The sequence below is a fragment of the Microchirus variegatus genome (assembly GCF_963457635.1).
Source record: "Microchirus variegatus genome assembly, chromosome: 3".
Taxonomy (NCBI): Eukaryota; Metazoa; Chordata; class Actinopteri; order Pleuronectiformes; family Soleidae; genus Microchirus; species Microchirus variegatus.
In genome coordinates, this window is record NC_139804.1 from 11,290,540 (window position 1) to 11,362,628 (window position 72,089).

At 40.7% G+C, this 72,089-nt stretch overlaps 2 protein-coding genes across 2 annotated transcripts; one reads left to right on the forward strand and one right to left on the reverse strand.

Moving 5' to 3' along the window:
* Nucleotides 1–2,822: 2,822 nt before the first annotated feature.
* rchy1 (ring finger and CHY zinc finger domain containing 1) lies at nucleotides 2,823–9,819 on the reverse strand (the record flags this gene model as incomplete). Its single annotated transcript, XM_083886432.1, has 9 exons — nucleotides 2,823–3,781; nucleotides 3,902–4,022; nucleotides 5,023–5,052; nucleotides 5,202–5,260; nucleotides 5,353–5,397; nucleotides 5,469–5,547; nucleotides 8,376–8,491; nucleotides 8,668–8,787; nucleotides 9,769–9,819. 9 exons carry the CDS (start codon nucleotides 9,817–9,819, stop codon nucleotides 3,584–3,586), a joined length of 819 nt encoding a protein of 272 aa, XP_083742558.1. The 3' UTR covers nucleotides 2,823–3,583.
* Nucleotides 9,820–12,530: 2,711 nt separating this feature from the next.
* Nucleotides 12,531–22,805, forward strand: LOC310925262 (cytotoxic granule associated RNA binding protein TIA1-like). Its single transcript, XM_083887160.1, has 12 exons — nucleotides 12,531–12,732; nucleotides 13,455–13,551; nucleotides 14,025–14,123; nucleotides 14,949–15,003; nucleotides 15,377–15,464; nucleotides 16,049–16,124; nucleotides 16,281–16,389; nucleotides 16,484–16,579; nucleotides 18,287–18,371; nucleotides 18,972–19,110; nucleotides 20,988–21,148; nucleotides 22,572–22,805. Exons 1-12 carry the CDS (start codon nucleotides 12,704–12,706, stop codon nucleotides 22,708–22,710), a joined length of 1,173 nt encoding a protein of 390 aa, XP_083743286.1. The 5' UTR covers nucleotides 12,531–12,703; the 3' UTR covers nucleotides 22,711–22,805.
* The last annotated feature ends 49,284 nt before the right edge of the window (nucleotides 22,806–72,089 follow it).

Genomic DNA, 72,089 nt, shown 5'->3' on the forward strand with positions numbered 1-72,089 from the left:
GGCAAACACACAGTTTGTGTTACAACTCTCAAATTCACACCTATGGTCAATTTAGAATGACCAAAACCAGAGTACCAGAGTGCCTGGAGAGAACCCACACACGTGACCTTCTTGCTGTGGGGCAACAGTGCTCGCCACTGCACTACCGTGTCCCCTCAAATTGGTCATTTTGTCAAAACGTTTAGTCAATACTTAAGAAATTTGACATCTATTGATTTGACTTTTCTTAATTCTAGCATATATTCTTATTGCAAACTTTCCTTATATATATATATATATTTTTAAAATCATTTTAAAATGTTTTCATTGTATTTGTATCGCCTGATTGTATTAAGTATAAATATTTTATGTTTTAACACCTTGTAACTTTATTTTGAAGTCAACAACTAAGGTTGATTATTATATATTATTATTATTTACATCTCAGTGACTGGTTCTGAAGATATCACCACAGTGGTGTAAAGTTATGCCTCTCACTGAGAGTTTGAATTACTGTCTTTAATGAAGGTAATTGCAATTGAGTATGTGTATTCATCAGGTGCATATATCACAATTCATCACCAGCTTGGTTGGCTGCATAGCTGCAAATTGGTTGTTTGTTAGATCATCTCAATTAAAAGTTGATTTTAATACATATCTGAATCATTATCATTGTGTTTCAGCGGAACATAGTTCACAGCACAAGCTTACTTTATTTTTGTTTTTACAAACAAGTGATGTAAAAATGCACAACAAAAAACCTCAGTGTGGTAACATGAAGGCTTTGAGGCTTAGGCCACACGTAGGAAGGTATTTTGGAAAAATGAGGTTTTCCTCCTCTGGTTTTTAGAAATAGTTTAGTCCAAACCCCTCAAAAACATCTTTTGTCCCCAGGACATACACAAAAATCCACTGTAAAGCGCTGTCAAAAACATCTTCAGTCACTAGGTGGCGATATAACCATCATTGGAAAGCCCTGTTGGACAATGAGAGGAAAGATAAGAAACTGTGTATATGTAAGTGTAAACATGTTACTGACACTATCACACAACTCTCCACTTGCAAGCAAATGATGTAAGTGATGATGTCAGTGTAACAGTTTGTGTGTGTATGAAATAAAACACAGAAAAAAATCCCCACCTATGTGACCACTGGTCCTCAAACCTGCTGACTCTGCTTTAATGCTTTGACTTTTCATGTGTGTGCGTCAGTTAAATTTTGCAGCTTCACATTTGTAGTAGTCACAGTGAATGAGACCCGAGTATAAAACAAATGTTTATTCTGACATGGAGAAAACAACAAAAACAAGCAAAACACCTGAGGCCCGTTGCACAAAACTAGGGATTAAGTTCCAGGATTTATTAAATCTCATTCCTCATCTCAGCCGGCAGTCACCACAAATGGAAACCAATAGTTATTCCACTGCACACTACACTATGTTTTCACATTCAACTATACCCACTGCCATGATCTAAAAATTTGTGATTACAATAATCAATTAATTATTTATTAATTATTTATTATAAACACAATAGAAAAATAAAAACACATAAAAGAGTAACATGATGCTGCTTTGTTGAATAAGGATAAATCTACAAGACAGAACGCACAAATTCAAAGCATATGATAGAACATAAGACTACAGTGGTATGCGAAAGTGTGGGCACCTCTGCAAATGTTGATGATTTTCCTTTATAAATCATTGGTCGTTTGGATAAGAAATTTCAGTTAAATATATCATATAGGAGACAAACAGTGATATTTGAAAAGAGAGATATAGTTTATATGATTTACAGAAAGAGTGCAAGAATTATTTAAACAAAATTACTGTGTAAAATTTCAAGTCATTCCGAGATACTTTTTGTTTTTGAGACTAAAGTCAGCTCACTGTAAAAGTGCATCAGGGCAATTATTCCCTAAGAGGTTTGCTAATATTTTCAACAGATCCTTGTTCAGGGCGATGCGGAATATTACTGTGGAAAATTTCAAGTCATTCTAAGATACTTTTTGTTTTGTTTTTGAATGAAGTCAGCTCACTGTCAAAGTGCATCAGGTCAAATGGATCACTTCCTGAATTTCAAAAATTCCTTAAAATTATTCCTTACGAGATTTGAGGAAGCCATGTACTGATCCAGGATTGGTTTGACCTGGCTTGATGAATCCGTGTCTGATCATCCTGGCTTGTTCTTTGTGCAACCAACTGAGCCTGGACGCCCTTGTTTTGGATTGGTTGAACCAGGCTCACTCATTCATCCTGGATATCTGAATCCTACTTTTGTGCAACGGGCCTCAGGAGATGAATGGCCTGCGACATGTTCCCTTTCATTCAGTTCATTTTTTTAATGGTGAGTGAGTGGGTCATAAATCTGCATCACAACACAGCAACCAACTGCTTGGTGGTAAGACTCACTTACACATTGTTGCAATATCTCTGTGAGTTTCCTCTGGAATCTTGGAATTTTTCCAGACATCACGTAATTTTCTCCCTTTGTTTTACTCACTCATTGTTCTGCACAGAATCTCACGTCAACAGCGGAGAGACAGTGGACAGTGTCCACAACACCGCTAGTAATTATGACTTAGCGTTTGTTCTTCATAAGCCTAGTTTATGCACATCAAGCAATGCAGGGCATGAAACAGTAGGTGTTGTAACAAACAAGGGAGACACTTAAATATCAACTTCACTTTTTTCTTGCCCAAATTCAAGCACTTTCAATGACCCATGTATATTTAGGGTGATTATCAAAAACTTCCAAGGGCCTTTTTTCACAAGACAATGTCCTATTTCAGCCAATGTCCTAAGAATGGACTCTTTACACTTGTTAGTGTTGTGCATTGATTTATTCATGGCCACCACCACAACATTAAGGCCAAACACCATGTCATGATTTCATATTTTACATACAGGCAGAATATTCCCCCAATGTTGATTCACTCAGCACTTCCTGCTGTCTCTTGGACACATGCGTTTAGTCCAACATTAAAAACATCACTTTGCCTTTGCAAACAAAAAATACATATTTGTATTTCACAGGAAAATGATATCTGGCCACATACGACACTTTCACACAGGTGTGAAAACAACAAGACACATTCAGACCTGGTATTAACATCCTTAGTGATCTGATCACATGAATCTGCTGTGACCACCAGATCAGATATTCAATGATGTCGCATTTTGCAAGAACTTATCTTCATCAAGTCTGGTGGTACTAAAGTGTTTCATGTCAGTGTGCATGGGTGTACATCTGTGTGTGTGTGTGTGTGTGTGTGTGTGTGTGTGTGTGTGTGTAAAAAGAGACACTGAAAAAAGATAGGGCGGAGTCGAGAGAATCAAAGTGCTACCTGCAGTGTTGTAACATGAAATACGATTTTAGATATTTCAAAAAGAAGTCATGTATGGATCGTGATGTCACTCGGGATAGATGTTAAATACTAAGTCTGAATGGGGTCAAAGTCATTAGAGCTGGCAAGTGCATGCTGGGATATGTTTCTCTGGCTGCAGAGGATAAGAAAACCCAGACAAAAGTTGTTTGTCATATATAAAATCAAAGGAAGATGGCTCTGTGGGGACTCATTTGGGCTATAAAAATATTGTGACGTGTTACTCGGGTTGATCTTGCTGCTCGAACTCTGTGTCTGTTTCTGCCTCGTCCACAGTGTCCTCCTCTGCTGGCTGTTGATGAGGCTGCTGGAGGAGCCCTCCTTCCTGTGCTGTGTTGTAAGAGCCACAGCCGCTGCACTTCATGCCTAGCACATGGAAAGGCACAGTGCAGTGGACTTGGCAATCGTTACATACAATCTGTGGTGAGGAGAGAGAAGGGAGCAGATTACAAAATGTTAAACACTTGGTTTGTCCATGCTTATTAATAAAACATTCGATTCAAATTCAGTGCTTTGACCATATTTATTGAGCTCTTACTTTGACAGTAGCACCCTGGTATTCAGTGGGCATCGGTGACTGAGTAATCTCCACATCTATCTGTTCCCAGTGGTCCTCCATGTTCCAGGCAGAGTGCATACACAGAGGGCAGCGGTACGCTCTGAAACAAACAAAGAAAAAAGACGAGGATGTAGTGGAAGCTCTCAGTATTTTGTAACCAGCAGAGATAAATATATGTGGAATGCTGCCATTAGTGATGTCATCTTTTGGCTGTTGCTACCGTTCATTTAATGAGCATTTTAGCATGTTGATTAGGTGTTTATGGGATTGTAGCAAAGATTGTTTTTGATGAGACTGAAGCTGTGCTCAGACATGTTTGTTTGAATACAAATGTCTGAGAATGACTTGAGAGACCCACATCCCTGACCAAACACCCGAGTCCAGGGAAAGCTGTCAGAATATAGAGCTATTTAAAGGGGAAATAAGTAGTTTATAGTGCCATCTAGAGGAGAGGCTGAAATTTACAACAAAGACCTGCTGCTTTGCTCACCCCCTCCCTTCCCTGAGCGCTACGGTATCCGCAGCTGGTCAAATGTCGTCCTCGTCGTCTTTCTCCGTGTCAGCAGATGAGGTAAGGGAGAGGGCGAGCTACCACAGCCGTAGCAGACGAAGCGGAGAGAGAGGAGGCGGGACTTCCGCTACAAATAAAGAGACGCTTGTTTTGTTCTCTCGCATTTGTCCTTACAGGCTCCGGTAGAAACATGGCGTCTCGCTGCTAACGGTGGCTATGCAACCGCGGTCCGCGGTCATGCTATTTAACATGACTTTTTGAAACACTACGAAAATGAAACAAAAACTATTATACAGTGACTAGACAATGCAGGAGCACATAATATGTATAAAAAAGTGGATTTTGGGTTTTATAAACCCATAAATACTACATATTGTACCTTTAAGACTTATTTACTCACTAATACTGACTTTAAAAGAGAGACAAAAACAGACCAACAGAGTGAAGCTTTTCCTTGACCCAGCTGCAAAAATCAGATGTCTGGTATATTTGATGCTTAAAAAGTGTCAACTTACTGGATAAATGTAAACATATGCATGAAATATATAAAATAAATAGTTACCAGGACAAAATGGCTTATGAGACATACCCTGTTCTGACCATGTCATCAAAGCAGGTCCTGAGAGAATGAACAAACACATAAATCATTATATTACTGTCATAATATTAATATTGAAATATTATTACTGAGTTTAAAGAATATGGAGATGCATAAATTTGTGCAACTGTTTTTCAAATACAGTGTTAAAATCTGAGACTGAGTCGTACTTGTGCAGAAGATGGCCGCACGGAAGAACGTGAGCACCAATTCTGGAAGTGTGAATATCCTGCACGTACACAAGAGGATCTTATCAACGTAAATAAATCAAAATTCAGCATGCCTCTCTAAACCATCTTCATGTATTTGCAGTTTTATTACCTCCATACACACCGAGCAGTTCTGCCTTGAAACATTTTCAACACACTGAAACATGAAACAGAATTAGAAATACAAAACATCATACAAAAGAAATACAGAAACTGTTCAATAATCACCTTGTGGTTTCCCTGTAGATCCTTGGCTAAACACAGATTGCACTTGTCACAGTGGAAATACTTGTTCCTGGGCCCAATCCTGTAAGAGCAAAAACACAGTGCCCCTGATGCAGAGGTGAATAAAACACCATGGTGCAAATCAACCACTGGCAAAAGGTGTTTTTGCAGGTTCACCAGGTTTAAAAATAGTATACCAGTATACCCCCTGATTTTAGTGGTGTAGTGTACTTGTACTTAGGCTGTAAATAAAATGATTTGTAACAAAGGGGTTCTAGCCAAGATCTTATTTTAGAGTAATAGTAAACTGGTGCGAAATGAGGCAAAATAAAAACTTTAAGTTACAAGGTAGGAGATGCAGTAAACTTCTACGCAAGTGCAGATGGGCATTTCATGGATTGTACAGACATATTTAAAGTTATTCAAGTAAAAATGAATATGTGAGGTATAATCTGTCAAATATTATGTCATGATTGAAATCAAGTGATTTTGAGGCAAAATAAAAACCTACCTCACAAGGTAAGTGGTGCAGCCTTGTGAGGGCTATTTCTGAGGATGAAGCATGGGTCTAAAGTTTTTACGCTGGTGAAATTGATACACTTCAGCAAGAGGTAGTCCAGACGGCCCTGCCTTCCAAATATGGTTAATGTTTGCTAACATCATGAATAGTTCTTGGAATCGAATGGAAAGTGTGATGCTGCTGGGGATGGTTTCTATGGGATCAGAGCACCTTTGTTCTGCTTGTGGGCGAAACTTGGGGTGGGAGATGTTTTGTGATGCTCCTGTGAGTTTTGTGGCTGAATCTCTATGGTATTCCTGCCGATGTGATGCGTGATCTATAGTAAGAATTTTGAGTGTATCAGTGCTCGGCGTAGCGGGCCGATGCGCTACCATGCCCAAGCTAGAATTCTCAACAAGCTCATTTTCATGCATAATCTATAGTGGTATGTGAAAGTTTGAGCACCCCTGTAAATGTTCATTATTTTCCTTTCTAAATCATTGGTTGTTTTGCAGAAATTGCAATTAAATATATGATATAGGAGACAAACACAGTGATATTTGAGAAGTGAAATAAAGTTTATATGATTTACAGAAAGTGTGCAAGAATTATTTAAACAAAATTAGGCATAAATTTAGGCACCCTTGTCATTTTATTGGTTTCAATACCTTTAGCACTATTTTGGTTGGGTAATTGGTTTGGTAACCTCAGTGACCCTTGACCTCCATACACAGGTGAATCCAATCATGAGAAAGGGTATTTAAGGAGGTCAATTGTAAGTGTGTCTCCTCTTTGCATTTTCTCAAAGCCTCAAAACAACTCTCAAATGACCTGAAAACGATGATTGTGATGATCATGGTTTAGGGCAGGGGTGTCAAACTCATTTTCACTGAGGGCCACCATCAGCATAAAAGGCCAGATGCAACTGTCATACAGAATAAATGTAACTAAATGTAACCAAATATAATGTAAAATAAAGGTAACCACTCCGTAATATATTGCTAAATAACTTTCTGTATTTATTACTTATTCAATTACAAATATGATGCATTATAGATGTAACCCGGTCCACGATGGTGTTTCTTGACAAACTAACAGTTTTAAAAGTCTGTATCTGGTCGGGGCAAACCTGCTCACGCACCTTCAGCATGCACTGCTTCAAAAACACACCCTCAGAAAAACACCTTAAAGCAGCATAGACCTATTTTAACACCGATTTTTAAAACCAATTAATCACTCACGGGCCACATAAAATGACGTGGCGGGCCACATCTGGCCCTCAGGCCTTGAGTTTGACACATGGTTTAGGGGAAGGATACAGAAAACTATCTCAGAAATTTAAGCTCTCAGTTTCAACTGTGAGGAACATTGTGAGGAATGTGAAGACCACAGACACAGTTCTAGTTAAGGCCCAAAGTGGCAGACCAAGAAAAATCTCAATTAAGCAGAGGCGAAGGATGGTGAGAACAGTCACAGTCAACCCACAGACCAGCTCCAAAGACCTACAACATCATCTTGCTGCAGATGGTGTCACTGTGCATCGTTCAACTATTCAGCACACTTTACACAAGGAGATGCTGTATGGAGGAGTAATGCAGAAAAAGCATTTTCTCTGCACCTGCCACAAACAGAGTCGCTTGAGGTATGCTAACGCACGTTTGGACAAGCCAGCTTCATTTTGGAATAAGGTGCTGTGGACTGATGAAACTAAAATAGAGTTATTTGGGCAAAACAAGGGGCATTATGCATTGCAGAAAAAGAACACAGCATTCCAAGAAAAACACTTGCTACCTACAATGCAGGGACTGGGAATCTTGTTAAAGTTGGGGTCGCATGGATTCCGCTCAATATCAGCAGATTCTGGAGAACAATGTCCAGGAATCAGTAACAAAGGTGAAGTTGTACCGGGGCTGGATCTTTCATCAAGACAATGACCCTAAACACTGCTCAAAATCTACTAAGGCATTCAAGCAGAGAAACAAATAAACCACATATTTGTGGTGTGATTTAAAGTGTGCTGTCCATGCTTGGAAACCATCAAACCTGACTGAACTGGAGATGTTTTGTAAAGAAGAATAGTCCAAAATACCTTCCGCCAGAATCCAGACTCTAATTGGAAGCTATAGGAAGCGTTAAGCGGCTGTTATTTCTGCAAAAGGAGGATGCACAAAATATTTCTTTTGTGGTGCCTAAACTTATGCACATGCTTAATTTTGTTTAAATAATTCTTGCACACTTTCTGTAAATCATATAAACTTTATCTCACTTTTCAAATATCATTGTGTTTGTCTCATATATGATATATTTAACTGAAATGTCTTATTCAAACAACCAATGATTTATAAAGCAAAATCATGAAAATTTACAGGGGTGCCCAAACTTTCGCATACCACTGTACTAATATTGCTCACCTGCATATTCCACAGGGTTGACAGTGGTACTGCTTCTTATCTTTGTCAAACAAGTGGCAAATGTTACAGTAATATTCCCCAAACTTCACTTGACATTGCTGACAGGTCTGTTGTGCCTATAAGAGAGTGACACATTAAATTTGTGACATGTCATTTATCTTGATGGGAGCTTCTCACTATATACACACATCTTAAATATAAACAAAAAGGGTGAGAGGACATTTAGAATCATTAACAAAGGAGTGTAAAAATGTTGGTATGTTAGGTGGTGCAGTTGTTTTTCCTCCGTTACCTGCTGAACTGTCAGACACTCCGAGCACTGCACCTCTGTGACTTTGAATCGATCCATCTGGTGGTTTTCCTCTCCATCATGGCACAACCGACACACATAGAGTTTGCCACAGCAAGGTGCCTGCAGATTTAAGATTCATCACCATTACAATATTTTTTTTTCATTTTATTTATTTCAACAATCCAGGTAGTAAGGGATGTTGTTGGGAGTGTATGTGCTATTATCACTAGTCATATTGTCATCACAATACTCAACAATGTTTTTGCATATTACACATTTTCCTTATGTTGTGCAGGCATTCCTATCATTTTAGATATTTGTTTTGGTCCTGACTTAAGAGCTGTCAGTCCATAGGCATATTTCTTTTGTCTTCCCCTTCTCTCTGGTCTGCACTACTTAACACACATGTCCATGCCTCCTCTTCTTCTTCTTTTGTCGACATCATGCCACCAAAAAAAGAGGCAAATCAGCAGGCAACATTCGAGTGTTTTATAACTACCCGGATCTAATGATCAAATAAAGATAGCGATGTTGATTTATTTAGAGTGAAATCTTGCTCACTACCTGAAGTCCCTTTTTACTGGAAACTACTGAAACTCGCAAACACTAAACCTGGTTTCTGTCACATGTTGGTTTCCCATAGCTCGCAGTAGTAAACAATTTTGATTTTAATTTTAGTCTAAAAGGTGCGATTATTAATTCACTGTATTTTAATCAAACAGTGACAATTATTAAAAAATATAGTTAATAAAATAATAAAAACTGTTTTGTTAGGTCATAAGTATGACCATGCCATTACGCACTGCAGGTTTATTGAAAGTGCTTCACAACAGCAGCTTTCTCAGTCTGGCAGTGAGACAAAATAGCAAGCACATGACTAAACTAGTGTGATATACAGTCAACAAATATATTAAAATATTGAACGCTACACAGCTAATGTATCAACTTATGTGTTACAACACATAAAAGGGTTCAACATTAGCCCCGGCTGCTACCACAATTATCCCAGCTGAGATACGGTTGGACACATTCTTCACTCGTCTGTCTCCACTGTCTCCACATTGTCTACATGAAAGACAAACGTAAAAGTTGAGAACTTACTTTCAATAAACAGCTGCGGATATAGTGCTCACAACCGGTAGCGGACGCCATGTTTCCTCCGACTGGGTTTCTTTCTTCTTCGTTCGCCTGGGATGATTCTTTTTCTTCTTCTACTTTTTTTTTTTTTTTTAATCTTTCACCGTATATATTTAACAACACTGCCCCCGCACGTTTAAAACACGTTCCTACAACAACCATATACCCCGTTAACATGAGATTAGGACGAATATGAAACATTATTATCACCGGTCTAAAGTCATTAAAGAAGTTATCCGTTGTTCCTTGGATCACTCAGGTAATTCTATGTAATTCTCTAACTGTCATAACATCTGACTTTTCTCTCACAGACGGCAGATCAAAGACAAGGCAGTCTGTTTTTATGGACAGGTCCAAGGACGTTGATAGAAACCACGGTTATAATAGTTTTGTATTTTTCATTAGTTCTAGACTGTATTTAGTTTTCACTTTTAGTTTTAATTTTTTCTTAGAAAATGTTTTAATTTTTTTTGTTGTTGTAATTTTTTGGAATTACTTAATTTTAGTGTTAGTTATATAATATGGAGTATTGTGTAGTATTGAAAAAACACAACACATCGAATATTTAAATGACAAATGTGTGAAATGCGAATGAATGTTTTATGTGATGATAAATGAGTGACACAACTGGTCTCTTATTCTATCAATCTCTTGGACAGATGCATTTCTATTTCTAAGCTCCACTGCAAAGAGTTATCATCACCTGCATAATAATGACATAAAACCTCAAACATAATAATGTCAACGCTTATATTTGAATCTGAGAACATCACAGACATAGAAACACAGAGGTCACACATTCTGATCACTGCAGAGCCATCAGAATCAGACTTCTGTCAAAAGTCAACGTCAGCTTTATTGTCAATTTCTTCACATGTACTTGACATACAAAGGAATCGAAATTACGTTTCTCACTGTCCCATGCGTAGACAAGTATTCAGACAAGACAAGACAATACGGGACAGGACAGTACAAACAGTGAAGTGCACCACAAGACTACAAAGAAAAAAACAACAACAATAAAATGAAGTGCCAGTAGCTTCAGGCTTATACGCTGTATACTGGTACTAAAAGTAACGAGATATAAATGTAACAATGTTTCAGTAGTGTACTGTGAAGTAGCAGCCCATGTTGTTATGTGTAAGTGTTGGTAAGGGTTTCCTTAGTGCAAAAATACAATCAATAGTGCAAAGTACAGTCAATGATAGTAATAATAGTAATAGAAGCAATAATAATAGTTGCAGATGTGTGCAGTTTGCATAGTGCAGAGATAGTCCAGCTGAGGTAATCGTTTTCTATGGGTCAGAGTTTTCAGTGGGGGAGGCAGATTCTGACTTCTGCCAATTCTTTGGCTCTGGTGACTGGGGCTGAGGGTGGGGACAGTAGAGAGTTCTGGTGGTGCGGGAGCGGAGACTCCTGTACCTCCTTTCAGGCTGAACAGGTTGTGTGTGGGGTGGTTGCATCGGTCACAATTGTGATTGCTTTTCAGGTGAGGCGGGTGTCATGCAGAGAGGGTTTGTTTTGCTGACATTGAGCAGGAGGTTGTTGTCCCTGCACTACATAGTCAGATGGTCGACCTCTTTCCTGTAGTGAGTCTCGTCGCCTTTGGTGATAAGACCCACTAGAGTTGTGTCGTCCGCAAGTTGGTTTGGTTTGCAGGACTGAGGAAGTCTAGCAGCCAGTTGCAGAGGGAGGTGCTGATGCCCAGTTTGTCAAGTTTGCAGATGAGTTGTTGTGGTACTGAACTGAAGTCTATGAACAGCATTCTCACATATGAGTCTTTCTTGTCCAGGTGAGTGAGGGCTGGGTGGGAGAGCAGAGCAGATTGCAAATGTTTTTATTCAACCTTTATTTACACAGGTTAGATCCTTGAGAGTAAGCTCTCATTTGCAAGGATACCCTGTTACAGTTTTGGCAGAATAAAAAATGATGAAAAAAAAAAATAATTAAACAATTAGTACTGGTAGAAGGCAGGGAAAGTGCTAAGAGAAGCATGAACAGTCTGTGCATAGTGTATCTTAGAGTAGTGTCTTCAGTTTATTAATGGAGACCATTTGAGTCTATCCAGTTTGAGTATGTTCTGGAGATTGTTCCATTTGTGAGGAGCGTATAATGAGATGCCATTCTGTGCTGTGTTATTGTAATGCCAATTACTGAACTGATTATGATTATTATTTTAAATTATTGTTATTATTATTTCTGAATATTGTAGTATGTATATGGTCATATAGTAAGATGGCAGATCCACCATTTGTCGCGCCGCTGGTGTAGTGGTATCATGCAAGATTCCCATTCTTGCGACCCGGGTTCGATTCCCGGGCGGCGCACACATTTTGTTATAATTCACGTTAATGCTGGAATTTCACGAACATCGGCGATTGAGTAATGCAATATAAGGCATTATAGTGATAAATGTTGATAACAATATTTTACAGCGCTGTATCCAGCAAGCTGCTGTTTCTTACGACAGTGTTTTATATTTTTCTCAGTCAAGCAATGACGACAAAAAGGCTCATGCAACTGTTGTAGTTTACTAATGATGTCAGTACGTCGCTATATATTGCGCTTTCGGTGCACAGGAGCGCAGACACATCTTTTGTGCGTGGGAGCATGAGCGCCTGGTTTTTGGCTTCATTTCAGCGCGCAAGTTGACGCTGCTGCTGACGCCGCCGCTCCGCCATCTTCAACTTCCTATTGTTTGCATCAGACTGAGCCTGACTGCGCTGTGTGAGTGTGTATGTATGTGTGTGTGAGAGAGAGAGGGAGAGAGAGATCAGAAAGGGCCATCGATCTGTCATCAAACATTTGATTCGGTTTGTACATTCGCGGCCACACAAATTAAGGACAATTTATATGTCACTGGATTAAAGACATCTCAGGACGCGACCACTAAACCTTGATGATGGAGGACGATCTACCCAGAACCTTGTGAGTAACTGCGGCCCTGTCTATGTCCTGGAATGGAAAGGCTATGTCTCACCACTCCGCCTCTGAGATGTCTGCACGTTGTTGTTTCACTTAAAACATTTAAAACCCACGTGGCCACTTAGCACCAAAATAGTTTTTCGACTGTGGCTGCGTTTACATTTGTAATAAAACTAATGTGGTTTTCGACACGAACGCAAGTTCGTCGTATTAACAGCTGTAGCCGCGACTCCCCTGAAAATGAAACTGAAGAGCTAGTTAATGTTAGCCACTATTAGCTCATTAGATCACAGCTAGGCAGCTGCCTCTTCTTCCCCTATTTTCGCGAGAAATGGTTGCTTAATTCTCAATAATAGACCTATTGTTCGCCGTGAACACGTATTATTAAGTAAACTCTCCCAAGACGTTGCATGTTTGTTAAACACCGTTAGTTGCCAACCCGCTTTTCCATGAGGCCCACTCGAGCCGGCTAGCGTTATCTTTAGCTAGCTGATAGACGAGCCACGTCAACGCTCGTGGAGACGGTACGAGCCAACACCATTAAGGGGGTGGCCACTCTCATAATATCTGTGAAACATTGAGAATGTTCCCAATATCATGTAGTCCGTTACTATTGCTAATATAAATGTTTAAACACTGAGTTATTGTGTGTCGTAGCTAGCCCTGTTGACTAGCCTTTGTTTGCAAGCTACTTCCTGTTTCTCCTCATCACTCCTTGTTTGCAGGTATGTGGGGAATCTGTCCAGGGAGGTGACTGAGCCCCTCATCCTACAGGTCTTCACACAGATTGGACCATGCAAGAGCTGTAAAATGATAGTAGATGTAAGTACTATCTCCCTCATTTGGTATTTTCATTTACCGGCCACTTCATTTAGGTACTCAAGGGACCGAAGTGGTTGGAATGGTACCTGGTGTGGTCCTCTGCTAATATAGCCCATCTGCTTCAAAATTAGGAGATGGTCTTCTTCATACTTTGTTTTAAACGAGTGCTTGAGTTACTTTTGCCTTTCAGTCATGGATCATTTAGGCTGACCATTCTCCTGGGTCTGGCATTAACAAGTAATTTCCACCCGTTTTCTATATTGCATGTAGGTACGTCTAGTATTGTATGCTGCCATGTAATTTTTCAGGTGTAATTTGTGTGAACAAGCATTACAACAGCTGTACCTAATAAAGAGTGCATACTGTTATATCAGGCCTGACACACCAAAATACAGTAGGTGACCCCTGTTGCAAGTGATTAAATCATCATCTCTGCTGTGCACTTAATATTAGTGTTGTTTTCCTGTCAACAGGCAGCTGGAAATGATCCATACTGCTTTGTGGAGTTCTATGACCACAGGCATGCTGCTGCCTCATTGGCAGCTATAAATGGAAGGAAAATAATGGGTAAGGTAAGCTATCGTATCTACAGGGTGAGTGGGGACGGGTGGGCTCTGGGTATGGGAAGTTAATGTGCCTTTTCTATTTAAAAGAAAAAAAGTGAAATGCTGGCAATATTCTGTTACGAAGTTTCCCAACTGACAGGAGGAAGCTGCTTCAGCCAGTTTCTTAATTAGATCTTGGAAACTTCTATGAAATAATCACGTCTGAAACATTTATTCCATCATTTTAAACCCAATGATTCTGAATAATATGAAACTACTTGGTGTTTCATTTGGTGTGGAGGAGTGATACAAATGTATGGTTTAAATGTTGTAATGCAAGAGGTTCAATAAATATCGATGGAATTATAATTAAGGTGTCCATTGAGCAAGCTAGCACTGTACTGATAGTACAATAATTGAGATCATGTAAGATCATTACAGACTAAATCTCCCAAAATTTAAAATATCACGGGGCTTTGTGAAATAAATTCAAAGTGCTACTGAATAGTGTAATATTGAGCTGAGCCTCTGCACTCATTGCTAGAGCATAAACTGGAAAAATCAAGTGGCTGATGCTGAATTTAAAAACCAAACTGTTTAGATGAGGTCCATATCTATTTTTTTATGATTATGGCTTAGAAATTTGAGCACCCAGTAAAGAAATTTTGTGAGTCACAAAGTACTGGATTATGTTTACACGCATAGAACAGGGAGAGGGGAAAAAGTAGTATATCATAAGAAATGGGTAGTACTAATCAGTCCTTGTATACAACCCTGGAATTAACCATACTTGACTGTGAATGATGTAAACATACCCCACCTGGCCTGTTTTCTCTCTGCCCTTCTCCACAGGAGGTCAAAGTAAACTGGGCCACAACACCAACCAGCCAGAAAAAAGACACCAGTAGTAAGTACAAGTGCTTGTCCCTGGAGTTATGCACTCGATTGTCACCAATAAATCATAAACCCTGACCGAAACAGTTTTAGCTTGATGAGCCCAATACTATGCAATTTAGAAAATAATCTACAGAATTATCAATTATGGATAGCAATCATTGGTTGTGTCCCTAATGCTCGTGTGTAATCCATTAAATTGTGATTTATAAATAAAATGTGCAAAGCTGCACACGGTTTTGCTTGTTGCAGTTGTTTTGTTCTGCGCTAACACAGTTGACAAATTCAGGCTGAAAGACAGTCATGGAAAAAAAGTATTTAGCTTGATGATAATTGTAACACATACTGTACCATGGTCCAGACCTAAACAGTTTTTACTCCTACAGATCACTTTCATGTCTTTGTTGGAGACCTCAGCCCAGAAATAACAACAGAAGACGTCAAAACTGCCTTCGGCCCATTTGGCAGGATATCGTAAGTATAAAGCCAATATTTACTGACAAACATTCAGTGCTGCATCTTTCAAAAATGTCTCAAGTAAAAATGCCAGATGGTCTCAGGTTTAATCATTCTAGATTTAATCTTTCCAGATGTGTCGTTTCCCTTGTGCTTATATGTTATTATAATGTAAATTTCTTCAGGATTTTGACAGTTGTTTGAGAAACATATAAAAGACCTGGATACATACTAAACGATGTTTATTGGGTGTTTTCTTAATTTCAAACCAAAAACTTCACGGAATCTTCACATTAATCAATAAAATAGTTAACTGTAGTCATTCAAAGATAAATAAATCAGGTATAGACAATATAAAATGCTTTGATATTTTTTCAACTGAAATTAAAATAAAGTTATAGTTTTTGTGTCAACAATTCACTCCCTTCTTCCTTTGTCTGAATATCGGAGTGTTTTTAGTTTTTTTGATGTGATATTTTGTGAATCAAGGAACATAACTAAATAGCTGGCAGATCAATTTGAGATACATTTTTGTAGTTATTTATATACATTTTCTCCTGGTACCTTTTATGTATTGCTGTTTGTGTTGTGTTTGTCTGCAGAGATGCTCGTGTTGTGAAAGATATGGCTACAGGGAAATCTAAAGGCTATGGCTTTGTGTCTTTCTTCAACAAATGGGTTAGTAGACATCATTGTGTCAGTGCGGCTGTGAACTGTGCCCTTAAAAATGCTTTCTGTCTTTTTAGTTTTCACATTTCTTGCATCTTACCTTGGGTTTCTTTAACTACACTCCAGCTCAGTGCAATAACCAGATTATTTATTTTTTCATTCCAGGATGCAGAGAATGCTATCCAGCAGATGGGGGGTCAGTGGTTAGGGGGAAGACAGATTCGAACAAACTGGGCCACAAGAAAGCCCCCCGCCCCAAAGGCCACATATGAAAGTGAGTGGTCATTAATATGCAGGTTTTACATGCTGAGGATGTTGAAATTATTGGATCACACGGTGACAGCTGTGTTTTATTTTTCTTTCCTCAGGTAACTCCAAGCACCTTTCATTTGATGAAGTAGTCAATCAGTCCAGTCCCAGCAACTGTACTGTGTATTGTGGTGGCGTCAGCTCAGGCCTGACAGGTGAGGAACATTATTGTAATCATTTATTGCTATTGCTGCCATCGAGAGTTGCAAATTGTGTCCATTTTTGAAAAAGTTGACCAATGATGGTTGGTTAATTGTTAAGAAAACTCTGTTGTACATGATTTTTTTTTCATTATGAAATATTCTTTTTACATCTGTTACTGTTGGATTCATTTGAAAAGTAGTGATCCATAAGCAGCAGTAGCTGTCCCTGCACTTACCTCTTCTGTGCCATGTCCTGTCAAAAGGCACAGCTCAGAATCGGCTTCACTTCCAGGCTGACTTCTTCTCCTGTTAATTAAATTGCTTATTTGGTTAGTGTGTGCCCTCTGCTGTTAGAAGTCGTAAATAAACCACATGCGAGATCCAGAGAAATAACACACAGGGACATTTTGGTTAATTAATGAATACATTCTTAATAGTTTAAATTCTCAGATTTGGTCAATTGAATGTTAATCATATACATCCGCATTATTGTTTTTCTGTTATACCTTATTTTACTTTACCACTGACAAGCAATTAATACACTTCTAAGAGCATAATGTTGAATTTATTCCCTATTTTATTGATGCATTAATTCCTGCAGAATTGAAGCCATGTGTATTCTACGTGGCGTTCATACTAAATTAGGGCTGCAACTAACGATTATTTTTGTTGTCGACTCATCTATTGATTATTTTTAGATTAGTCGACTTATCATAAATTATTTTCGTTAGCACCTATGGACGTCTGTTTAACCTACATTCAGTGGACTTGCACGTCTGCTTTAATAACACGACATTCATCACAGTTAAATACCTGGAACGAATTATCAGAGATTTCTTACAGCTTAAATATCAAATTAATATACTCCGGATCACACAGTTGATAAGTGAAAGAGGTTTACAATTCATTATAAATGCTAGTATCGTCGGGGGCTGAAATTAAGTATGTCAAAGCAGCTTCGCCTGTAATTCAACTCGATTCAATTCAACGTTAGTGAACTAGCGTTCGCTAAGATTGCTTCTTCCATGATTTTCCGACTGATGGACGTATTATGTACTTGCATCATAGGCCGATGGTTAATTAATAAATGAGAATGTGATTTAAAAATATATAAGAGGTATCAACGTTATTTGGTAATTTACTTATTTGGGGTACGTGATGATACAGCGGCTCCGGGGTGTCGGCGTTCGTGTATCGCCGTAGTGCTACCATGGAATGAGAGTTGCGCTTCACAGAGATTGCATTTAACGCGTTTCGCTGGTTTATTTTCACTGAAATGTTCCGAAACTTTGGGTCGGAGTTTTTTTGAGCCTCTTCGTCTGTTTCCATAATTTGTGCGTTCTTCTCTGCTTCCTTGCGGGATGTAAACAACGAGCAATACTGCCCCCACCACTTCCTGTAACTAGTTCTGGATATCTCGAGTGTTTGTTTGCACTGCATGAAGCGCAGCTGCACTGCATTAAGCACGAATCATAAAGCGGCCACTGTGTGATTTGCAATAATACGACACATCAGCGTCGTCGCGTCATGTTGTTGTTGTTTCTGTCGTTGACGTAATCAATTACGTCAACTAATCGTTGCAGCCCTATACTCAATCCCCTGTTGTCAGCAAATGCCTGTGTGCCTCGTTTCTCATGCAGCAAATATTTTTTTATTTATTCATGACGCCAGCTCATACAGATTGATATCTAATGTACTCTGTGTGTGTTTTGCTTTCAGAACAACTGATGAGACAGACTTTCTCTGCCTTTGGACAAATCATGGAAATCAGAGTTTTCCCGGATAAAGGCTATTCATTTGTGAGGTATGCAAGGATGTTTCTTATTTCTATTCGCGTCAAAGTATGATGCACTGGTTCTTGGTCCATGGTATATTTTACTGGCATGACAGCGGTTAATTCACATGTTTTTCTTATTATAATAACGATTCTAATTGTTGACATGTGCTTTAACACTTCATATCTGCTCCTTTAGTAACATTAACATGTCAGCTAGATACATGCAGTGCAGCAATAATCAGCCACTTTCTAAAAAACGAGGGAAAAGTCAACGTTAAAAATGAAATGAAAGCGGATTATGGTGAAACTCTGCAGCAAAGTTCACTAAAAACAATCATGGCTAATAGCCAGAAGATGAATGCGCAAATATGCCAGGAACAAAAAAAGGAATTTGCATGTTCACTCCAATTTGCATGTTCCTTCTCCCAATTTGCATTGCAGTCATTAGGCCTGTATGTGAATGCTGATTTAACACATTAACACTGGTCAAACCCATTTAATCCCAGGTTTTCTTGGATTTTTAACAGTCACAATGATTGTTTTTCTGTACATTCCTCCAGAAGTTGTGGTATTCAATGGAAATGAGTTTCAAGGTTTTTCTACTCACTCTGGTCTATTTTTGTCCAGGTTTAACTCCCATGAGTCAGCAGCCCATGCCATTGTGTCAGTGAATGGCACTTCAATAGAAGGACACATAGTTAAATGCTACTGGGGTAAAGAGACCCCGGACATGATGAACCCAATGCAGCAAATGCCAATGCCCCAGGTAAGGACGCCATAATACTAAGCGTAATAAGCCGCATGTCCTCGCTGCCTTCTTGAAAGCATTTAGAACGGGGTAAGAATCTAGTGACATCTGTCACTTGGTGCAGTCATTAGTTATGATTGTTCTGACTAATGTTGGATTATTATTGCAATAGTAAAGTTATTCTTGTAATTGGTTTCCCAAACTTTTCAAATTATCGTGACCCAGTGCATAATGCAACGTTCTTGACTACTTTTATTGCCTGATAAGGCCACGTTCTGTCCACTAGCGTCTGAGTTGTGTACATTTTGTCAACTGTCCATTTCTGCAGTTGCCTGTGCAGTCAAAAACAAGTCCACATAGTTTGATTCCGCGCAGCCCCTACATACCAACTGCATATGCTCCCTGTACTTTCTAGTCCAGTTTGTGGAAATGCAAATGAGGGCAAACCCATGATGATAAATTGCCATGTAATGGTAGGAGATATAAGGGGTTGCATGTACACACTGCTGGATTGACATGGGCCCTCATTTTTAGTATGAATATAATGTTTTAATTGAAATTTACCTTTGTCAACATTTAGAGTTCTTTTTATTCCCTGTAAAATCAAAATAGTCGTGACAAGGATTTCACATTTTGCTGTTAGCGTTATGTAACACAGGCAGTTATCATTCAAGTGTGTTTCAATGTGACCCCAATCAGGGAGAAATCTAGGGCTGCAACGAACAAATGTTTTCATAATCGATTAATCTGACAATTTATTTTCTCAATTAATCGTGGAATGGCTTGGTCCATAAAATGTTAAGTGTTTACCAAACCTGGAAATGACAATGTTCCCAAATGTCTGGGTTTGTCCAAGGATTTATTTGTTATATTTACATTTTATATGTATAGCCCACAGTTTACAAAACATAGTTTGTCTCACGGGGCTTCACAGGGTTGATAACATCCTCTGTCCTTAGACCCTCGACCAGGGTAAGGAAAAACTACCAGGGAAAAAAGGTAGAAACCTTAGGGAGAACCACAGGTGAGGGATCCACTCCCTGGACGGACAGACGTTCAGTAGATGTTACCCAAAAGTACAATACACAATTACAAAGAATAAAGAGTAAAAGGTATTTAAATGCCAGGATCCATCTGGATCACTGGGTTTGTTGCAGCCTGTAGTGAAGACTGTTGTGGTCAGAGACTTGAAGATGACAGAGTCCTTGACCTCATGCCGTTCACTGGTGGCTGCAGAACTGTAAGAGATTAAAAGTCAGTTATACATGTGGTTTTATGGGATACATGTCATGGGGGGGGACCGGGTAAGTGGTGAAGGTGGAGAAATCGAGAGGACGGAGTGAGAGAAAGTGCGGCCCGTGCAAAGTCTGTGTGCTCTAAGTGCATGATGGGAAATTCCCCCCAGTAGTCTAGTAGTCTAAGCCTATGGCGATACAAGTTAGACTTTTTTAATCAGGACATACCTGATCTAGTTTTGACTATAGGCTATGCTAAAGAAGTGGGTTTTCAGTCTCACCTTAAAGGTGGAGACGGAGTCGGACTTGGAGAGTTGTATGGAGCAAATAAACCAGAACATATTCACACTTAAGAAGCTGAAAAATCAGAAAACTTCTTTGGAAAAAAAGAAAAACTTGTAGGCAATCGTGTACTCTTTTGAAAATCGATTCACTTAGTAACCTTTTTCAGCCCTATTAAAGTTGTACAGAATAAATGCTCACCTTTCTTTTTCTTCTCTGGGGTTTTAGGTCAGTTGGTATCTGTTGATGCTACTACCTCTTATTTAAAATAAAATAATTTTGTGTCTTAAAAATCCCTCCAATGTCTCACATGCTCATGCATGTGGTTTGTGCTTTCGTGAACCACACTGATGTCACACTCTGTACTGTACTTCACAGCAGAGCAAGATGAGCTTCGCTGCTGCTGCCCAGCCCTATGGCCAGTGGGGCCAGTGGTACGGCAACGGGCCCCAGATTAGCCAGTACGTCCCGAACGGGTGGCAGGTCCCTGCCTATGGCGTCTACAGCCACAGCCAGGCCTGGAACCAGCAGGGCTTCAAGTAAGTAGCATGGTGCTTCCCTTCACCGCCTCCTCCAACTCAACTCCAGCACCAGACTTCCCCTACAAGACCGAGGCAGCGAGAGCCAGCTCTGGCCACAGGAGGGAGCCATTATCTTCTGCCCCCCCATTCCCTCACCCCCCCCCCCATTTTAAGAAGATTGAGAAACGATCAAACACACTCACACAAAACAGAGCTCCTATTTTGTTGTTAAGCATTTTTCAGTTTGTCAGTGTGACCGCTGTCACTGCCGAACAGTAACTGAAGGGTTTTGTTCCCAAATGTGTTCATGGTTTGAGAATTTTAGTGCAAACAAACTGTCAGCTTTCCTATAAATGATTGTAAGATTGTCTTCAACTAGCAAAAGGCTTTTTTTAAAAATTCATTTCAAGAAATTTAAAAGTAACTGACAAATAAGTGCTAAAAGCTCAGAACAAAGTTTAATTTCTTGTCCACACCCAGATATTGTTTATTGATGAAGAATGCAAATTTTCCTTTTTTGTAAGATTGCCCACTGTGTGTAAGAATTTACCTTTAAGGCTGTTCATTTGTTTTGTTTGTCTAAATCCATGTTGTAGCTTTTTACCATATTTTTTCTTTGTGATTTCATTGATTTATTTTTACATATACTTGATAATTTGATCTGTATATGTGTGTCAGTGGGTCATGTTTAATATAGTTCGTAGGTTTAAGTCATCACATTTTGTTTTTATTTAGACAGCCTATGTGCAGTGATGCTTTGTACACCAAAGACCAATAAAGGAGAGGCCATATGACGTTGACAGTCTAAGATTCTTGATGATCAGGTGTATGAACAGTCTGTACAAAGGTGTGAGGTAGCTGTAACTGAGATGTTGAGACAAATTTCCTGAGACAGAGGGCCGGCCTCTCTTGACTTTGAAGATTAACCATATCCTTTATAAGCTGTCTGTTTTCCACACTGAATTAAGAATTTACTTTTATTGCAAGGGTAACGAGAGACAAAATCTGACATGTGGATTAGGTGGGAATTTCCACAGTAGTTTAGAGGAAAGTAACCAACATCAACATGGCTGTAAACACTTAAACTGTTGGCTGGTTGCAGCTGTTGTATGTTTGTCAGAAGTTGGGAGGGGGAAGAGAGGACTATTTAGCTTGCTGTGCTTAGCCTGTATGCTTTGTCTGCTTGTCCTCCCATGTTTAATCAATCAAAACTTTCTGTTTTTTTCCCCCCATGTTTTGCTAGCTTGATTTTTGCCCAGCCTGCCTCACCCTCACAACCTCTGATAACTCTGTTTGCCACCTTGTTTCTATTCATTCTAGCCTGTCCAGATTCTAGTAGCTCTAAAATAAGCTGCCCCTTTGGCTCCCTTTCGCCTTGTCTCTTCTAACCTGCTGGCATTTTGTCTTTCTGTCTCTCTCTCTGTACCTCGTTTTTTTGCAGTCACTTACCGGCCAGTGCTGGGTGGACTGGCATGAGCGCCATCAGTAACGGTGGGGTTATGGAGCCTACACAGGGATTGAATGGGAGTATGCTAGCCAACCAGCCTGGTATGGGAGCCACAGGATACCCCACACACTGATAAGTGGGCAGGGTGTGAGATTTGTCAACCATCAGCCTCTTATTGGCTGTACGGTGCCCTGCGTGGGCTGTGTAACACCGCCTCCATTTGTGGCAGGACTAAGACTTTAACTGGGATGTGGAACCTGATGACGTCTAAGGAGATGTAAATTGGATTTCATTGGGGGTGGGTGGGGGGGGGTGAGGTAACAGAAACCAGGGAGGAGCGATTTGACCCACACAGGTATTCACACCCTTTGTGGAAACCAAGACTGGCCAAGAACCAGGGCTCTTACCATTTTTAAGTTAACTGTAAATGAGTATAAAACTGTAAAGGAGAAACTTTTGGATTTTTCTTTTCTGGCTTTTTTTTCAAATTGCTGCCATGTTCACATCTCAGACAGCCACCGAGAGGTTTGTCCTTTCTTTTTTTTTTTTTTTTAAAGAAGAAACTGAATTGTGCTAAGTTATGATCCTTAGTTATTATTTGAGGAATGGAAATCTGTTTTCATTTTTTTTTCATTTTCTCGGATTAAAATCAAGTGCAGGGATTGTTGCCACTGCTGTTTCTCTGTAAGGGCAGATAAATATTGCACAGTTTTTTCTTCTCCTGTACATGGACAAATTTGACAACCAAGAGTTTGCTTTTCTCTTTTTTTTTTGCATTCCGTTTCTCCTCCACATCTTTCAGACAGCCTCAAATCCTTTCGCCGCCTGTAAATAACCATTCGTTTGTTCACTCATTCATTTGAAACCGTGTAAGTAAAATGCTACTGTTAACTGTGGGTGCTTGCTTTTTCTTTTTTGTTTTGATAACTCGACAGTTGACGCCAACATTGTAAGTTGCAGAGTGGCACTATGAGAAGTGACACTGGCACAGTGCAACACACACACACGTGATTCTTCCATGCAGGGATAAGACAGCATTGCCATGCAGTGCATACTTAAAATGTAACACAGTTCAAATGTTAAAGGGTGAATATGTTTGACACTTGTGATGTTTTTTTTAAATATCTACTGAAACACCGGTGTTTTATATCAAAATCTTAAGTGGATTCAACCTTTACACTTGCTCTTTTTTGCCAGAGAAATGGAGAGGCCATTGTAACCGTTGCCTTATAGAGCTGGTTTCTTTTAGCTGACAAGATTCTCTTTTTAATTAGGCAGTGCCTACAGACATTTTCAGACCCTTTTGTTTAGAAAGGTGTTAGCCCCGAGAACTGATGACTCTGCTACTGTAATCAATGTTTTCTTGCTTTGTCCAATTAAAATGCTAATGCACATAAACTACAGTGTGTGGTGATTTTCCTTGTGGTTCCTTTTTTCTTCTCTTGGATGAGTTATCGGAAACATAAATTTGAGTTTTAAAACCGTAATATCTTTGTATGGTGTTTGAGTTTGATGATTTACTCAGGTCCAGTGTGTAGTTAAATATTAGTTTTGACCAGAATTTGTTAGCTGTAACAATCATACGCTCTCATGCCTGATTAATCTCTTTGTCCCACATTATTTTTTTTACAGGTTTATAATTCAACCTGTTGTTGATGTTCAAAATATACATGTCTGGTTTTCTACCAGACAGTGGTCAAGATGAGCTGCTGAGCATCAGAATGAGGGACCTTTTCTCTAATGCTAGAATGAAACTGAGTTATTCCAACAGGGAAAACATCAGCTGATTTTCTTTCTTTAAACAAATGTCAAAAGTATTTTGAAAACCCTCTCTTAGCCACAGTGGATTGAGGTTTGAGATATCATTTCCCTCCAAAATTAACATGAAAACATGAGGTATTTTCCCGTTCACTGATCTAATTTTAGATAAAAAAATAAATAATTGTATTAATAACAACTACGCAGTTCCCCATTTGTGCACTTGATGGCGCTCTCAGTCCACGTCTCCTGCCTGGGTCTGGAGAGCAGGTGGCTGGCTCTGCTGTTATTTAACACAGTGACACCCAAACCATCAGTCAACCTGTCACCATTTTAAATTACTGTCTGTCACATTGAGGTGCATGTGTGTGTGTGTGTGTGTGTGTGTGTGTGTGTGTGTGTGTACTTTTATATTCTGTCTTTGAATGTATATGAAGCATAGTATGTAGTATTTTCTATATATGTTAACATACAGTTTTCTATGTGTATGCAGAACCAACCTCTCTCTCTCTCTCTGTGTGTGTGTGTGTGTCAGCTCCTCTCAGTCACAGTTATTGTGTTGTGGACTGCCTGGACAGTCTGACTGTCTGGAATAACAGGCAGCAAGAGCTGACAGGCTGATAAATGGTTTGTCTTCACACAGTTGCTCAGCCAGGACCTGACTGGGCTTTTACTGGTCGGAGAGTCAGTGAGAGAAAGAGAGAGAGAGAAACAGAGAGATGTCAGGAGATGAGTTAGTGAGCCGATTACAGCTGAAATCAATCAAAGTAGCCATTTTTGCTCGTTCCTTTCGTCTGTCCTGCTTACTTCCTCTCAGCGTTTTCTGCTTTTTGTGGAAGGCTGATTTAAGTTGTGTCGTCGTTCTTCCCGAACATTCTGTGAACTCCTCATTTGGGAGGGGGAACAAGGTTCTGTTATTTAGGATATTGTCTTTTGTGTGTCTATCCGTCTGCACTGCATTCATATTCATTGAGTTTGTATCCATCCTTAATTCTGAAGAACTTGCAAACCCCATACAATTGAACCAGTGATCTTATCGTGAGGCCACAATGCACAATGCTGTCGAGTTTGCATGTTTCCTCCAACCATCAAAAATGAGTGTGAAACACATTCGCTCAGGTTGGTTTATTGTGGTAACACGTTCAGTCACAGTGGCTCTGATCAACCTTCCATCTGACCTCATGTCGTTGTGAAGGTCTGGTTGTATAGTGACAAGAAAGATCCTTTCCTAATATCTTTCTTGCTTTCTTAAGTTTTACAAGTTGATCCTCAGACTTTTTCCTGGCGTCTTGACTCTTGTCACATCTGCTCACCATCTGGTATCAAGTTGTTTATCGTTAAATAATAATAATAATAAAAAAATCATAAATTGAGACCAAATTTAGGCAAAACATCATGAATCGTGATGTTTGTTTTGAGTTTAGATTTTGAACAGTGCAACCATCAAACCAGACAGTTGTGACTATTTATGACATTTATGCCTCGTCTGTTCTTCCTCACTATTCGCGGTGTTTTCGTTTAAAGTCGTGCACTTTCACACACATGGACAACGTCAGACAGACTTAAAGCGTTTCTCATGCACAAGGAAAGAAAAACAGATGAACAGCTGTCATATTCGGAATAAACCCCTTTTGAGCCGTAACATATGGACTTTTTGGTGACTTATTTTTCATCGTCAAGCAAAAACCTTGCAAAAAGCAAACACATCATATCACTCACGATGCTACACTTTTACTGTAAATCTAAATATGACTTTTAGTTGTGTGTAGTTGCTGTTTGTAAGTCTAAATACTGCTTTAAATAGCAATTTGTGGACTCTTCTCTTTATCGGCTGTTAATTAAATTAAAACTAATTAACATTTTTATAAAGCAGTATGCCATAATTGTCACTAATAACCACAGTAACTATAATTTTCATTTGAAAGCACAATTTTCAAATGAGAACATTAGCTGCTGTGCATTCAATGTTGCTACTTCAGCAGTGGTAATAGCAGCTAATAGAGTGTCTTACGGCTCCGAGTGTTCACACACAAAAATAAAAAATAATACGTTTCCCAGAGCGGATTCTCAAAGTAAAAAATATACTTAGTCAGTACATATACATTAGGGATGCACAGAGCTCCTGAAGCCCGTGGTTATGAAAAAAAAGGTACTCCCCCTTGATAATTTTAAAATTTTTAATTTATGTGTGTGTGTGTGTATATGTATGCATAAGGTGTTCTTTTTTATCTGGTAATATGTGTGTGTGTATATGTGTATATATATAAGGTGTTCTGTTCTATATGTTTATATTAATGTATATTGCTATAAGCTGTTCTGTTATATTGACCATTTCACTGGAGTTATTATTATTAATGTGTATATATTTATTAGAATGCTCACTCGTTTTTGTTTTTTTTGTATCAGATTTGTATTAAGATGACTTTATACAGTACGTGTTCTTTTTCATTCAAATACAATACACATCATAATATGAAATAATCCTTTATTAGTCCCATGCACACATTTGAAGTGTCTGATCATATCAAAGGGCCAAGTTGCAAGTTATTGTAATTCTATAACAAGAGAGAGTGTGATATTGCTTCACACATCAAAATCAAGTTATATCATCATTTAATTACCAAATGATTGTCTATTTCTTAATCATAATGATAAGTAAGGTTTACATAAAAAGAAAATGGTAACCTTATACCTTTTATATTACTGGTAATAGTCAGTAATTTTGCGAAACAAAATATTTTAATGTTAACATACAGCACACAATGTTAAAGTAAAGTAAATACATACTGAAATGTTTACAAGCAAAAACTGCTTCATTAATACCATAACCATCTATTTACATGTAGTTTGCAATTGAAGAAGTTCAGGGAGACACGGGATTCGAACCGCGAGCTCGAATGGAATATCATGGCATTCCTGGTAGCGTTAGCACGACAAACACGCGATATCCTTGGCGCTGTAGAGCGAGTGTCTGTACAATATCCAACTTCAAACCAACTTCACTGCGCTGCATAACAGATGCTTGCACACCGTGGTTGGTTTGTTTGTTGACATTCATTTTCTCATTCTCATCGTAGTCTACGCTGAATCCTAAATGATCTCACACAGTGGACTAGTTTATATGTCACCTACTTCTACTGCCGGTACAAAGACCGTGAAAGAATTGTTGATGCATGCACAGAAGGCCAAGTCCGACTAATCGGACTATGAATCACATTATTCAGGTATGTTAGTCCGACTAAGACAAGCTAATGTGGTTACATAACATTAAAAAAAACACATTTTTGTCTTTTGTCGACTAAAATCTTTTCTTTTTAACTTTTAACATGCATGTAAATGCAATGAGTGTAATTACCTCCTGTGGATTCCTAAGGACTCAACAATCAACAATTCCAATCTTGCATACTACAGCTTTACAGGTATAGGAGAGTATTGCACAGAGTTTTGAAAGATGAGCCCTGCCAGGTCAGGTGACTTTTGTTCATTGTGAAACTGCGTAATTGGTGTTCATGTTGTATTGGTGGCTGAGTGAGTGCTGTACAAAGTCTGATGAGGCAGAAAACAAACAAAAAAAAGGAGTTGAGGAAAATGTTGAGGGCTTGAAGGACGCAAGGTGACTGTGGATTGTTTGAGTGAACAGCGTCTGCTGAGTGTTTGTCTGTGTTTCCATGCAAGTGACAGCTTGCGGCAGTGGCTGACAGCAAATAAACATGTTCCAGTAATTAACCTTGACAGGCACAATGTGGTGCCAACAGCAGAAACCTGCTAATGACACAATTAATCCATAATTAAGGCATTCTGTCACATCAGCCTCACACACATACTCAGCCGGTGAACATGTGCGTATGAGAGAGCACAATGTATCACAGTAAAATCGTAAAAATGACCCTGGATGAACATAAAGTGCCAACAGTCATTAGTTTCGCTGGTGGTAGTGAAATAACATGTGTACAGTATATAGCTTGTAATCGTGTTTACATGTAACTGGATGGAAACAGCCAGCGGTCTGAGGTGCAAACCAGCACAGATTCAGGCTTCAGGTTTCCTGCAGTGAAATAATTACCTTTTCCTTTATGAAGGTCTTACTGGACCTAATTTAGAGACTCCAGAGTAAAAGTTTTCTGTGGTATAATATCCTCACTCTCCTGTACCAAAGTCCATACAGAAAATCAACATTTTTATCTCACAGGTATCTCACATTTAGGTAAATCCAAGCAAAGGATTTCAAACACCAAAGTCAGAAAATAAAAGATTTGAACTAAATGATGGAGACTTCAGTGGATCAATGTCTCTGTGTGCTGTCAGGTAAAAATGTTGATAATTTTCTCAATTCAACTTTTTTTCTACTGTGAGAGCAAGGGCCAATTCCAATTCCTATCTCAACCCTTAATCTTAACCCTCAAGCTCAACCCTTATCTTAACTGGCCCTCAAAACCAAGTGTTGAGGGTTATTTTGTCACTTAGAAATGGGACACCCCTTAAATGCAGATACATCTTCAGACTGTAGGGGGCAGAATAACACGACAGCTGCGTCCAGTCTGTCAACTCCAAAAAAAGAAGAAGAAGAACACATTTATGTCACAATTATTTATTACTTTATTTCAGTCAAGTTATTAGGTTGTCAGTTAGTTATAAGATGATACTCATACAAATACCACAACCACGGACATATTCAGCTGACAGTTACCACACACCACGGCTTATTGAAAAGTAAACCATAGCAAACCATCGCTTGTGCGCACCGGCCGACTATTGACAAAAGATCGTAAAAGAAAAATAAATGTTACGCAACAATGACGTCAGTAATCCATAATATGGGCCTAAACTAAGATAATACAATGGTTTTCATAATTTTTATATCTCTATTAACAAAGAAAATACTTCATTTGTATCGCACTCGCTTCGCTGCTTTCGGTGCCATCTTTCTTATGTGAAAACACGCAATGCATTCTGGGTAGCCCTTGCTCCCAAGGGTGGTCTTGGAAAATCTCAATATTGAGGGCGATACAGCCCTTGACCCTCAACTTAATTTTTCTGAGAATCGGGACAGCACTTGCACTAGAGGGAGCGCACATTTTTGAGATTGAGGGTTAAGATTGAGGGTTAAGCAAGGAATTGGAATTCACCCCAAGTATCCAGGTTCCAGACTTAGCCAACTCGGTTGATTGTGGGTCAATACCTCATATAACCACGCCTCAAAAAAACTATCCCTTTAATACATCATTCATGTCCTGTGTTCCTTTGAAGCTGAATGGTGACCCATGCATCACACCAACCGCGGCTGATAATAATAGTCTGTGTCATATAAAAGTCACCTATTTGTTTTACATTATAGCTTTCACACGTATTTGCTGTGTTCAAAGTTTTTACGGTCGATATTAGATGCAGCAACTCTGCCCTGGTTTAGTTCTCACTGAATTTATGTCCCTGTTTAATATTCCAGCACAATCTATTCAGCACACCCAAGGACATTTATAAATGTCCTACCAGTATATCCAGTAAATATTTAAGATTTACCTCTGTAGTGAGGGCTACTAGCTTTAAATAAACTAAGACATGGATCTTAAAGCTAAACAAGATGCAGTATGTGTTCTAATTCCTTATCTCTGACCAGCAGTGGGAGATTGCAAGTGGAATTAAAAGGCAAATATTTCCTGCGAAATTAATCACACAAGGAAATAATCCATCTGTATTTGTTTTGCACTGAACTACGTGTTTGTTGCACATTAGTCAGAGAACTGATGAATGCAAGCCTCTGTGCACACTGTGTCATTAATACTCAATGACAAATGTTAATTTTTAGCATTTTTACTATAGATGAGATTCCATAATTGCTGTTACTTTACAGAGTTGACCTTTTATCAAATGTACATTGTACCAAGGCTTTTTTTCCCCAGGACCTTATAAGGAGCTCAGGAAGGTGGCCCTTTGGAATTTGACGTCCATCTTGGCAAGTTGCACTCTTTGTAAATGAACGACATAAAAACCACAACAATTTGTACTTGTTTTTCTTCTTTTCTTTCCAGCAGTCATGTTATCAGTGAGTGTGAGTGTAGTAGCAGCAAATGGTGTTTGGCCAAATATGATTTAAAATATCAAAAACAGGGCAATAAATAATATTTACAGTTAAAATCTCCTTCTAAAAATCAAAACCAATCAAAGTAACCACAGAAACCAATACAGGTTCATTAAAATAACACTGGCAACGCTCAATACAACTAATAAAATACCAAATAAAAGGCCAGTGATTTAAAATGCAATTAAAACAAAAAAACAAAACAAAAGTAAAGTAGTGAAGTTTTTTTTAATACAAACACTCATCAGTCACTTTGTTAGGTACACCTATATCCAATCAACTAACCCACATGGCAACAACTGTAGAAGTGTAGAAATGATCATGTCGACCTGCTGAACTTCAAAGCGAGCATCGGCACCAGGAGAAAAGTGACTGAGCGTGGTTTAGTTGTTGTTGCCACATGGGCTGTTCTGACGGTCCAAAAACAAAGAGAGAAAAATGGATGAAAATGCCTCGTTGGTGCCAGAGGTCAGAGAAAAATGGCCAGATTATTTTGAGATGATTGAAAGGCAACAGTAACTCAAATAACCACTCATGTTGTACGAGGGAGACCAGCTCTGCACCCACAACAGCTAAAACCGCCCAATATCACAACAGGTGCCACTCCTGACACTTTATTAGCTGTCCTGTGTACCTAATAAAGCGTACTGTGACTGTGTTTATAGTTTGGGTGAAGTCACACTGCTGAACCTGAGCCAGCAGAGTGAGGTGGGTGTTAGTGCACGACTGTCAGATTTGTCGGGTAATGAAAGAAGTAACATTCATCATATCAGTGGCCGATATGCTGTTTTCATAAAATGTGTCAAAGTTTACTCTGAGCTAAACATTATGGCCGCCCCAACTTTTCTGACACTATACAAACCTGAGTGTGCCAAGTCTTGTTCTGATCTCTGCCACCCCCGTTTAATAACTCTGACAGGTTTATTATGCACTTTGTTTACAGCGTCAGCAGCGAGTCAGATTCTTGGCACGTGTAAAAAGACTTACAGGTGATTTTGTGGCTGTCAGTGTGTTTCGCCAGACAGTTGGGACTGATTTATAGGCAGCATGTCAAGTTCAACCTGAATAATCCATCAGGCAAATAAAAAAACGAGGCTGTGCTCTCATGTGCACACAACTGCAACTGCTTCTCGTGCAAACATGCACTGGTGTGTGTATGCAGATAATGTTTTTATGCATGTGTGTGTGTGTGCATGTGAGGTATTCACACAGACCAGTGCATGAAGTGGGAAAAAAATAAGTGCCAGCGCTCCAGTTTTCTTTATCCATATGTAGATCTGTCGGAATTAGATGTTCACAACATCTATTTATTTAAATATAAGTAAAAATAAAGTCCATATTACGATAACTTAAATGGACACTGTGTAGTATTTATGAGTTTATATAACCCAAAATCCACTTTTGTATACATATTATGTGCTCCTGCATTGTCTAGTCGCTGTATAATATTCTTTGTTTCATTTTCGTAGTGTTTCAAAAAGTCAAGCGTCTCTTTACTTGTAGCAGAAGTCCCGCCTCCACTCTCTCCGCTTCATCTGCTACGGCCGCGGTAGCTCGCCCTCTCCCTCGCCTCACGAACCCACACGGAGAAAGACGACGAGGACGACATTTGACCGGCTGAGGATACCGTATCGCTCAGGGAAGGGAGGGGGTGAGCAGAGGAGCAGTTCTTTGTTGTAAATTTCAGCCTCTCCTCTAGATGGCACTATAAACTACTTACTTCACCTTTAAAACTGGACTTGTGTTTCACAGTTTGCCAACATGTATATTTAAATGATCCTGAACATTCCCAAGAATGGTTTAAACTTCAAACACACAGTCCTTATTATGATGTCCTACAGGACAGAAATGTGGCAACAAGTCAGTGAATATAATATTTCTACTCAACACTTTTAATAGGTATTCTTCTTCTTCTACTTCTTCTTTCAGCTTCTCGCTTTAGGGGTCCCCAAGAAGATCTGCCTGATAGATATTGTTCTCATGAATTGGAAAGATCTAAACAGAGTATACAAAATGATAAAATCAAGATGTTGGTTCTATGTCCCGGACTTAAAACACTGACCCAGATGATTGCTTGAACATGTCTGTCTGTGTGTCAGGACGAGGCTGAATGACGAGCTGACACAATCGGATGTGACGTCGCCCACAAGAATCTGAAATCCCACTTTTGAAGCTGAGATTTGTGATGGTGGTTTTGCAACCAGATGTTCACAGACATCTTCTTCTACCAGGTTCCTATTGGATGATACCAGCTGTCCATCACACTGGTGTCCACACAGATGTGCTGTATATAAAAAGACAGACAGGGTCTTTTGGCATCCTTGTTGACGTCAGTCAGGAAGTGAAAATGTAGCTTTGTTGCTCGCAAAAAGTCAATGAGTCGATTATGATTTTGGAGTGAATTCTTTCAATAACTAAAATAATTTTTTATTTCACATGATGTCAATTTTGTAAATTATGATGATGATGGTGTTCCTACTTTTAGGAATGGCACATATGAGCCAACTCCAGTGTTTGACAGCTAGTATTGCCAAAGAGGAGATTCTTATGGGTAACTTTACTACCAATTTTATTGTGTATGTAATGTATGTTGTGATTTAGTGCTATTTCCCTCTAAAGAACAACATAATTTACTAAATTGATATCATCATCAAGACCTGAATCTACTCATTGAGACTATTAACTCGAACCCCAGGAATCCAACGACTCTGCTTGCGTCCCATACTGGCTCCGTCGATGTTCCGTCAGTCCAGCTGCTCCTACAGAAAATTGTGTTTGGAATATATATATCCATTTATCTTCTACCGCTTACCCGAGGTCAGGTCACGGGAGTAGTAGCTTGAGCAGAGAAACCCAGACTTCTCTCTCCCCAGCCACTGCTTGTATCCGTGATCTCGTTCTTTTGGTCACTAACAGCTCGTGACCATAGGTGAGGATAGGAGCGTAGATCGACTGGTAAATTGAGAGCTTCACCTTTTGGCTCAGCTCCTTCTTCACCAAGACAGACCGATGCAGAGTTTGCATTACTGCGGACGCAGCACCAATCCTCTCTCTCGCTCCATTTTTCCGTCACTCGTGAACAAGAGCCCAAGATACTTAAACTCCTCCACTTGGCGCAGGATCTCATCCCCGACCTGAAGAGAGCACTCCACCCTTTTCTGGCTGAGGACCATGGTCTCGGATTTGGAGGTGCTGATTCTCATCCCAGCCGCATCACACCCAGCTGCGAACCGCTCCAGTGAGAGCTGGAGATCACAGCCCGATGAGGCAAACAGGACTTCATCATCTGGCAACCCCCACCGGGCGTGTTACAGCAGCGGCGCAGTGCCTTGGGAGCCAGCGCTATTCACGGAAGATCGCACGATAATCTCGAACGGACGCGAGTTTGCGAGATCCTGCGATAGACTGTGTGTTTAAAGGAAACAACACAGCTTCTTTTCATTCTCCAACGTGGAAGAACTGTTGATCTGGTGTCATAAATGATTTTATGTTTCTCCACTTCAACAATCAGTCTCTCGTCGTACATTATGACTCTGCGAGACGCTCTGATTAATTGACTGTTGACCTGTTATTTTGAAAGGGGGGCGGAAATGTTTTACTTCGATTCTGTGTCGGATTTGCTGTCTGGTGGGATCTGCTCTGTTGAGCTTGACACGACTCAACAGCGGAAACGGCAAAAATAGAACTGCTACCTATCGATAGCGCTGCGGCGCGGTGAGCCGCTTCTGCTGAGACGTGCCGCAGCGCAGCCAGTGGAAATGGTCACATTGATTAGAATGGAAGCTATTTGCAACGCCGCAGACGTGCCGCGGTTGTGACACGTCCAGTGGAAATCCAGGGTTAAGGAACTCCGGGCGTATCTCATCCACCCCTGGGGCCCTGCCCCCGAGGAGCTATTTAACCACCTCTGCAACCTCAACCCCAGAGATAGGACAGCCCACTCCTGAGTCCCCAGACTCTGCTTGCTCATTGAAAGGAGTTTCAGTGGGATTGAGGAGATCTTCGAAGTAATCCCGCCAACGACCCAAAGCGTCTCGAGTTGATGTCAGCAGCACCCCATCCCCACTGTACACAGTGTTGATGTTGCACTGCTTCCCCCTCCTGAGTCGCCGGATCGCCGACCAGAACCTCCTCGAAGCCGTCTGGAAGTCGTTCTCCATTGCCTCACCAAACTCCCCCCACGCCCGAGTTTTTGCCTTAGAGACCACCGAAGCCGTGTTGCACTTGGCCTGCCGGTACCTGTCAGCTGCCTCTGGAGTCCCACAAGCCAAAAAGGGCATCCCTTACCGCTGGTGTCTACCAACGGGTTTGGGGGTTGTCGCCGCGACAGGCACCAACCACCTTGCGGCCACAGCTCCAGTCAGCCGCCTCAACAATGGAGGCATGAAACATGGCCCATTCGGACTCAATGTCTCCCGCCTCCGACGTGGTCAAAATTCTGCCAGAGGTGGGAGTTGAAACTCTCTCTGATAGGGGATTCCGCCAAACTCTTCACCCGAGTGTCCAAGACATATGGCCGCAAGTCTGATGACACGACTACGAAGTCGATCATTGACCTACAGCCAAGAGTATCCTGGTACCAACTGCTTATGCTTGGAAATGGTGTTCGTTATGGACAATCCGTGACAGAAGTCCAACAACAACGCACCACTCGGGTTCAGATCGGGGGGGCCGTTCCTCCCAATCACACCTCTCCAGGTCTCACTGTCATTGCCCCCATGAGCGTTGGTCCCCCAGCAGAATGAGGGAGTCCCCAGCAGGAGCGCTTTCTAGCACCCCCCAGGGACTCTAGAAAGGGTGGTTTCTTTGAACAGTTGTTCGGTGCATAAGCACAAACAACAGTCAGCACCTGTCCCCCCACCCGAAGGCGGATGGAGGCCACCCTCTCATCTATCGGGGTAAACCCCAATGTACAGGCCCCAAGCCGGGGGGCAATGAGTATCCCCACACCCACTTGGTGCCTGTCACCAGGGGCAACTCCAGAGTGGAAGAAAGTCCAGCCCCTCTCGAGGAGACTGGTTCCAGAGCCCAAGCCGTGCGTCGAGGTGAGCCCACCTATCTAGTCGGTACCTCTCAACCTCGTGCACCAGCTCAGGCTCCTTACCTGTCCGAGAGGTGACGTTCCACGTCCCCAGAGCCAGCTTCTGCTGGCAGCCGAGGATCAGCCCGCCAGGGTCCTCGCCTTCGGCTACCACCCAACTCACACTGCAGCCGACCTTTATGGCCCCTCCCACAGGTGGTGAGCTCATGGGAAGGGGGACCCATGTTGCCTCTTCGGGCAATGCCCGGCCGGGCCCCATGGGTGCAAGCCCAACCACCGGGTGCAAGTCCAACCACCAGATGCTCGCCATCGAGCCCCTCCCCAGGCCTGTCTCCAGAGGGGGGCCCCGGTGACCCGCTTCTACCCGTACACACCATATCGTATTTCACTTATCTACATCAACATCACTCTTGTAAATCCAGTGTTCTCTTCTCATTCTCTGGTTGCTTGGTGAAACATCTGTCATTTTCCTGTTGACTTCCATTATCCAGACTTCTTTATGTAGGTGGAGTCGCCCTCTTGAGGCTATTCAATAAAATCCTACTTCCTCGTTGGCCTCAGCCAGTATGTTGCTATGTTATGTGACTTGTTATGGATGTGCAGAGCGCGTCTTACAGAACTCTTATGTAGAACAAAGGCAGCCTGGGGCTAACATACCCGTATTACCACCGTCTGAAACACTCCAAACAAAAAAGACATCTGACTTGACTCATCACTCATCACTAACACGGAGAGAGTAAGAGAGAGCTCCAGGGATCAAAGACAAGATGTCATACCCCTCCTTCCCTCCACAAATTCATCGAAAAAGCCAGAGTGAGGGCTATAAATGTTCAGTGTGTGTGTGTTGGAGGAGCGTAGCTTGCCAAGCTTGACATGAAGCGTGAGTTTATGTACTTTGTCAATCAGGAAAATGAGATGTGCAAATCCACATGTCAAAAAAGAGAAGTAGATTTTCTGACGCCGCTGAGGATCGTGTTTCAGATTTGTTATCCCTCCTCTCTTCACGTTTGGCCACGCACTGGGCACGCTGACACAGAGCAGGAGAGCACATCCGAGTATTTAGGGCCTTTTTGTTTGTTAGCATGTTAGCATTTTAATATTAGCCCGTTAGCTTTTTGTTTGTTAGCATGTTAGCGTTAGTATATTAGCCAATAAGCTTTTTGTTTGTGAGCATTTTTTTGTTGGCCTGTTGGCATTAGCTTGTAGAATTAAACAAATTTTTCAAAGATGAATATTGAATGCTATGATTATGAATAGGGATGCACCGATTAATCGGCCAGTGACCGGTCAGACAGAAATATTCCCGATTTTAATAAGCCGGTCAAATGCACCCGCATCGTGCAGCATCAGCAACACACGTGCACGCGGCTACACGCACTTGTAGTAGAGTGTAGGGCTGAGCGGTATACGGGTTCTCTCCGAATACGTTTTTTTCCGTTATGATATGAATTTTTAATATACCGCCATAGCGGTGTATTTAATTACACAACATCCGCGCAGCTGCTGTCTGCTTAGCGAGTAAATTGGAAATCGGAATCGGCCCCAAAAATGGCAATCGGTGCATCCCTAATTATGAACAGATTTAATTTAAAGGGTTTAAATTGTATGTTTTGGGTAACATCTCCTGCACGTCTGTCCGTCCAGCGAGTGGATCCCTCACCTGTGGTTCTCCCTAAGGTTTCTACCCATTTCCCTGTTACAAGGGTTTTTTCCCTGGTAGTTTTTCCTTACCCTGGTCGAAGGTCTAAGGACAGAGGATGTTACCAACCCTGTGAAGTCCCGTGAGACAAACTATATTTTGTAAACTGTGGGCTATACAAATAAAGATTGATTGATTGATAATGATCTGCGGCAGTTCTGGAGACTGAGAGGCGTGACCCAGGATTTCCAATGGACGCGTTACAGCCGCAGCACATCAGCGGCACGGTCGCCGTTGCAAATAGCTTCCATTCTAATCAATGAGAGCATTTTCACTGGGCGAGTAAGCGCTTTCGATAGGTAGCAGTTCTATTTTTGCCGTTGCTGCTGCTGAACCGTGTAAATTTCAACAGAGCAGATCACACCAGACAGGAAGTCTGACAAAGACTCAAAGTAAAACACTTCCGTCCTCCTTTCAAAATAAAACACAATACGCAGGTCATATAGCCTGTCACAACTTCACATCAACATGAGGTCGTGACCGGTGCTACCAGGTCAACAGTCAATTAATCAGAGCGTCTCGGAGAGTCATAATGTACGACGAGAGACTGATTGTTGAAGTGGAGAAACATAAAATCATTTATGACACCAGATCAACATTTCTTCCACGTCGGAGTATGAAAGAAGCTGTGTTGTTGTTTCCTTTACACAGTCTATCGCGTGATCTTCCGTGAATACCGCTGGCTACCAAGGCACCACGCCCCTGCTGTAATGTGCCCGGTGGGGATTGATGCTGGGCAGAGGTCGAAGCAGAACCGCACTGCTGACGTGCCACGGCTGTAATGCGTCCAGTGGAAATCCGGGGTGATGCTGCCCTCCACAGTTCAAAGTTCTTGAGTTTTGTTTTGGTTCGGCTTCCTTAAATGAATGGAAGTCAATGTGGAGTCCTGACAAACCTGCACGTGAGTGTGTGACTGTGCAAACTGAACGGAGGCCTCTGCTGAATAGGGGTGACACAGTAATGGAGGGTGGGATATGTATGCGGTCTGTGTGTGCGTCTGTCGCCTGTGTTCAGCGGCTCTGCCACTCAGCGGTACATACACAGAGCTGACAGCTACCGCTTAAATGCGTCACTCGACATTAGCGATGATAGAGCAAGGGTGGGTGGAGTGGAGGATGTGGTGGTGGATATATGTGTGTACTGTTTATACATCAGATGTGTGTGGGGAGGTTTCAGTGGCAAGGCAGCAAAAATCAAGCAAAAATATAATAGGTTGTCTTTTTATCTGTGCGCTCTCAGCCATTATCCAGATGCTGCTCAGTTATAGCTCATGTACTTGGCTTACTCTCAAATGTTGTGTTGGAGGCACAAAGGGCCCCTGACAGAGGTCCTGCACGCCCTCATACAAAATGAGAAACAGTTACTTTTCTGTTTCCTCTCCTCAGAGAAATGTCTCAAGGATTAGGCTAGAAAGCCCCTGTAAATTGTTTCAACGTCAAAAATCATTTCAAGAGAATATATCCTGAATTGACAGTAAAATATAAATATAAACACATGTTCAAAGTCACTTAAATCACTTCATTTTGACCCCTTTATACAAATACACTTGCTATCAGGTACGCGGACACCAAATATTTTTATTAATTATATTTCATGTTTTTCTTTGAACCTTTATTTAACCCACCAGCTATATAAAAACACTTTAAAATTACTCAAATTTGTTTAAAATTTGATTGAATTTGTGAAATTTGGAAATGCATCACAGTTTAAAATTCACTTGGCTCGTTTTTATGAAGAAAAAGAAAAGAAATATGGTCTAATTTTTACTTTATATCACAACTAAAAATGATATAAAATGAATCATAACTTTGAAAAATGCATTAATAAACAGCTGAAGATGTGACCTATAAACACAAACTTGAATGTCCATACAAGGAGTTGTGTATATTCCATGGGTGCACATGCGGCACAGATCTGTGCCACGTGAGCACTAAGAGTTAAAACTCAAGAATCAATTTAGGTTGCCCCGTATTTCAATTACACCGATCATAAACAGCAAGGCAAGACACAAGCATACAAAACAATAAAAAGCCATTCATATAAATCATTTCGCAGTGTCATTTCAAATAGTTGCAGGCTGTTGATGGACAGCTGATAAGTACATGCCTCAAATGCCCAAGGGATACGAGATAATGAAGTCTTATATCATGCTGCAAGAAGATTCCAAGATATTGCTACACTGATATTGAAATCAGTTTTTCCTAAATCTGTTCTGGCACAAATTACCTGAAGGAATGGCCACTCATTAGATTGAGTGGAAAGAGGACAAGATGCCCCATGTGACAGATGTGTAATATGAGGGTAAAAACAGATGCTTATGCTGATTTACAGTGGCTGGATTGGCACTTGTGTGGTCTCCTGAAATCACTTGATTTTGTCCCCTTTCAGATACACTTATTTGCATTAAAAGCAGTTGAACACTTGTACCTAATATAGTGGGTGGGAGTAGGTATATTGAATACAGGAGGGTATATGCCTATTGTATATCATTGTAAATTAAATTGTAGTTCATTAAAGCGCACATAGAGTGGTCCTGTAGCACATATATGTTAGTTATGGAGGTCTACTTACATACATTAACTTGTTTTCATGGTCAAAAACCTCCTAGTTGCTGTAATCGAGCCTATAGAAATCTATCTTTTCTGACGCTGTCCTCAGCCACGATATTTCAGACATAAATCTCCCACTCAGAAGACAGAATGTGTTGTGATTGGCCAGCCAGCTTAGAGCCTTCCCAACTGTCTTGTGATTGGCCAATACCCGGAAGTGACATATTCAGCACACCTGCTCTCAGAAGCGCAGCTCCCCCCTCTGGAACGATGGACGCACTGCTACTCATTATCAAAACATTGTTTTAACAATGTTTAAAAATAGCTTTGTCACAATGAAACGAGTACGCTACAAATTAAGTATTTTCTTTGTTAATAGAGATATACAATTGATGAAAACCATTGCATCATCTTAGTTTAGGCCCATATTATGGATTACTGACGTCATTGTTGCGTAACATTTATTTTTATTTTACGATCTTTTGTCAATAGCCGGCCGGTGCGGACAAGCGATCGTTTGCTATGGTTTACCCTTCAATAAGCCATGGTGTCACTGTCAGCTGAATATGTCCGTGGTTGTGGTAATTGTATGAGTATCATCTTATAACTAACTGACAACCTAATAACTTGACTGACAAACGGATCTTAATAAATAATCGTGACTTAAATGTGTTCTTCTTCTTCTGTTTTGGAGTTGACAGACTGGACGCAGCTTTCGCGTTATTCTGCCCCCCTACAGTCTGAAGACGTATCTGCATTTAAGGGGTGTCCCATTTCTAAGTGACAAAATAACCCTCAACACTTGGTTTTGAGGGCCAGTTAAGATAAGGGTTGAGCTTGAGGGTTAAGATAGGAATTGGAATTGGCCCATAGACCTGGAGTCAGACCCAGAGTCAGAAGACACTGTTGCTCGTGAAACACCTCCACAACGGACATTATTCTTCTTCTGCGGTTCAATGTACGCAACCGGATGTGCCCGGACTAGTGCCTGGAGCAGTAGGATCTGCTGTTCAGGAGAAATGCTGTTAAAGTAACCGGACCGGGTTTTTTCAGAGATCTCGCTGAGCCTGAGATTACAATAAAACACAGAGTTCTCAGCAGTGGCTGAACTGTTTGTTTCCAAACTTCAGGGCTTCGTAAACAAGGTAATGACGCAGATACACACTAAACAACAGCGTTAATTGGAACTTCCGGTCTAGGTCCACTTTAAAGTTTATATTGGCATAATCAATTGTACTTCCTGTGAAACCTGTGTTATTAACTAATATTTTGAATTAATTAATTAAATTAATTGTAATGATTCAGTTACACCGAGATCTGCTTTGTGCATCACTAGTTTGTGTTGTGTTTATGAAACGACGTCACAGCATTTTTGCACATCCATGCTGTGACAATCGCACCCATGTTGAGGAGATACTATGAAGTCATAAACAACGTGCTTGATGCCAAAGAGCCGAGTAGTGTTAAAGCCTTATAATGGAAAAGTGCCTTTGGTGTCTCTTTGGGGTCACACGGCGGAGTTGCATGTTCTCCCTGTTGTGCACGTGAGTTTTGTCCAGGTACTCTGGTTTCCTCCCACAGTCCAAAAACATGCAGAGGTTACTGAACCCTAAATTCACCATAGGAGGATAAAGTGTTTGACAATGAATGAATGAATGTGTCTGTCTGTCTATTTGTAAAGGAGATGAGTGCGATGACAGCGAGTAATCCATGTGACTGCTCCTTTCAACGTGTGACATTGATGCACACTTCATCTCTTCACACTGACAGAAAAAGGCCTTGCTTCCTGTTTTGTTTTGTTCTGTTCAGAGGAAAGCTAAGCTAACACAGTATCACTGTTTAACACAATGTAAAGAACACCAGAACATGTGAGTGATCTCAGAGGTTAATTTGGTTTTACTGTAATTATACTGATTTGTTGTTGGGTGTTTAAAAATCAACCCAAGCTTTTCTCTGAGTCTGTAGCTCATGGCTCGTCGAGTTTAGTAAGCAGACTGTGGGTAGAAAAGCTTTCCTTCTTGCTCTGTTTATGCTTGTTATTGCAATTTGACACGTACAGTAGGTGTTTGGTTGTGTAAAGCGGACAGATCAAGCTGGATTATGGGAGTTAAGGGCCACATGTCAAAACATGTCTTTCATTCTGCCCCAGGGCAACATAACAACAACCACCGTCCTGCGAAAACCTGATCACCACCATTCTTTTCATGTCACTCAGTCCCTATCTGAGGGCACAATCACCTCCTCTAAGCCTCATTTCCTGCCAGTATGTCTACTGACATCATGCATACACACAAACACTCAATGTCACAAATGGGAGTGGGGAGTTACTGGCAGTGCCTCCACTCATACACAAAAAAACAGAAACTATAAACACAATCTTAACCTAACCACAATTCAAATTTTAGTCCTAAACTTAGCCAGTCCCTCAGATAATAAGGTTCTGCCTCATTAGGACCCGGTTCATTCCAGAAAATGTCCTAAGGGGGAAACAAATACAAGAGCGTGCACACACACACATACTCATACGCAGCGTCACAAAAGGAATCAGTTACTGCCAGTGCCTCCACACACACATGGTTTTGGTGATTCTGGTTGTTGATAAGATTTTTAAGGCTGCCTCTGTTTGGTCAATTTGAGACTCTTAGGCGACCTCCTCTTTAATGTGTCCTCACAACTACACAAAGACTCACATGTGTGTGTCTGTCTGCTGGCAGTGTCTTAAGGCCACATTATACTTCTCCGACTGCGTATGCGTTATCCGTCTGCGTCACCACGGAGACGCCTCGAGCATTTATACTTCTGCGTCGTGGTGATGGACACTCGCTGCAATTTCCCGCCCGATCAGTAGGGGTCGCTGCGCAAGGTTGTTGTGCTTCTGGCTACAGTGAGCAATGGCGTCCGAGAAAGAAAGAGAGAGAAAGACTGTTGTTGTTGAAACAGTGGCCGTTTCTCACTTTTCTGTGTGACGGAACGCAGTTTTAAGATAACTTGAGGCGAGAAATTGGCCATTTAGAGTCTAAACATGTGCTGTGTGTGTATAGATATGATGTATTTATAGTTTGGCAGCGGCGTTATCGGCGGGGATCAGCTCCACCTCTGTCAGGACGCCCGGAGCGCACTGAGAGCCGGCACAGAGCAGCTTAGCTCGGCCTGTCCTGAGGACCAATCGCAGCTCTTGCCGTCTCCGTAGTCCCTTGACGGAGTGACGGACACTTAAAAAATATTCCGTGCACCCGGAGACGACGCAGAGGCTCTTCGACAGGTTCTGCGTCGACGCAGAGGACTCTGCGTAGCTACGCAGAGCACTTTACGCAGAAGTATAAATTGGGCTTTATACTGAGAGCCAACTCAACTCAGTTTATAAGAATGTGTGGATTTATGTGTGTACTTGGTATTTGTTACCTCTTAAGAATCTTTTCTGCCAGTAGACCTTATGGAGACCAAAAGCTGGTCCTAATGATCCAGAACCTCATTTCTTCATTACATCAGTTTTGTTTTTTACTACTGTTTTATTTATAGTGTTTTGATTTATTTGGACTTTCATTTTCCTAGTTTTATTTCTGTCTTGTGGTGTTGTGTTTTTCTCCATGTAGATTTTGTGGATTTGGTATTTTATTTTGACACTCCCCTCTTGAGTTGTTTACAGCCCGTCCACACGCATGGAGATGGCATTTTAGGGGACCTGAAACAGTATTTTTGAAGTGGGAAAATCTCAAAACTGCCTGCCTCACGTTTCCATTGACAGATTTGTCGCTGGTCGCTTATTTTTTTTACAAACAAAAAAGTTATCCGGGGGTCTGTAAAGTTGCACGGCGACAGACATTATTTTGCTTTCTTCCCCTGGCTCAGTTCATTCTGTCTCTGTTTCTGTTATTATATCTGTAATGTGTACCAACGTCTTCTTTCCTGTTTGTGTTGTAACGTTACAGAGCCACTTACAATCCTGGCATATGTACTACAGCGAGTCGTTTCAGCGAGTCAAAGTTTCTGTCTGGACGTGGCCTTAATGTCACTTCACCACTCATTGGTCTTTGCCTGCTTACCCGCCTTTGTGATTACCTGCCCTGTGCTAATTAGCTTCACCTGTGTCTACACGTCTCTCTTCCGAGTGAGTAGTGCTATCGTGGCACAGGTGTCACTGATCACATTAACGACACTCAGGTCATGTATGTCAGGGCGGTGTGACCGTGAGCCAGCGTGCACCCTGACACTGGAGATGCTAAATAGAATGCAGCCATTATTCACCCCATTATTTCAGGGTATCCGCGGGGTCTTAAAAAGTCTTAAAAAGTCTTAAATCCAATAATTCGAATTTAAGGCCTTAAAATGTCTTAAAGGGGAAGTAAGTAGTTTATAGTGACATCTAGAGGAGAGGCTGAAATTTACAACAAAGAACTGCTCCTCTGCTCACCCCCTCCCTTCCCTGAGCGCTACGGTATCCTCAGCTGGTCAAATGTCGTCCTCGTCATCTTTCTCCGTGTCAGCAGATGAGGTTCGTGAGGCGAGGGAGAGGGCGAGCTACCGCCGCCGTAGCAGACGAAGCGGAGAGAGTGGAGGCGGGACTTCTGCTACAAGTAAAGAGACGCTTGATTTGTTCTCTCGCGTTTGTCCATACAGGCTCCGGTAGAAACATGGCGTCTCGCTGCTAACAGTGGCTATGCGACCGCGGCCCGTGACCATGTTATTTTAAATTACTTTTTGAAACACTACGAAAATGAAACAAAGAATATTATACAGCGACTAGACAATGCAGGAGCACATAATATGTACAAAAGTGGATTTTGGGTAATATAAACCCATAAATACTACATATTGTCCCTTTAAATTCTCCTAAAATCTCATAAAAGGTCTTAAATACGATTTTGAAAGGTCTTAAAATTCTATTAACGTTACTTTTATTTAAAACATGCATAAACTTCAGTCTCGCTTTGAAATGTTTCTATTTTTGAGGATGCGATAACATTACAACACGGAACTAAAGTAGGCCACCTCTGCTGCCTGGTGAGAATTTATCGAGCACCACTAGCTAGTGTTCTGTGTGCGCCACGGTGTGTTTCAGCTTAGCATAGCAGCGGAGAAAACTTAATGAAAGCCCACAGCTAAGTCGAATTGCAAGTTTTGTGATTTGCGCCTTGTTGCAAGATTTGTGGTTCCAATTTTCCATCATTTCTTTTGTACTTTTTTGCCAGTATGGATTGGAAATGGGTCTTAAATTGTTTTCATTATGGTCTTTAAAAAGTCTTAAAAAGTCTCAAATTTGACTTGTTGAAACCTGCAGAGACCCTGTTATTTACACCTGTGAGCTGTCAGAATGGCTGCTGTGTAAAGAGCCTATTGTCGTTAAAAAAAATGCGTGTTGAAAGTGTGTCTTTCATGATCAAAACATGTTTGATTTAATCATCCTAGAAGACAGATGGAAGATTTTTGTTAGTTTATAAGATAAGATAAGATATGATAAGATAGTCCTTTATTCGTCCCGCAGTGGGGAAATTTACAGTGTTACAGCAGCAAGACAGCATATTTCCCCAGCATATTTCTGGGATAGTTGCATTAGAACTCAAATACACTTAATGACGTTAATGTAGAAGCTATGGGAGATAACTGGACAGAAATGAATGTTCTGAGAGCACAATGATGACTCTAAACATCAGGGCATTCCACCTAATGTTCAACCCAGGTTGAGGCCAATGCATATTTCTGGGATGATGTTTGAGCAGCAGTGACATGCTTTACTGCCTTATATTCTCTCACTAACCTCATGCAAATGTCTGACTCCTTGGTCTGCTTTTGATTAAAAGCCTTATAGAAACCATATGATGGTGGTGCTGTGTTAAGTCATCACTGTGAGTGCTGAGAGCCAGACACACTTAAGCCAACACTTAGACATAGTAGAGAAGTGCATTCGTGACACTCATTGTTCTTCAAACTCTCTCTCTCACTTTGTCCTTGTTTGCTGTTCTCTCTCCACTTTAGCTTGACAGCTCATTTTATCCTCGAGGCAAAAAAGCTACGGACCCAGATTTCCTTCATGGAGGTGCTTTGCATATATTCTTTTTACTTAGCTCAACTTCTGTTTTGGCTCAGCAGGAGTTGTGATAGAAATCAGTATTCTGTCCAGGTTGCCAGGCCAGAGTGGATCCATTTCACTCTTCTCTGAAGGAGTGAAAAGGGTCCAGTGAAGGTCAATGAGAAAAAACATGTCACCAACACTGCAATGGATCAGGAGATTCACTCTAACTTCAGGGTCAGCCTTATTAAATATGCATGCGTTATTAGTCCTGGGAGGCGCTTTAGACAAAGTGGTAGATATTATGTTTCTGTCTCACATCCTGACTATGGTTTTGCTGGGGGGAGAGTGATACTTTGAAATGCAATATTTCAGCTTCCACCACGACAGTCAGTCAGTTAGACAGAAGACGGAGGCGAGGACAAGCTGAAGGAGATAAAAGTGATGGATGGCATGTTGAGTGGATATTTTACCCCAGTGTAACTGTATCATGATGAGGAAGATTATGATGTGACGCAGCTTCTTGGTGGGCCTAAAGCCATTGATTGACACATGACACAGGAGAAGTCCGATAATTCAATCACTGAGTGAAACAACTTGTGTCTGACATTGTGGAATATGAATTTTACATGAACCCACTGCTGCAGCATTATTCAGGGGCAGCTTGGATTGGATGGAGGGTGGAGGGTGGACCAGATACAGCTGTGATGCGGGCCGTTTAAACTCCTGGCACAAATAACTCTGCAATGCACCTGGGATTTAATTAGTGTGGGCTCTGTTTAAGCTGGTGTTGAAGTTGAATGTCCCCAGCTTAAACATTCAACTTCAATTGCTGGAACGCTTTGAAGCAGGAGCTAGTACAATTCAGGTAGGATAAGTCCCACATCCCATTTGTTTGGATGGGCTCTGGAACGCAGCATAAGCTGGGGACACAACTTTCACAGTCGTTACCCATTTTGAAAAGACTTGAGTACACACTGACTGGCTGGTCACAGCCGTTTTGTTTTATGGCGACTGATCACAGACTATGTGATTCATCAAACCAACACGGTTTAAAGGGTAAACAAACATCGCCATCGTTGTGTTGATATTCCTGCTAGTTCGTGTCGTCTTTGTGTTCTGACGCTATTTCCTATGTCCTACTATCCCCAACTCGTGTGGTGGACAAGACATCTTGTGTTTCCTCAGCATTAGGATTAGCGGGAACACAAAACCTGAATAAAGGCACCAATGTCTTCTGTCTATTCGTTTGTGGCCAGCACAATGATATAAAGGCTGTTAGCATAGCCATTAGCTACTGCCAACAATGATGTTGATGTTGTTGTTTTTTTTCTTCCTGTTTCTACATGTTTTGTTTACAGTGCATATGTGACATCACAATTCACGCAAAACGCCACAGGGCAGTAGCAATGGGGTTAATTCCATATTTTAGTGGCTTCACCAAAGTTTAAAAAAAATCCTGAGTATGCTGTTAACAGTGAACATGACTTGTTATCCGTCACTATAATGAAGAAAACACAGGATAAGGGATTTATCCAAAGATATATCGTTTATCCTGGCTGAACCTGGATCCGAGTTGTTTGCACTAGAGCAGGGGTGAATAAATGACCATGGACATTTATTCTGTGTGGTTAAACAAGGATATGTTATTTCTGCTGCTCAATCAGTCCAGTCAGCTATCACTCCAATCGGAAGTAAATATGATTTACATTTGCTCATGATCTCCTGGATGTTTTTTATTTTTTATAAAGCCTAATCTTAGAATGTATTCAATTATAACTAACTATCCATCCATCCAATCTCAGATGCTGCATGATCATCATCTGGTAGCCCAAGCAGAATAATTCTTTTCTGCAAATCAAACATACATAAGGGAGTGTAAATAACACAATAAATAGTAGTACAGTAATACATAACCTTGTATGAAATATGCAGTTTCTGTGGGAGAGACAGGAGTCTGTAGCTGGATCCTTTCCATCAGAGGCCTCCCCTGATTCTGGTCAAGTGCCAGCTCCTCTGCTGGGGTGAAGTCTAGACACTTGTGCCAGACACTTGTTTTTAACAGCTAAATCAGAACAGGCAATAACATTTGTGAGCAGGCAGCTGCTAAGCAATTGATGGCATCCAATTTTACATCATTCAGATTTAAGGCACTTACTGGCCTGCAATATATTCTTGTGTTTGACCTTTACTTGTTGCCAGGTCCTCCTCTGACCAGTCATGCTTGTTCTGTGTATTGAGATGAAAGGTATTTGATTTTGTTGTACACTGTAGAGATTACAACCATTGAATGGAAATGAGAAGTGACTCCTGTAACTGCAAATATGATGATTTCAGTGGAACAGTGGTTAGTAAGTGAGGAGCTCATACACAAAAAACAGATGTGCACAACTGAGAAAAAGACATGTTGGGATATTTAAATTATGTTAGATGAGATTCTGATGTAGTCAAAGTCACCGAACCTCATTCTGATTGATATTACCACGAGTACATAAACAGTTAGTTTGCTTAAATGAGGTCTGTAAATGTTTATTTTGGACTACTTACACAATATAGTCTGCCGTGCATATTCTCTGAGCGTCTTCTCCATATCTGCATCATAATCATAGTCATTCTTAGGGTGAATTCCAATTCCTTGCTTAATCCTCAATCTTAACCTCAATCTCAAAAATGTGCGCTCCCTCTAGTGCAAGTGCTGTCCCGATTCTCAGAAAAATTAAGTTGAGGGTTAAGTTTAAGGGCTGTATCGCCCTCAATATTGAGATTTTCTGAGACCACCCTTGGGAGCAAGGGCTACCCAGAATGCATTGCGTGTTTTCACATAAGAAAGATGGCGTCGAAAGCAGCGAAGCGAGTGCGATACAAATTAAGTATTTTCTTTGTTAATAGAGATATAAAAATATGAAAACCATTGTATTATCTTAGTTTAGGCCCATATTATGGATTACTGACGTCATTGTTGCGTTACATTTATTTTTATTTTACGATCTTTTGTCAATAGCCGGCCGGTGCGGACAACAGATCGTTTGCTATCGTTTACCCTTCAATAAGCCGTGGTGTGTGGTAACTGTCAGCTGAATATGTCTGTGGTTGTGGTATTTGAATGAGTATCATCTTATAACTAACTGACAACCTAATAACGACTGAAATAAAAAAATAAAAAAATAATGGTGACTTAAATGTGTTCTTCTTCTTCTTTTTTGGAGTTGACAGACTGGACGCAGCTTTCGCGTTATTCTGCCCCCTACAGTCTGAAGACGTATCTGCATTTAAGGGGTGTCCCATTTCTAATTGACAAAAATAACCCTCAACACTTGGTTTTGAGGGCCAGTTAAGATTAAGGGTTGAGCTTGAGGGTTAAGATTGAGGGTTAAGATAGGAATTGGAATTGGCCCTTAGCCTACAGATGGGAGTGCAGAGAACATATTTGGGTTCACCATATGAATTTGATTAACTTTTTTTCATTACCTATTACATAGACTTGTCACAAACGTCCTGAGTCCTTGTTTCATGATTTCTGCAGAGGTGGAAAGAGGACTGAAATATTCTACTATTCCACAAGTAAAAGTACCACTATTTTTGAGAAAGCTGTACTTCAGTACAATTAAAAGTACCACTCCAAAAATGTAGGCAAACCTTTACAAATTATAGTGGTGACAAAATGAAATATGCAAACGCATAATGTATCAGTCAAAATGGGTCCAAGGTCACAAATAACTTAACTTTAAAATTCTTTAATTAGAATTAACTTTCTCTCTCACTCAGGGACCTTAATTAACACCAATTCACCTGTCCTCACTGCCAATGTATTTATCTGTAATTTTACTCTTTTTACTTTGATTAACATGTAGCTAAGTACAGTACTAACCAAGAAAAACTTAAAAACGTAAACAAGTCTACAAAAAACATACTCAATTACAGTAACGTGAGTACGTTCCACCTCTGGATTTATGTGTGTATATGTTTTAAATGATCTGCAGAAAATAAGGTTGTGATTCATTTATCAAACCAACCGCTTGGGGAATTTACCTTATTCAAAACAATGTTAGGTGTTACAGAGGTGGCAGTGAAAATAGTCTGAAAAATTATCGGAAAAATGTGTAATATTGTGATGGTTGCCATATAAAAAAAAATGTGTGTGTGAAACACTGCTATAAAAGATATTTTAACTGGTACAAGAATAAGAATAAAAATGATTCATGAAATAGAAAATAGAAAAAAGTCACCAGTTACTCTTTTTATGAAATTAATTTGAATGTTATTGACAATTCTTCATCCTCCACATACTGCACATAAAATGATCTTTCATCAAGACCATATTGTGACTATTTTATTACAGTGTATGTGTGGGTGTAAGTGAGCACGCGCATGTGATGTATTGCTGCCCGAGACGACAGATATCTCACAATGTTGGTTTGATCTCTGGCATGCTGTGTTTGGGTGTAAAACGCAGTCGTGTTTGATCAAATCTGACCTAGACGCAATACAACAACAGCACCCTCACCACACACACACATACATGTACAGTCACAGTCCACCTGAGGTAAGATCAGATGAGATGCACACACACAACAGGGCTGATGATCTTGGGTGGTAATGTGAAGTGTACAGTTTACGTGTGGTTTCTCACACATATACACGCACCCTGCACAGGTTCATTTAAAACATTAGTGGGTAACTTTTACATGTAAACAAATGTTTGTCACATTCAAGCCACAGTCATAAGAAGCATATCATGACTCTGTGTTTCTCAGTGTAGCTGTGTTTCTCTCTCATGTTGTTGAAAATACAAAGAAATACCCACAATGTTTTTAAGTGAATTCTACTCAAGGTTATTATAGTCCATGTTCACTCTGACTTTCGACCCAGTATGAAACGTTGGTTTTATATTTTGTAGAGTTTTATTGTATGCCTTGTTTATTTGTGTTCTTATACTTTCTACAGTATTTTATTGTTTGTTCTTAGGTCGACTAGGTCTTAGGTTTTTAAATGTTATTTGTTTTGATGTACAGCACTATGCTTCAGTTGTTGTTGTTTTTAAAATGTATTATAAATTGAAATAAAAAACAAAACTAGTGTTTAAAAAACAAACAAACCCATAACTAACAGAAACTGAATTGTGTGTTGATAAAACTAACTAAAACAAACTAAAATTGTGGCAAAATGTGCCTGGTTTTTGTCTTTGTAAATGTACTTTTTGGTTCATATGAAGTTTGCACTTATACTCCATGTTACAAAAAACTTAAACTAATACGAAAAATAATAAAAACTAACCTAAAACTAAGCATTTACAAAAAATAAAAACTAGCAAAACCTCTCTTGTGAAGTAATTAAACCCAACAAATTTTAAAAACAAAAAGTCAAAACTAAACAAAAAGTAAAACTCATGAAAAATGCTAACCTATGATAACCTTGATTACACAGCATCAGCGTTGGCAGTTACTTATTATTTTAACAATAACAAGTTGTGTAAACTACTTGAAAAATAAACTTGTTGTGCGTCAATATATGATTACAAGAGTAATATACTTAATATAATGTGTAATGTAAATAATTTCTATTGATACCATGTAATTGGTAATATTAGTACTTCTTAAAGGAATAATATGTGCTTAGTTACTGATTACACTTCTTGAGTACCTTGCCCAACACTGACAACAATTCTAGTCTGCCCGCCTCTGTGCTGCCACTATCTCCCTCAATTAGGGCTGATAGTTTTGCCCCATATACATTGGTATGCAAAAGTACCAATGCACTGGCCACAATGGCCACAATATTTGCCTCTCAAATGTACTTGAGTAAAGTCATGAGTACTCCTCAAAAATGATAGTCAAGTAAAGTACAGATCCCTCAAAATTGTGCTCAAGTACTATACTCGGGTAAATGTACTCCGTTACTGTCTGGCTCTGCTGAAACCAAGTATCACTCAGATACTGTGCTCAACAAGCAGCGTGTGTTGCCGGGATCACCTCCCAAAGCATGATAACCTCCGCAGTCCCAGCATACAGTCTGAGCAGAGAGACAACCTTAGCACTCTGTGTCCAGGCTGCTAATGAATCACGCATGCGCATTGCCGCTGCCATTCCGCCCTGGAGCGTGGGACTTTGCAAAGTTTGGGGGAGACGGAGGTGTTCATGTTCAAATTTTTACTAAGTGCTGTGAGACATGCAAGAAAGTATAGCTTTAACTGGACGTTCTACATTGACTGTAGGTGTGAATGTGAGAGTAAATAGTTGTTTGTCTCTGTGATGGACCAGTGACCTGTCCAGAGTGTATCCTGCCTTTCACCCTGTCAGCTTGTGACCCTCATGTGGAATATAAAGAGGTAGACAGTGACTGAATGAATGTTTCTGTTCATGAAGACGACAGAATAATAATTACATGTCTGTTGTGGAGGTGTTTCACGAGCGACAGTGTCTTCTGACTCTGGGTCTGACTCCGGTTCAAAGTCATAAAAGGAACTGCGGCGGGGAGTCGTGACGAATCTATTGTTAAACATTGTTAAATCAATGTTTTGATAATGAGTAGCAGTGCCTCCACCGTTCCAGAGGGGGGAGCTGCGCTTCTGAGAGCGAATGTGCTGAATAGTACTGGCCAATCACAAGACTCTGTCTTCTGGGGGTGAGAGATCAGTCTGAAATAACGCGACTCAGGAACACTGTCAGAAAAGAGGATTTCTATCGGCTCGTTTACAGCAACTAGGAGGTTTTTGACCATAAAAACAAGTTAATGTATGTAAGTAGACCTCCATAACTAACATATAATATATGTTAGTTATTATGTGCAACAGGACCACTCTAGGTCCGCTTTAAAGTTACCTATTGCAACTTTGACTACTCACCTTCATACTATAGCATATGATCACTCTGAGCCCCCTTACTCTTTCCCGCCATCCTTGCCTCTCCTTCCCGAATGTTAATTTCTCCTCCTCCTCACCCCCCCCCCCCCCCACACACACCTCCTCATCACTGCCTGTCGTTAATGTGGGAGTGATTGAGGAGGGCTGTATGAGCAGGCTGACAGAGCTCATCTCTGGCCCATGATGCATGGCTTCCCTGGGCCTCCCCGCTGCCCCATTACACCCTGATTAATTGGCCCTGCTTAAGTCAATAACTCATCCGTTAAAAAACAAAAAGCTCCAGTGGAGAAGAGGAGGAGGAGGTGGAGGAGAGGCAATGAAGGACGCAGGAGGAGCAAGCAACAGAGAGAGAGGGGTTAGAGAAGGAAGAAAAACAATTCAAGTTGAATGAATTAGCTGCAAATGTTTTAAGTGCAGTCGTATGCAAGCTTTTAAAAGCAAATGGCTGAGTTTTTTTTTTTTTTTTTATAAAGCTACCTGTCATGCATAAGTCTTCTTGCATTTTAAAGTAGTACTTAGCTACATACTTTTTTTTAAGGAGCTAACATTTAACCTGCAACAGTGAGGTCATTTCATTCAACAGCACCACAAATTAATTCCAAGGTCACCCAACCCAAAAAAAGCCAAACTATGAGTCTCAGCCTTTTTTATTCAACGTGTTGTCTTCTTTCTGTCTGTACAGTGTGATTTTCAGCCATAGCAGCGTGGCCTCGAGTCAAACCGCTGTCAATTATTGACCTGAGCGATAAATCCAATCCTCTTTTTCATTCAGAGGAGCCTGAAGTTTCTTCTGAGATCATGATCATGTTTCTGTTGATGGAGATGTTGCACAGCCGCTCATGACGTCAGCTAAATGCGCGTTTGTCAGTGTGTAACTTTAGGGCTGGTAATTTAATATCCACAAAATCAAATATTACCTCAGAGCCAACTTTTAAAACTGTTGGGGGCAGGATTGATAAATGAAAAGATGTTTGAATCTTGTGCGTGTTCCAGATTAAAATCAGTTGCGAAACAAAGTTACATACAAGGGGATGGTGCGATACCACTTTTCCCCAATACGATACCACAAACGTGAGTATCTGCCAATACCAACACCATCAGTCATTTTAGATCTTGTAATGTACAGAGCTGTTATTTCAGATATATACTGTCATTTTCCAACTGTGTAATAAATATTCTTCCCCACCTAAAGAAGAAATAAAATATGGGACATATATGGGACTTTTGGATTGGATTGAATTTTACATTTTCACTGGTCCGATATCTGATGCAGTGATTTTGACCAGTATTGGATACTGAGTATTGGCTCATCCCCATACAAATCAATCAGGTGATTATCCATTTCAACTTATGTGACACAATTAGCATTGAGATTTCACCATTACACTGATGTCCCAACTTAATTATGATGTTGTGGTACATATTCATCGGTGACCAGATGTCAAGTGTTTATTGACCTAATAGCCCTGTAGAGCTTAGTAATTATTAAGTCTAGCATAGCTAGCTGTCAGCAGAATGAAACACAGAATAATGGCTTGTTTAGAAAGGACGATGATAACGCTACAAGCAGAGGAACCTGTTGTCCACAAAAGGGGTCATGAGAGATGAATATGATGACACAGCTTGTTGTCGTCACTTAATGTGACAATAACAGCTTGCATGAGTTGGTCTGTTGCAACAGAAATTAGTAAACTACTAACTGCAAACTAACTTGTACCTCCTAAAGCAAGGTTTATGGTCGCTGCAATGTGCCGGGCGCGTGACAAAAATGACGTCATATCCTTTGCTGAACCAGGCGTGTCAGCTCCAAAAGGTGCACCTCTTAATTTGTGTAACTTTGTCAGCTGCGGCGTGTCTCAGGTCGAGCAGGTCCGCAGCATTTCTATGACTCTTCTGTTCGAGAGCACTGAGACAGTCAAATGGCCTTACATTCATGGAAGGAGATTGCTACCATGTAATAAAAGACAATGGTTTTTGCCATAGGACGTGGAAAAACATGAGGGATCGCTTTGTGAAAGTCGTGGTTTACTACTGTTGCTAGGCAACGTACTTTACTTACGCCATCTCTACTGTTGTTCATTTTGTGTGTCTATAGTTCTGTATTACTTATAAATAGAAAGGTACCACACAAGAAACAGAAAAATTAACTTGTAACAACTCTCCTAAAGTCGTATATAGATGCAGCGTGTGTCGCCATGTTGGATAATGACGTCAGCACACGTTGACTTCCTGTTTGTTCACTGAATATTTTGGTTGTACGCCCCCTACTGTTGAGGCGAATACTGCAACGGACAACACGTTGAGCATAAGCGCATCCTTGCATGCTTGTAGGTTGCACGCCGCCACACTGTCCATCACAAGGCTTAAAGCGGCCATAGAACGGAAGTACCAATTAACACTGTTATTACTGTGTGTATCTGCGCTAGTGATGGGATCGGCAGTTCATTTGAGTGTACTGAATCACTTGAATCAGTTCATTATAATGATTCGTTCAAAAGATTCGTTCACCGAATCGTTCAGTGCTTGGCAAGACCCCAGTACCCTGCTACGTGACTCACGTCCTCCCTGAGTGCAGGACGTTTGCGCCGCGGGTCATTGAGTGAGTGACATCGCGGACAAGATTCATGTCCTCAGCCACTGTTCTCCAGTTCTCTGTGTGCCAGTTCGTTTGCGAGATTCACGTCCACAGCCACAGTTCAGTTCTCTCTGTCTCAGTTCGTTCGTTCGCGAATCATGACCGAATCAGTGACTGACATCGCGAACGAATCACAGCAGCATGGCAGACACAGTTCTTCTTACTAGTCACTCCCCCCCGCTCGGCGCATGTTGGCTGGCGTCGTTCGCCGAAGATTCACGAGTGAGTGATGGCATCGGCGAACGACTTCACAAGTGATTCACAGAACGCGGCAGTCCCACTCCCGGCCGCCACGACCGCTGCTGAGCTCAACTGAACTAAGAAAGGAACGAATCAGTTCATGAAGTGATCCCAGTCAGTTCGTTCACTCAAATGATTAGTACTTTCGAACGAATCACTCATGACCGACACAACACTAATCTGCATCATTACCTTGTTCATGAAGCCCTGAAGTTTCGAAACGCTGTGTTTTATTGTAATCTTGGGCTCAGCGAGATCTCTGAAAAAACCCGGTCCGGTTACATAAACAGTGGTTCTCCTGAACAGCAGATCGTCCTGCTCCGGGCACTAGTCCGGGCACATCCTGTTGCGTACATTGAACCGCAGAAGAAGAAGAACGTCCGTTGTGGAGGTGTTTCACGAGCGACAGTGTCTTCTGATTCTGGGTCTGACTCCCAAAGAGTAGCAGTGCATCCACCGTTCCAGAGGGGGGAGCTGCGCTTCTGAGAGCTGGTGTGCTGAATACGTCACTTCCAGGTATTGGCCAATCACAAGACAGTTGGGAAAGTTCTTGTTGGCTGGCCAATCACAACACAGTCTGTCTGCTGGGGGTGAGATTTCAATCTGAATCAGCGCAGCTGACGAGAGTTTCAGTGAGCAACTAGGAGGTTTTTTGACCATAAAAACAAGTTAATGTATGTAAGTAGACCTCCATAACTAACATATATGTGCAACAGGACCACTCTATGGGAGATTTAAGGCTTTAGTGGTGGTTTAGAATTGAATAAATGCTGAACTACTACTTCTTTAACTTACTCTACTTACAAACTGAATAACTTCAGTCATGGTTGATTCTTCTCTTCTCCTCACTTCTCTTCCAGTGGATAAAAAGCAGGCTTTCAGATATCATGTTACTAGCGTAACAAATGTACAACTGCACAAAAACGATCCCACGCGATAAATGTGCATGTTCATTGTGATCATTCTGTACAGTTTGGAATAGAGGCTCTTTGTCCTGTGCTCCTATCACCAGATGAACATATATAGATACTTGCTCCCTTTGTAATTGGTCAATTTCTTCCATTATTATGGGCCAAATTTCTCCAAGGCTATAAACAGAGTCTAGAGTAGGTGCAGAAGTCTAATTTTCTTTCATATCATGTCATTTTTATGATGCAATGAAACAATTAACTTATATGAACCAGTAATTGCTTATTAAAGAGGAAAATAAGGCATCACAGCAGTAGCTATGATATGATGGCAAAGCCCACGTTGAGGAGGTACTATAGTATGAATATATATATCATTCTCTCATTTGTCCCTGTTTTCATTCATTTTTCAACTGTTTTATTGTGAAAGATTTGCAGGACCAGAGTCCTTGAACTGAGAACTGAGTCACTAGTATTAGTCCTTTATGTAATATTCATTTTGCACATTTAATAAATTAGAACGCTGGCCTAAGAAGAACTCTACGATGACTAACACCTGGTTATGGGTGTGTGTCAGAGCGTATTTATATTTACAGTATAATCAAATGTGATGCATCAAATGAAGTTGTTTCATAATACAAAATCACGGAATCATATGTAGCCAGAATGTATCTAAGTAATAGAGGTAATTTCTTCCTTTCACTGAGTCTCCTGTTATTATTTAATTAGCTAAATACACACTAACCATGAATTTCTACGATTCTCTTGTCATATTTGCATTGCACATGCACGTACGCACGCACGCACGCACACACACAGATATCCCTTTTCCTGAACAATGATCTGAGTGCAGAGCCTCTGTTATCTATGTTATGGTTTGGAGAGCTGACATGTTTGACAGCAGTGGATGTAAGTAGCAGTGTTATGACATGTCTGAGCGACCATGAAAAAAGGCCAAATACTGTAGGCCCAGACCCGGGCGGCTCGTTCTTGCCCTGACACGGTGCAGATAAGAGAGAATCAACACAATGAACTGCACTGATCTCTTTCATTGTCTGTGCACTGAAGCGGCTTTTGTTTGGGCGACTGATCTCTGGATTTTTTTGGCTTGGTAAGTGTGTGTGTGTGTACTTGTTTTCATCATCTCTTTAGGACACTGACTTCTCAAGTCCAATTGTCCCAATGGAGACAAATACAGGTCTAATCGGTCAAAGCCACATTTTTGATGTTAGTGTTAAGATGTGAATTGTGCCACATTAGTTAGTGTTTGTTATGAACTGGTTAAAGCTGCAGTGTGTAAACTTTTGGTGATTTCTCTTATTGGTGTTTTTTTTTTTGCCTCTGTGCTTTTTGTGAAAACAAATGAGGTCTAACATCATCATTTCATCCCAAGGAGTAAGAGTGAAGTATTATTTTTAGTGGCTCTTTGTGTCTGTCTGTTTGTGCTTCCGCACCTGCACTTGCCGATATGACCAATAGAGACCGCCACAGGCTTGTTTGGCGTGAATGGGGTGAAGTCTGCCATCTCTGATTGCCCTGTTTGTATCTGTGTCCTGAAACTATCGGAGGTGACTGAGGGAGCACTTGTACATATACAGCGACAGTGCAAAATATCCTGAGAAACTGCTGAATGACTCCTAAAACTTTTAGTGGCACATTTTCTGTGTTTTTGGACAGACTCTCAACCTGTTTCTAGCTCAATGTCGTCTGTCTTGATACAAGAATCACCTTCTGTGTGCAGTGTCACGAGATGTAAACATCACTTTAGTGAGAAACATAGAGTTAAACTGACAGACTTAATCGGCATTATCTAAACTGATTTGCCCCATTCTGTCGACTTTACATCTATATTCCAACTTTTCTCTTTGAACACGTTTTGGTATTTCACTACCTCGCTCATATTTTGGAGAAACAAGGTTAATTCTTCAGCCTAAACTTATCTTTTAACAATACTTTCACCTTACTCATATTACAGAGAACTGGGGATAACATATAAAGGGATAGTTCGGAATTTTGAACATAAGAACTATTTTCCAACTCAGCCGGTCTGATGGAGACGTCTGGAGACGTTTTCAAGAAATTTCACTCAGTTCTTGTAGTTGCCGAGTTCGCTGATGCTATGGCTAGCGCAAGTCAATGATACAAGTTAGCATGGCATTAAAAACACTCATACCGACTCCACAGTGCACCCGAGGCAAATCGATTGTAACGGCAGACTATAGATGTACATATCTGTGTTGATAGAATAATATTTGAAACAAAATTAACGTCGCATCGCATACATTTTTGAGGCACTACTTTCTCAGCACTATACTTCCGGCAGCGGAATCAGTCCGCCGCTGCCGGAAGTATGACATGCTGCTGCTGAGACATAAATCCTTCAAATTGCAAGGTTGGTTTTATTTCAAACATTCTATCAACACAGATATGTACATCTATAGTCTGCCGTTACAATCGATTTGCCTCGGGTGCACTGTGGAGTCGGTATGAGTGTTTTTAATGCCATGCTAACTTGTATCATTGACTTGCGCTAGCCATAGCATCAGCGAACTCTGCAACTAGAAGAACTGAATGAAATTTCTTGAAAACGTCTCCAGACGTCTCCATCACACTGGCTGAGTTGGAAAATAGGTCTTATGTCCAAAATTCTGAACTATCACTTAACCTATATTTCCCTACTGTTTCACTAAACTAGCACAGCTGTTTTGCTTCCCGTGCATCAGTCTGTCTCCACAGACAATGTAGTGATTACTTGAAATGTTACAAACTACACATTGAAGGAGAATAGTTGCATCCCCCCACCCCCTGTGTGTGTGTGTGTGTGTGTGTGTGTGTGTGTGTGTGTGTGTGTAAAATTGGAAAAAAGGGGACGATTGAACAAGTTAGTTGGTCATCTCTCCATCTCCCATGTTCCATGTGCAGTCATCACCATCATTTTATCTTCACCCTTCAGAAGATAACACAGCCATGCTGGCTCCTTCCTGCTCAACACAGATATGACTGCTCTCTCTCTCCCTCTCTCTCTCACACACACACACACAGAAGCAGAGCGGAGTTGTCACTGCACATATATGAGCCTCGCTTGGCCTCTGAGGAAACACGGCCCAGCTCCCAGTCATAAATAATAATGGGATTGGCTACATGACATGTTGAGTGATGGGGCCCCTCTCAGAACTCATTTACATGGCTTTGTGTAGCAATCATCGGCCCCCTAATGTAGCGCTAAGCAAATGAGCCTTTCAGAATATTGTGCAATTTATCGCAAGTCAACTGGCACCAGGCGGGTGCTCTATAAATCATGCTCCAACACATGCCCCCAGTGACAGCTAAATCAACATGGAGTAATTGCTTTGAAATGTGGAGGAAGCGAAAAGGCAGGCTGGACAAAGCTGCCTGCTCGGTGGGGTGTTTTTTTGGGAGGGGGCTGCTAACCTCACTGTGACTCTGGAAATGTAACATACAGATGTTTTGGAGAATTGTAGAAACCCCGTGGGAGGGTGAATAGGTAGAGGCCCGAAGGCGGGTTTCACCAATTTAAATAGGAACATTGTCAAGTGCTCCAGCTGACCAGCAGAGGGAGTGACAGCTGACTGGAGAACACACTCGCTCGCACGCACGCGTACGCTCACGTGCACCAGCGCGCTCACATGCACCAGCAACAATGTAGTAAATGTGTGGATTATTCGGGGAATGGCTGTCAGCTGCTGTGAATGTGTAACTGGATTGTATATGTGTGCAGAGGGAGGCTTTTTTAAGCTGTCAGAACCTAGAGTTACTGCTGTGTGTGTGTGTGTGTGTGTGTGTGTGTGTGTGTGAGAGAGTGAGAGAGCAAACACACTCCTGTCCATCAGTGTCCATTACCTTGACAGCAAGTGAGATTAATGACCACAGGGTCAAACAGAGGCTCACTGGTCTCATTTTGAAACGCACCCACCACACACACACACACACACACACACACACACACACACACACACACACACACACACACACACACACACACACACACACACACACACACACACACACACACACGCGCGCGATGCAAGAGGCAAAAGAGCAATAAAAAATCGATAAAGTCAAAATGAAACGAAAATCACTGCTTTTGTTTTGCTCTGGCCGGTGAAAGTTGACCACTGTTTCCACTGCAAAAACACTGTCTTTCATTAATAAGAAATAACTAATTTTGTCTTTCCAAAGTGGTGCATAAATGCTATTAAATACTTTTAATCTTTCGAGAATAAAGTCGTAACTATTATTCAAACAATCAAGCATCTTTAGTAGTTACATTTTGATTGGGCCTTCACAAACAAAGAAATACTTTGGTATTTTGGTACATCGGCACCACAGTATCTTGAGCATCAGGACTTTGAAAAGATTTTGCCAGAATTTGAGTCTGTTTGGAAGAAAGAATCACAGACTTCATCTCGTTTGTGGAGGAGGAAATTGCTGCTCGTGGTCGACTGCAAGGATAGCGCTGGTTTCATCTGCGTTCTGTTCTATTCAATAGTAATATATTAGATAATGATTTGAAAAAAAATCCAGAATATTACAACTTTATTCTCATAAAATTCAGATTTTATTCTTGTAATATTATGAGTTTATTCTCATAAAATTACAACTTGATTCTCTTAATATTATGACTTTACTCTCATAATATGATGACTTTATTTTTGTAAAATGGTGACTTTATTCTTGTAATATTATGAGTTCATTACCATACAATTATGACTTTATTATTGTAATATTACGACTTTATTCTCATTATATTACGACTTTACACTCATAAAATGATCACTCGATTTTTGTAAAATGATGACTTTTTTCTCATAAAATTACGACTTTATTCTTGTAATATTACAACTCCATTCTCATAAAATTATGGGTTTATTTTCATAAAATTCTAGATTTTTTTTTTAATATTACGACTTTATTCCCAAAAGGTAAAATATGTTTTCTCTCTTCTGTCAGCAGACAACCCGATCAACATGATCTATATAAATTCATAATCCTTCGTTTTAGCTCCGCTTTGGTCTCCTCCAACTTTATAGTCTGCATTTTGGATGCCATTTAGTGCTGGACAGAATGTCGTCAAATAATCAAATCATTTACTGTGTGTTCCCTATAAAAAGATGCTTAAACTGTTTTGATTAGAATAGAGTTTGCAGACCAGGAAACCAAAACATTTAGTTGAAAGTGTCTCCACCTGTTGCTGATCCTTTGGACGCCCGGTGCTCGTTAGACCATTGCACGCTCTCTGCTTTATCCTTTTGAACAACAAATGCAGTGTTCAGTGTGGAATTCTATTTCATGTTTAAACACAATCTGTAACTCCCAGGGAACAACAGACGCCTGTCAGTAACCACTGCCAGCATTTTTTTTCTCACTGGAAAACGAAGAGGAGCAAACACATGGTGACGCGTCCATCCAATGTTACCACATCACACTTAGGTGCTAATACCAGGAACTAAAAGCTGAACATGTGTTTGATATCCCATTCCCGCTGGTCCACAAAACCTGTTTAATCCCAGGTTTAAATGGGTTTTTTCACCAGTGGGAGTGTGTTTAATCAGCATTCACTCCTTGTTCTCAAAAACTGGGACAGAGTATAATTTATTTCATCAATCAGATCATCTAAATTGATTGATTTAAAGAGACACCGAAGTAAAAGATGAAAAAGTACTAACCACCATAACATTATCACTGAGAACACTGGATGTTTATTAGTTTTCTGTCTTCCTAAGACTCTGTAAAAACATGTACCCACAAATGTTAGTATGAAAGAGACTTCATATTTATCTTTTGATATTTAACCTAAACATCTTATGCATACTGTGGGGCCCAGAAGTCCTTCTTTATACAAAGAGGCAACCCTCAATCTGTTGGAACAGCTGATAGCTGCTTCTTGGCCGCCAGCCTTGGTCAAAGGGAGTCACTTTGAACAAAACGCCTTAACATCTCTGTTATTAATGATGCAGGACGCTCAGCCATCTTAATTCCATTTGCATAATGAGCCGAGGCTGATAAGCCACTCATCAGAGCTAATGGAGTGGCTTTCATTAATTAAAACATCTCATTCCCACCGCTGCCTTCATTACAACACCAGATGGTTGTCATTACACTGCTGTTTGTCAGTCAAAGACGTGACACCATGCCATAAAGGGTTAGTTAATATTACTGTCATAGCAGGGGCAGCAATACGCATGAGTTGGTTTTGGTTTGGTCTGAAGGGGATAAAAGAGTGAACCACAACCCTAATTAACCCTAACCCTAATGAAAACACATGGTCTACTGTATGTGTTTTCATTATACTCAAAGAAAGTTGAAAGTTTTAAAATATACATTTTATTTTAATTATTTTAATTTTAATTTCTCTTGAACTGTGTGTAATTCTTGGTGATTTGTGTTGTTATCATTGTTTCTCTGCCTCTGTTTAGTCTGGAACTGTCAAGCAATACTATCAGACTGGATTGTGGGAGCACTTGTATATACAGCATTTATTGGGAGCTTTTTTGTGATTTACCAGTGCAATGTTGCTGTTGCCTCTTAAGTCTTAACCTAAATCACTTCCTGTGTACAGCGTTTTAATGTCACTGGCCGAAGAGAAGTTAAAACTGCTATAGTGGCAAACGCAGAAAGAGAAAGCACTGATTTTTATTTTTACTCGAATTCAAAACTGAATGTCAGGTACATAATTACATACACAATTATATTCACCTTTGTTTCACCAGGGAATTATATTCAGATTAAAGTCTCTTTTACAAGCGACAGCAAATCTTGGACTCAATTGTACAAGACTTGGAGCAGGTTTCATAAGGTTTATTTGATTTAATAAGCAATTCAAAAATGGCAACAAAAAGTCCAAACAAAAACTCAGGCTCAAAAAACACCACCAAAAAAACAGGAAAAGAAAACTACAGCCTTGCTGTGGAAAACAGAAAACAAAACATATATTACCATGTGACACACTGACAACTAACAAAGGGAGAGGGATGCTTTTAAAGGGGCAGTGATTATGATCACCAGGTGCAAGTGGTGGACAGTGAACACAGACACCCATCACCAAAATAAAACAGGAAGTGAAATAACTAAACCTGAAAACCCTAACTAAAACCCCAACTAAACTAACATAAACGTCGCTTCGTGACATAAATATCAGAAGATAAGAAGTACAAGAACAAAGCATAGGCCGCAATAATTACACATGAACAGTTTTTCTTATTCATGAAATGATTGTGCTGTTGTGCCAAAGACACGGAACTTTCACACCAAGCAGAGGTGAGTTTGTCCTCGCTGTGAACCCTGAACTTTACTTGGGTTGACTTAACCCAGTATCGACCTTTCACTCCTGTATACTTAAGCGTTAGCGAGGTGAAGGAGTGTCATGGGTATCGTATTAAAGTGCACTGAAAGAAAACAAAGTTGTTCAGTGAACCCGTAAGCTTTACTCTGGCTCCAAGTCAAACCCAGTGTCTCTCACTGTTGAGCAGGTTACACTTAGTGGCATCAGGATTCGGTGTGTGTCTGTACTTATAGTTTAACATCAGAGGCAGCTCTACATGTATGTGCTATTTCGTATTATTAGACATGAAGGTTGTGGTTGTGGGTTCCAGGTTCATCAGAGGTTCAGTATGCAATGCATCATGTGATTATGACATTGTGGGTTGGAGTCTATGTTGCACCTCATTTCCTCTCGGTTTGTCATTCACTTCGCTGTCACTAATCATTGTATTATGTTTCAGTAATTAGGGACAAATGCAACAAAATGAGCTGCTTCTGAAGCATGTTTTGACTGTCTGACTGCGGCTGCCAAGACTGGGTTTTTACAGCAACATCCTGTCACACACCGGATCTTTGATGAATTTCAATAAACTGAGAGGGCGATGATTCTCATTGGAAACTGGATCCAAACTGCTGAGTAATTTCATCAGCAGTGGAAAGAGCAGGGAAGTGTTTGACTCACAGATGAGATCTGCAACTGCAAAAAGAATTTAAAATTCTGGAAGATAAGTGCAAAAGACTTGCCTGGATGAACCCAGCCGAGACTGCCAGCGATTTGATTTCGCTCTGCAGGCACGTCTGTCAAGGCCGCCGTTTCAGCCAACTTCAGAATCTCAAAAAGAGAGAAAAAGGGAACCAATCACAAATGGGTTTTTCTCCCCGCACACAAGAATAATGTGATGATGACAGATGACCGAGAAGTGACGTCTAGCAGCTTTTGTATAAATCCAACACTCTGGCCACTGAAGAGCAGCTGTCTTTGGATTCTGCTGCTGTTCAGCCCAGGTGAGATGTAGGGCCAATTCCAATTCCTATCTTAACCCTCAATCTCAACCCTTATCTTAACTGGCCCTCAAAACAAGTGTTGAGGGTTATTTTGTCACTTAGAAATGGGACACCCCTTAAATGCAGATACGTCTTCAGACTGTAGGGGGCAGAATAATGCGAAAGCTGCGTTCAGTCTGTCAACTCCAAAAAAGAAGAAGAAGAACACATTTAACTCACGATTATTTATTACGATCCGTTTGTCAGTCAAGTTATTAGGTTGTCAGTTAGTTATAAGATGATACTCATACAAATACCACAACCACGGACATATTCAGCTGACAGTTACCACACACCACGGCTTATTGAAAAGTAAACCATAGCAAACAATCGCGTGTGTGCACCGGCCGGCTATTGACAAAAGATCGTAAAATAAACATAAATGTTACGCAACAATGACGTCAGTAATCCATAATATGGGCCTAAACTAAGATAATACAATGGTTTTCATCATTTTTATATCTCTATTAACAAAGAAAATATTTAATATGTATCGCACTCGCTTTGCTGCTTTCGACGCCATCTTTCTTATGTGAAAACACGCAATGCATTCTGGGTAGCCCTTGCTCCCAAGGATGGTCTCGGAAAATCTCAATATTGAGGGCGATACAGCCCTTAAACTTGCCCCTCAACTTAATTTTTCTGAGAATCGGGACAGCACTTGCTTATCCCAGCACTTGGGTTAAGCAAGGAATTGGAATTCACCCGTAGTCTGGCATTAAGTGGCTAGTTTGTTGATATGTTTCCCATTGATCTGCACACTTTGTCATCCGGATTATTGGTCTGATTGATTATACTGTAGGTCTGTCCACTTGCATACGGATGCATTTTGATCCACATCAGTTGGTCATGCCATGCTCTTGTAAGTGGGAGGTGACTTCACCTAAAATGTCTGGCAAAAGACCAGACCACTTGAAAATATTGAAGATGGTGGTTCTATCCATATCAGTCTTGCGTCTTATCACACATTTTTAAAAAACAAAAATTACAGTGTAACAAGTTTTTGATTTTGGCTCGTGCTGTACCTCACAGGGAGTTCAACATATTTCTGGCAGTGTTGGATAATGAAGCCCCGGGAGGATAAATCTTTCTGATTTTGGTGGTAACCTGACTAACTCATGATACAGTTCTAGCACAAACCGGCTCTGCTCGACTCAGTTTGGTATCAGGCAGGTTGTTTAGAGTAATGGGATCATTATTGTTAATCATCTCCTATGGAGAGACTGTTGATTTGTTGCTTCAGCTGCTTGCTAACATGGAGAAATTTGAATTGATTTAGTTTTATTTTAATTAATTTATTATAATCTGGAAATGAATTTCGGTGACATACTGAAGTCACTTGTTATAATTCTACTCGGTCCAAACCAAACAGTCCTATGTCAAGTTTTCAAAATAAAGTTCTATCGAAAGCGAACACAACGTGCTGAAAAATAAAATGTTAAATTATACTGTATGTACAAAAAAAAATCATGTCAAATAAAACATTACAATAAGTGTATTGTACATACTGTATATATGGGGAGCTATACACACACTGAGAAATCAAAGTACGAGACTGTACCTTTTGCTGTCGCTCCAGTTGTAACATATCAGTACATTTTTGTCACTAGGGGTTCAGAAATGTTTCTTTAGAGGTACAAACAAGCAGGTACAAATTTTAAAGGTACAGTGCTTGTACCCCGTTAGGGTACAACTGGAGCGACAAAGCATTTCTACCTTTTTAGGTACAGTCTTGTACTTTGTATACTACTCGACTATATTTTCCCATTGTTTAAACCTCACACTAGCACTATGTTGCTCTTGTGCTTCCTCCTTCCCGCCATCAGGGGAACAAATCCCTTCCTGTGTGCAGTGGGGGAATGTCACCGGGAGACACAAAGATGCGAAGCAACCCCAAACGGTTAAACACAGAGAGCTGTGTGGAGCTGATAGACTATATCAACATTGTCTGAACTCATTTGGCAATGGCATGTCTCTAATGGGCAATATTTTATATTTAATATTTTTCACACTACAGCATTTATTGCCAAACTGGTGTGATGAAGTGATGCTTCATATGTGGATGTTTGTTTGATCAGCCAATGTGATGCTTGGCCAGGCTGGTATTTTGCTGTTGCAGCAAAAGTTAAGCCCGAATGAATGTTTTGTTTTGCCTGCCCAACTGGACTGACTTCATTCACATGAAGCAGGATGTAACATGGCTTTAGGTTTGTTTGTTTGTTTATTTATTTGCACAACAAAAAAATACATAATATATAATGCGATACACAATAGATAAAAACAGGTGCAGGAGGAGGGATAAAGCATTTATAGTTCATACTAGGCCGTCCTCCTCTATAGTAATCAAAATGAATTATAATCGATAAGTAATATAGCAAAATAATACATAAAATGTAATAACAATGGATAAGGATGATCAACTAATGAATAGTGTTTACACGATGTCTGTCTGACAGTAAATATGGAAGATGAAGTGAACTAACAGGCACAGGAATCAAACTATGTGACATCAAATCTTTCACAGGTGCAGGACTGAGATCTCACTTCTCCCAGCATGCAATGTGAGAAAGATAGCTGATAAAGGCTGGGTGGTCTGGGATATGCCTAAAGGCTGTTCACACTTTGACTATTTATCAACCAAACCTGTATCACAGTGTGTGTATATGTTCAATTTTACAAAATAAAAATCAGTTTTATTTTGCGGTACATTTAAATAGCTGTATATATGTGTGTGTGTGTGTGTGAGCATGTTTCAGGAGTAAAAGAGAGAAGAGAGGTTTGAGGGATGAGATAGATTGGGACAACATTATCTTCTCGCCATCACCTGGTAATTGTGCCTCATTCTGTTCAATCTAACTGTCCATTCCACTTAGCCTCTCTCTCTGGCCACTAATGCACGCATGCATGCACGTGCACACACACAGGTTTGCATACAGCAGCTATTCTTATCAGAACACTGCACTGACCAAAACCAGTTAATATACTGGACCTAACCTTAACCTAACCCCAATTCAAATCTTAGCCCTGAAACTTAGCCTTAGGATTTATGTTCTACCTCATTCGGACCAGGTTTTGGTCTCCATGAGGACTACAGATCGTAACACGGTCAGTTTTTATGCCAGAAAAGGTCTTAAAGAGGCACACACACACACACGCACACACACACATACACACACACAGACTGGGTCAGTGGATGCATGTCTGACATATTCAGGGCAAAATGCTTACATTTACACACTGAAACTTACACACGCATACAGTATACACCTCCAGTCTCTCTCTCTCTCTCTCTCTCTCACACACACACACACACACACACACACACACACACACACACACACACACACACACACACACACACACACACACACTGCTTTTATGCTGAGCAGAGTGGATGTGAATCTCCCCACAGCCTCCCTCCCTCCCTCTACACACTCACATACTCGTCACTTTGCCCCAGACCACTGCGACCGACCACTCTCTGGCTCACTGCTCCAAGGCTGAGGGGCTCCAATTAGCCAGTGCTGGCTCTCTGCTCACCCCCTCCTCCTCTTATCCTTTTCTCTCTCTCTATCTCACTCTCTCCCTCCCTCCAATCGCCAGGCTTTGCTGTCACAGCTAATCGAGCCTCTCCCACCTCCCACTGCCACAGACAGGCCTTGTCACCGCCGCTCCGTAAAGGTCAGAGTCTGGCAATTAAAGCTACCCACTGGGGGTGTGAGTAGCAGGGGGTGGAGGGGAGAGCGGCGAAAGGGGACAATAGTAGCACTGCACTAACCTCTCATCATGATTACCAACAGGATTAGCTGTGGGGCGCTGAAAGCTTGACATGCACACAGATGAAGAACAACTTTCTAATACCCCATTCCCACTGGTCAAAAACCCCATTTAATCTCAGGTTAAAGCAGGTTTTGACTATGTTTAATTCACATTCATTCTCTGGGAAACGCAGTGACCAGGGTCAATTTCTTTTTCGTCTGCTCCATTTTTGGCAGCGATGCAGATTCAAGCATCACTTCCGGTGCAGTGCTAAGATGCACATTCATTTTCTGGCCATAAAGCATTTAAATAGCCATGTATGTTTTAGGAAACCTTACTTTTTACAACTTCACTACGGCAAATAAACAAAAAATAGTAACAACAATAATGTTAGCTAGATTGCCATTTAAATCTATGTTAACCGGTAGTTCCAATTACCACTGTTTGTTGGTGTGTATCTCTGCCATTACGTAATTTATGAAGCCCGAAAGATTTGAAACAAACAGTTCAGCCACTGCTGAGAACGCTGGGTTATATTGTATTCTCGGACTCTGCAAGCGGTCTAGAAAAGCCTGGAATATGACATAAGGATCCCGTCTCCTGAACAGCAGATCCTCCTGCTCCGGTTGCGGTCCAACTCCGGGTCAAAGTCGTAAAAAGGGACTGTGGCGGGGAGTTGTGACGAAGTCACTTTTAAACATTTTTAAAACAGTGTTTTGATAATGAGTAGCAGTGCGTCCACTGTTCCAGAGGGGGGAGCTGTCCTTCTGAAAGCTGATGTGCTAATTACATCACTTCCAGGTATTGGCCAATCACAAGACAGTTGGGAAAGCTCTCGTTGGCTGGCCAATCACAACACAGTCCATGTTCTGGGGGTGAGATTTCGGTCTGAAACAGTGCGGCTGACGAGAGCTTCAGTGAGGAGAGATTTCCAGGTGGAAAATGAAACAAAAAATATTATACAGCGACTAGACAATGCAGGAGCACATAATATGTATAAAAAGTGGATTTTGGGTTATATAAACCCATAAATACTACACAGTGTCCCTTTAAATTTGACTGAATTTTGGTTTCCATCAAGTCTGAGTCACCACAGAAGGATTACAAGGCTAAACTTATGGACGTAAAAAAGAGCATCAATAACTTTTGATATATACGGTAGTGTTTAATTTCTGCTGCAATTCATTGTTGTTTCCTCCTTCCTTTGTGTGAAGAAACAGTTCCTATTCCATTGCTCTTATTTGCTAACTTTTATTGAAAATGCCATACTTCAAGACTGTTTCCATTCAGTTGTGTTCAGAATGCACATCAAAACAAGGTGAATCATTTTGTTTCCAGCACAGTTACATTTCATGTTAACTTTATTAACAGGCTCAACCGAGTTCAAAAATCGCAGTTGACCTTCCTTCTTTTCATGTGAAAGAGGCTTTAGATGCTGGAGAAAAAAAAATCATGCGTTCAGGTATTATATTTTCCGTGTTACTTTTCTGAGTTCAGAGGTCAACAAGCAAGGGAAATATATAACCCACACACGTGTCGTTGTTGTCTCCACAGCAGTGATGATGAAAACATGACCGTGGCAGAGCAGACCTCGTCTCACTCCTCTGTTTAACAGTCTTCCCGCCTCCGTCCTTGTGCTCTTCACCTCTCCTACCCTTCTCCCTCTCACACCCCCCCCCCCCCTCAATTTGCCCCCCCCCCCCACCCCGCCTCCCTTCAGCACTTCTTCACATCTAGCTAGACTAATCTGTGCCATCGGCCCCTCCTCTGCCATCTGTCAGAGCCCTCACATTGTTTTGACGTCTAGTTAATTCTGGCCCCGATGATTTATCAAACTCTTATTACGGCCTGCTGAAAGCCTCATTTATTGTCCTGATGTATGGTAATGATAGCCCCGCGCCACCGCCTGCCCTGAATCTTAACCAACACACTTTTGTCCTGTCCTCTCATGTCTTCCCCTCTCTCTGGATTCCTCCTCCTCTCTCTGCATACACATATCTCTTCTGTGCTGTTGTCTTATCCTCAATGGCTCTGCATCATTTTATCTCTGGAGTCACACTCACTTTCTGTGTGTCTCGTCCGTGTCTAACTCTCTGCGGAATGCTCTTCCCCTTCATCTTGTCTTACATTTGAGTCTATCTTTGGCTATTGTTTCCACTTCTGAGTCATTTCATCAATGCCTCTTTAATCCCCCGTGACACTGAGAAGTCGGTCGTCTCCTGTTCGGTCTCATTTCACCTGTCTGTCCCGTTTTGCAATGAAAAGCCTGGGACAATATTGGAATGCAGCCAGATGCTAAACATTGCTGTCAAAGTCTTTTTCTCAACCTGATATGGATGACTCGCATCAGCCGACACACACACACACACAAACACACACACACACACAGACCGACGGCCAATGAAGTCACTCTGCTCTACCCTGAGAACAGACATTTTACTCCTGCAGCAGATCATCAAATAGCGGCGATCTAGAATTACCCCGCGGCCCTGACACAAAAACAAAACACTCCTGCTGAATAATTCAGTCTGCGGCAGGATCTTAGAGGCATTAGCCGTCGATGGAGTGCAATAAAAGCTGGTGAGAAATCAATGGAGCGAGACTATACCCAATGTCCACAAAGCAAGATCCATTCCTAATGTGTCTGCAGTCGTTTAAGTTGAAAGCTTGGTATTCATTATGCTGATAGTTGATGTCTTCCTCTCCCAAAGTAAGGTTTAGAATGAGCTTAGAGCAGCTTATGAATGTCTCTCATAAAAAGTCTGTGGGAGCGAATTCTTTATCAAAAAGACTTACAAGACAATGTTTAAGAGACTTACATTCACACATATTGAGTCCATATTTTCAATAGCCTGCTAACAATATAAAAGAAACATTGGCAAACTTTGAAGCAGAACTGTACATATATATTTTTAAAATCTTAAATAAAAGTTTCACAGTCATTGTGATGAGTTACTGATTTGCCTCTTTCACTCCCATGCTGCACCTGAACCTCTGTCCTTGACCTGTGTCAGTTTGGTGAGTGGGTAGGAAGGAACACTGTGAGAGAAATATGGAATTTAAAGTGTAAATAAACTTTTTTTTTCAGCTGATATAATAATATAATATTATTTGTAATGTTATTTGTTGATCCAGGTGCAAATCTTCTTTATTAAGTATTAAAATTATCCATGCTTAAAGGTGCCATATGTAAGAATGTGGCCAAAAACGGTAACTACATTCAAATTCAAAATACCAAGGTCTTTTAGGTTTCGTTTTCTGACGTAACTGGCAACCCGTGGTTGCTTGGCAGCTGAGACTCAATCAATCAATCAATCAATCAATCAATCAATCAATCAATCAATCACTCAACCAATCAATCAATCTAAAACTCTACTGACTGCAATGATTGGTAGGCGGTGGTAGGTGGCGCCACATGCCAACACATGATTTCAAAACATAAACATGATTTGCAGTCTGCAAAATATTTTTTTTAAAGCAAATATTTTGCACCCTTAAGCCTGCTTGATTCTTGAATCAAGGGTGCTTCCGGTTGTGTACTTTTGTTTAGAACCATGACATGCACAAGCCAAGCTGATTCCATCTTCTCAACCATGACTTCCTTTCACCCACTTTTATTTTGCGTTTCTCAGCGCAAAACATTGCAAACACAACAA

Excerpts from the sequence above, each read along its gene's own strand:
- LOC310925262 (XM_083887160.1), top strand. The coding sequence starts at position 12,704 with ATGATGGAGGACGATCTACCCAGAACCTT. Across the intron at positions 15,465-16,048 it reads GGCCCATTTGGCAGGATATC|AGATGCTCGTGTTGTGAAAG; the intron begins GTAAGTATAAAG and ends GTTTGTCTGCAG. Across the intron at positions 16,390-16,483 it reads CCCAAAGGCCACATATGAAA|GTAACTCCAAGCACCTTTCA; the intron begins GTGAGTGGTCAT and ends TTCTTTCCTCAG.